This window comes from Gossypium hirsutum, chromosome D11 (genome assembly GCF_007990345.1).
Source record: "Gossypium hirsutum isolate 1008001.06 chromosome D11, Gossypium_hirsutum_v2.1, whole genome shotgun sequence".
NCBI classification, from domain to species: Eukaryota; Viridiplantae; Streptophyta; class Magnoliopsida; order Malvales; family Malvaceae; genus Gossypium; species Gossypium hirsutum.
Genome location: NC_053447.1, coordinates 5,070,944 through 5,143,032, shown reverse-complemented (window position 1 = coordinate 5,143,032; position 72,089 = coordinate 5,070,944). Strand labels below are relative to the sequence as shown.

The following is a 72,089-nucleotide window of genomic DNA, read 5'->3' as shown; positions in this document are numbered from 1 at the left end:
CTGCACAATCGCTTGTAACAAGTTCGAATCATGCCGTATCTCCACTCTCCCTTCTTTGCAAAACGATAACGTTTCCAGCAGTTTTAGTGATTTCTCGATTATCGAAACGCTCATGTTTGGTTCTGATAAGAGGTTCTTTAGTTCTGGAATGGTTCGATACTGGATTAGTTTGGTTTTCACTCTTTTGGGCTTTGTGATTGCGCTCAAACAAGATAAGCTCGCCTCGATCAACCTTTCATCCTTCTCTTTACTTAACGAGTTCACTAATTCGAGTAGTAATCCCTCTTTCTCGGCGATTTTGAGCTTCGATTCTCCATCGATCGCAATTGACTCCAGTAATCGAAGCGACTGGATTTGCGAATCTGAAGTTCCTCGTTGTAGAACGAGAAGAATCGTTGACAAGCAATTTGATTCCAACAACGGCTTCTTGTCCTGAATTTTGCTTTGTATTAAATCCAAAATCGAAACAACTTGTTCGATTAATTTGATATCCGATTCCGCATTCCTCATGAAATCAAACACCGCGTTCAAAAACCCGTCCATTCTTGCGAGGAATTCGCGGTTCTCCTCCGATTCTCCAGCGAAACAAACTATTTTCGCCAAAGACGAAGAACAATTTTTGTCGAGCTGTTTGACCAAGAGTTTGACCTGATCTTGAGAGGGAACAACAACTGAGCTGGGAGCCGCCGATTCGGCGTCGACTTGACGTCGAGCGACTGAATCGGACCACATCTGAATGAGTCGTTGTAAGTTCCGGTTCGGAACGATTTCTTTGCTTTGAAGAACTTGCATCGTGGCCGGGCACGTGTTGTTGCCACTGTCTAGCCACCGTTGGATGCTAGCTCGGTCGTACGTTACGCCCGTGCACAAGCTCACTGGAGATTTCATCACGTCCAACGATATCGGACACCGAAAAAAACTCGGAATCGTAATGTACAAATCGTCTTTTCTCATTGTTTTTTTTTTCTTTTACTCGTTTGGACGGCAAGAAAATGAGAGAAAAGAACGAGGAAATTTCAGAGAGAAAGTGAAAGAAAATAAAAAAAGAATTAGAAGTTGAAGGTGGGAGAGGTAGCGTGGGGTGCGGGTTTAAAGGAAGAGAGAGAAGTAGTCAAAGGATGACTGACGTCATTAATTGCTTTTTAGTAGTAAATATCATAAGTAGTCCCCAAACTTTGGAACGTTCACATTCTAGTCACTCAATTTTAAAATATAACCTTTTTTTCGAAAATTATAACAATTTTCTCATCAGTGAATGGTTAAAAGTATCATGATAAATTAATCATCCTATAGTATATAGTTAATTTATTTAAAAAAATGAAAGAAAAATTGTTTAATGGAGAAATTATTTTATGGCCCTTTCCATCATATCGTCTATAATTTCGTCCAATTAACAAAAGACACATCACTTTTTATTTAGAAGTTTTGTCCAAATGTACATATGATGTGAAAAAAATATGATGTATCTTTTCTCATTAGACGAGATCATAGATGATATGATGAAAAGGATCATAGAATAATCTCTCTACATTAATGTTAAACTTTGAAATTAAAATTTAATGGTTACATTTTTCAAAAATTGAGGTCAACATGATATAATGCCTAAAGTTTGAGGACCAACTGTAGAATTAGCTCTTTATAGAAAATTCTTCTTTTCATTTTTTTTCGCTTTTCTGAGTCGTTGGTCAAAGGTGAGTGAGGTATTGGAATTGGGGGCATCTCTAGGCGCGTGTAGTTCAGATTTTGACATTTGAAATATGAGCAGTAGGATGAAAGTCATAAATGACGTTAATAATAAGGAGATGAAAAATGAGCGGTGGAGATTAGACTGATAGAAATAAATGCGTAGAATGAGAAAGGGTTGGGGGGCCCACTGGGGGTTCGGTCGGTCGGTCTTGATTGCATCATTTCAATGGTTAGGAAATCCGTGGACCTTAGATTTGTGGAAGCCGAATTTTTATGCTTTTTTTTTAAATCTTATTTTTAATTGCTATTTTTGTGGAAATATTGTTTGGTTCACTTTTGATTTTATTGGCAAAAAGGTTTGGTATTCGCTCCACTTTTGACTTCTTGTCCTTTTTTTTTTAATTAATAAAAAAAAGTTAAAGACGAAAATTAATGTATTATTGGAATATGAAAATATTTAATACTAATTCATAAAGAAAATGCGTAGCTAAATTCTAAAATTTATAAAATACCAACTACAAATTAATTGAAAGAATTCATTAACCTAAAAATTACGAAATAACATAAAATATTATATTAATATAATTTTTTTTAAAAATTTGGTATAAAAGAGAAATAAACCATGATCTCAAGCTGCTGGCCACATCATTCTCATCATCCAGCATCCTACGTATATTATCCGGCGGTTGCGTAAGAAGATGTCGTCCACGGGTAGTTATAGGCCAAAAAGTCTAACACATTAGCCATCTAATTTTTGGGTTTGAGTTATTCCAACTTTATTCTTCTCTTATAATTTATTAAAAAATTCAGGTAAGATGATATAATGGGTTTTTAATATGTAATAAAATAGAAGTAAAAAAAATATTAAGCATAATAGTAAGACATGTTGTATTTTTAAATGGATAATGAAGTTCGAATCTTGAAGATGATATTATTAGAATAAACAATCACAAATTCTGAATATAAATTATAAAACAAATATAAAAAATATAAAAAAAATGAAAGTTAAAGCCCTAAAAAGAAAAATTAAAATAGCATCAATAAGTTATGACTTATGAACTGTTAACCCGTTTATAATATAGGAAATACAATTGGGAAACAATATCAATGTGGTTATTTGTTGCATCTGAAACATAGGTAGAGTGTTAAAAAAGGCTTGCATTCAAGCTCTATTTTGTAGTATATTGCATCTGAGATTTGAAGATTGAGTCTCATATCAGTAGATCACGTTAATTATATTTACATTTATTTTGGTTTAGATTTAAATATGTTCTCGTTTTAATGTATTTGTGCATTGTAATGATACGATTTTGTTATAATTCTTTATAGATGTATTATTAGGAAATGGAATTTCTCAAGATCCAATTATAAAAATTAGCAAAAATGATAACACGACTTGTGAAACCATAACAGTGAAGTATAAATAGAAAAAGAAAATGAAGACGAAATCATCGTTTTAACAGTTGCATATGATGACCATCATAAACCTTGATAGATGAGAAATATACACAATAAAAAGCGTTAAACGGATAGTATTAGAAAAGTATCATAGATATGATCAATTGCTCCTGTTAGACTGTGATGACAATAAAAGTCTAATTACCAACTACAATGTCGGAGATTGTGAAAAGGATTCTTTAACGATGAGAATAATAATTTATTTTTGATTATTTAGAGAAATAAAAATGTGTGCATGCGCCTGGATTCTGTAGAACATCATTGAAAGAGCACCGAAAGCTTGACATGATGGGCTTGGGGGGTGTAGGTCGAGGCCGAGGGCCACTGCCCCCCTCTCATTATTTTCTTTTACTTTCACTCTCCTTTAAATTTATTTCCCACTTCCCCTTTTTACTACCAACTTTATTCCGAAGTTGATGGAGCATTAACCAAATATAAAACCAATCCTTCAATGAATCCAAAAGAGGTGTGGATACGGGGAATAATCATTTCTGAGTACGTGTTTCAAGTACAGGAGGTGATCAAATTAGTTATATATATGTTTTAAGTAATGAAACTATAGTTTAATTGGCTTGCTCATCTATCGTGTCTTGATCCACACATTGTATAGATTCGTACATGGGCGAAGCCTAGATAAAGGCATGTAATATGGGTTCGCTTATACATGATGCAAACTTATGTATGCAAATACACTTTAAGTATACTCAATGTACATGTCATTATGTATGAAAACTTACCTAACACATCACATCTATTACCAATGATCATATAATATAAATACACAAAATTAGCCCATCTGATAAGACATGCAAAAAAAACTCAACAAAAATTGCTGTTGGGGCATTTTGATATTCGATTTTTTTTTTGAAATTAAGATATCAATCGTTAGCTGTAGCGATTAATTTTTTTATTATAGAAGCTTTCTAAAAAGGTAATGACTAGTTACAAAATGTACTATATTCTCATGACCAATGATCGAACCTCACCCATGTGATTAAAAAATGATATGAGATATCATCACACCATACTTTGCGACTTGATATTAGAATTTTAAATATACTATATCGAATTATATGTTTTTAAGATTTGATAATATTAGATAAAAAATTATTTTATGAAAAAAATAATAAGAAAAAATAACAAATAAACATGATTATTACAAAGAAAATATATATGAATTCTCTTATAGCATATGATTCAACCAAAATAAATGGGGAACCAACTCCCAAAACAGAAATAATGATATAAACACCACCTGTTTTTATCTATATAAAAAGTTAATAATTGGAAGAAAAAAAAATGAAACCACAGTGGTTGTGGGTTATATAAGTGGGCTTCATTCATTAAAAATATGTGGGCCAGAGATATGGGCTTCAAGAAACAGTGCAGCCTTTGTGGTTTGGTCTGCATCATTACTTGCATCAATTATTTCTTACAAGAGTAAGGAAAACTTGATTCAATTCGAAACAATGGAAAAAAATTTAATGGAGTTGTTTGAGTTATTAGAGTCAACTCAAATTCGAGTCCAACTCTATTTAAATTTTACAATTCAAATAATTCGAATAACGAATTGGTGTAAATACCCATTTGATTCCTGTTAATTTTGAAAATAAGCAAATTGGTTTCTCTCAACAAAAATTACAAAAAAAAATTTAAAAATTTATATTTTTAAAAATCATATAAAAATTTTTAAAAAATTATAAATAATATATAAAGAAATTTCAAAATTTTTTAAAATAACAATTTCAGATTCTAAATAAGTTAATTAATTATTCAAGTTTATAATACTAAACTATATTTTTATCTTATTTCAACTATGTACGATTTCAAGTAGGGGCGAAGCCAGAATAATTTTTTAGGGGGCCGAATGAAATTTTTTATTTTTTTATAGTCTATATCTTTATAATTTTTAAAGAATTAAATCGAATTTTTATAATTTTAGGGGGGCAAAGTACAATTTTACCTTTACTATTTTAAAATATTTTTAAAATTTTAAGGGCTTAAATAGAATTTTTACATTTTAGGGGGGCCGAGGCCCCTGCCTGCCCCCTAGATTCGCTTCTGGTTTCAAATTTATGTGCTCTAACATAAAATTAGTTATATTGTAATAAGATTTTAAACTAACATGTTTAATTTTTTTAATTTAACTCCAACAATTTAACTCGATTCGACTCAACTCAAATTTCATTGCACTCTACTCAATTCGAAAAATTTTCAAATCAAGTTAGGATGATAAAATAGGACTCGTGAACTCGATCAATTTCAAATTTTTCCACTCGATTCGATTGAACGCTCACCCTAATTTCTTACCATTAAGGGGTTTTTTTAAAATTAATTAGGTTATTTGATAAATTTTAAAAATTATCAATGGGAAAAAGTAATAACTTATTTTTAATGTGCTTCATAATCCACAATAAACTTTACTTGAGAAAATAAAATCAATAAAAAAATGTATTGAATGATAGAAATAGATAAAATGCAGATTAGTTATTAACTTAGAACATGTTTTAAATTACTTTTAATTTTTTAAAACATGAAGGTAAAGTGTCTTTTCGTTGGTGGCCAAAGAATTGTCCTTTTTCTTTAAACGATATTTTTAATGAAATTAAAATTGTGAAATGAATACTTTTTCAGAAACCATTAAAGATTTACTTAATTTTTATGATATAAACTCAACATTTAATTGTCGATTGAATCTTAGTTTGATTATTGATCATTGTTATCAATGCAGGAGGATATGGGTTTAAGTGCGCTGAAGCTTATTATCCTCTTATTTATGAATTGAAAAGCTCAAAAAAAACAGATATGGTCATTATCAAAATTTTAGTATCTCAAAAGTTTAAATTTTGATACTAGAAAAAATTATGGTAGTAGAGAGCTTTGTGAATTTTAATTTTCCAACTGAAAATCATTTGTAGGAGAAAGGAAAAAAACAAATGACGGCACTGTAATTGACATGATATTGAGGGAAAAAAGGGTGTCTCACATGAACTATAACGTGCATCTCTACTTTTATGCCTGCAATTATAGCTTTTCTATAATGCAATATTTTACTTTAGAAATTGGGAGCCACAAATTTTATTTTACAAATTTCTGAATTAGATAAAGATAATATATACACTTTTGTGCTTGCAATTATACTCTCTTTTTTTTAATGATCACTTATGCTTTTACATTGTAGTAGATGTGAATTTTTCACTAAAAAGTTATGTACAATTGATGGAAAACATAGACCCATGAGTAACTTTCTTTAATTGCTCATTTTCAAAATAGATAAAAATTAAATTGTTCCAATTTCTTTGAGAATGACTAATTTACTCAATATTGAAATTGAACGAACCGGATATATCTTTTTACCTATTTCCTTTTACATAAAGCTTATTTCTCCCCAAAACCTCTCTCCACCATTAGATTGGAGGAAACTATGCATTTAATCGTACTCAAACTCACATTTTCTTAATTGTTCCGATATCAACTAAGCTAAGACTAAATAAAAAATTTCATTAATTTTAGGCATAATGACAAATTTAGCCATTAACGTTTACATTTTTGTCAATTTGACCCTTATTCTTTTTTCACATAAATTTGTCCCTCAACCTTTTGAAAATAGTCAACTTTGACTATCAACCTTTTAAAAAGGTCGAGCTAATGTTTTATCAATGGAAATACTGACTACAACATTAAATTTTTAAACATGGAAGCCCACGTGACAATTCACGTGTACTTATTTTTAATTGCTTTTTAATTTTTATGGATTTTATATTTAAATATTTTTCTAAATTTTAAATTATTTGTTAACACGATATATAAGACAAACAGTGTTATGATAACATGAAGTACACGTGAACAAGCCTGGCTCTGGGGGTCGTCTGGAGGTGTAGGAGCCCAGGACTCAAGGCTGAAAAGGGTCCAAAATATTGTTTTCTAATTTTTAAGGGGGCCAAAAAAAATTTTAACTTTTAAAAGTCAAAAAAAGAATTTACCAACTTTTCAAGGGTCCCAAAAAAAATTAGCTTTTCAGGGCCTAAAATTTTTGTTTACCAACTTTTCAAGGACCTAAAAAAATTTCTCCAACTTTTAAGGAACATAAAACCCCATTTTATTGTTTTGCCTAAAGCCCTAAAAATGTCAAAAATGGGCTTGCACGTGAAACCATACGGGTTGCCATGCCAATATTTTAAAAAAATTAATGGTTTAGCCAGTATTTTCGTTAAAGAAAATTATTTGACTCTTTTTAAAAGGTTAATTACCAAATTAGTCTTAAAACTAAAAAAGAGTCAAATTAACCAAAATATATATCTATAAACATTGTGAGCTAAATTTATTATTGTGCTTTAATTTTATCATGTCAATATAAGTGCATGTAAGTTACCATACGAGTTGCCATGCCAACATCGTTAAAGAAATTTTAATTAATATTTTTATTAAAAAAATAATTCAACTCATTTAAAAGAATTAATAATCAAATTAAATATAAAATATAAAAAAAATTGAAAATTATAGTTGAACGTATTAAGAATAAGTAATATTAATTAATTATTATTAAACATTATTTAAATTAATTATTATTTAATTAATATTAAATTATACATCAATTAAAATGAAAATGATATGATTGCAATTCTTCTCCCTTGCACACCTCGCAAGTTATCTTATGAGTTCCTTCCTTTCTTCGTCTATGTATTTTTTTTCTTTAATTTATTTATATTTTACAATACCATTAAATTATTTAATAATCTCAATAATTATTTCACTTATAAAAATAAATTAGTATAAATATTAAAATAATTTATCTTCAATTACACTTACTATAAATTTAGTTCATTAAAGAAGAGTATATTTTAACTTCCTAATTTAACTACTACTCTTTATTTAATTATTCTCACCATTTAAATCAAATATTTTTATTTCATTTAGGGAGATTCACAGTAGTATATATTAGCATTTTCCCCAAGTTATATGTTTATGTCACGGGCTGCAGTTCAAAGCCCGTGATCAGCGTACCAAATGCATCCAATGGAGGTCTGTTGCTCAGATAGGGATCATTTTGCCCATAAGAACTGGCCCGATTCAAAGCGATATTGGACAAGCCTGTCAGATTGAGCCTGGTTGGCCCAATAATGAAGAGATGGCAACTTAGGCTAATATGGTAACTGATCTTAGAAGATAGAGGGAATCTTATCTTGTAAAGATTAGATTAGATTTGATAAGGCTTATCTTGTAAATCCCTAAAATTAAGGGATATGGTTAAATCTCATCCGTCGATGTAAATGTATCTTGACCGTCGGTTTTGGGGGAGCTCAACTATAAATAGAGAGCCTCCCCCTCATTTGTACTCACTCCTGAATTGTTCATTATTCTTTGTGAATAAGAATTGAGAGCATTTACTCAAACACATTGCGAGCGCTCTTTCTGTTGTTCTTTTGTAGCTTCTTTTGGCAAAATCGCTTCCGCTATACAAATTGGTGCCTCGGAGGAGTTCTAAGGAATCCTCACTTTTGGGCGTAAAAGCTGACTTAGGCGAGTTTTGGAGCAAATGGATCGCCTAAGGCCGCACGGTTTGCGAGACTAAAGGTCTAGCCTCGTGACATTTACATAAACTTATTTAATAATATATAAATAAAATTAAACGGTCCAACCAATTATAAAGTTACATGTATAATTTTGAAAAGGTGTTGACCGTGCTATATTATATTTTTAACAGATGTATACATTATAATTACATAAGGTGAAATATATGAGATTATTTTTAACTAAATATCTAGATGATGTTTTATGTGGGTTAATTAATGTGACCCTATTCGGTGCAATATCAGACAATTTGGAAACCTTTTATCAAATTATTTATTTTGAAGTTGAAAGTGTAATATAGTGCATGGGATGCTCGTGATATATAAACTGGCAATCTAGGGGAAAATATAAGATCAAAAGCTGCAAATTGATTTGAAGTCTTATTTTTTTTCAGAACTTCACGAAAATGGTAATGTGAGACCGTACGGTGAGAGGGCCTGTAATGGGTAAAATTTAATTGTCCTCTTAAATGCCATTCTTCTTTATTTTTACACTCCTTTCTTCTAATAATGTTTCAATATTGTGTTGTAAAATACACCTTTGACCCTAAATTTGCAAGTGATAGGAAGATGGGACTTGGGGGGGGGGTTGAAGCTTCTCATCAAGACTTGCAGATTTCACAGATCATGGAAAAGGAAATCATGTGATCATGGTTTTAACTTTCCCTCTACACTAAAAATGGGGTCCAAACCCAAAACATGCTTTCAAATCAATGGGACAGTCTAATTACATGACCTAATGTAGTGATGCATCAAAAAGATTTCTACCCATTCCAAGAATCAAGAAGTCTTTGTTTCCTCACTAATTTAGCTTCATCAAATTAATGAACTTGTTGATTTTCCATTATATCTTCTCTTGTAGGACCCTTACATTAATGTTTGTAATTTGTACCATCAACAACACATAAATACAACGCAGTTTAAAACTTTTATTCAATTCAGTATACATAATGATTTACATATTTTATTAATAAATACCGAGTACAATGGGACGATTTGGATTTAAATTTTGATCACGGTATTATGAAAAAAATAATTACCAACTCTGATAAAATTAATCTATATGTACAATAAAATATATATAATTTCACCAGTAGCATTTTATCTTGTGTTGGGGAACTTACCTACATGCTTTAAAATTTACCACTATTAAATACCTAAATCATTGTCAAAAAGTATATATACTCTGATGTCGTATATCTTTATTTCCTTTCTTAAAATATCCATGAAAAAGAAATCCTTTTTATTATTCCACCTTATCCCACTTTTACAAATACATACGTGTGTATATGAATCTAAAGCTAACATAGGAAATCAGTTAAAGTGAAAGAGTGTATTAGGTAGAAGGTATGGGGGTACCTGATGAACCCTGACACTTTCATTTAGTTCTCTCTCGTGGTTTGAGTGTTATGAAGAAACCTACTGCACCTCTAAAGTTGCTGCAGGTTTTTACAATTTATTTAATTCCGTCCCTTCATATAATTATCTTAGATATGAGTCTTTTTTTTATTGAACAATAAAAAAAATAGATAGGGGGCGAATGGAGATGACCAAGTGGACTGCCAAGAAGATGATACTGGTCTATTCTTGTGAGATACAGTCATGTTTAAAAAAGGAATGGTAGCTATCAAATATCAATGGAGAAATTAAAGGGGTTGAGGCTCAGGGGTGCACTGAAATTGTAAAAGACGATGAAAGGACTTGAAATATTTGTTTATTTACTGTTGTTGCACATTGATAGAGCCGTGTTGTCCCTTGAATTGGGGTAATTGACCATATACGTTTTTTTTTTGTATTTGTAAGTAGAAAACTTCAAATCAAATGCCTGCAAACGTGGGGTCTAAAACAACAGTTGCAATTCCCCTTATAGTCGGCCATTAATATGAAGTGGGACCAAACACGACACTCACCTAATCAAGTAATAAAAAAAAAGATGACATAACATAAAAGACCCTCCATTTCACCTTTTTTTTTTATTGCACCTTTTGCTCCCCTCTTCTTCCTTGGCATTTGTCAAAGAGCTAAATCTTATTATTATTAATTTAAACCCTTTTCTTTTTCATGTTTATCACTTCGATTTGTCCATTGAGATTTGACCCATTTTCAAAACTAAAACTCTTTTTTAACCCTGTTATTATTTGTTCAATTCTATTCAATTTTTCGCTTCTTCTACTTGTAGAACCATCTTGTTTCCTTTTAAAAGTTCACCCTCTTCTCTCTTTTTTCTTTTCTTCAACTCAAGAAAACATAAAACCCAATGCTCCAATCTAATCACATATGATCTCATCTCTTGCATCGAGTTTGAGTTTGCCCTTATGTGTCTTACTTTCTCGAACTTATCACCACCTTTCTCTCTTCAAATCCTTCTAAAACTCAACCATACAAGCCCAACCCTTAACTCCCTTCGCTCTTCCCTTTTTCCACTACAAGATGGTTCAATGTAGAAGGCAACTAGTTCTACTTCTTTGGCTCTTATTAATCTTCACTTTCCTTGCTTGTCATTGCCATGGTTCAAGATTAACCACCAATGTCTTCAAAATCAAGCCAAAACCACAGTACGAAGGCCACTTCTTGGGGTTCTTGCCTAGACGTTTCCCTATTCCAGCTTCTGGTCCTTCAAGGAAACACAATGACCTTGGGTTACAAAGTTGGAGATCACCATGAAAAAATCATACCCCAAATTTTTATTATTCTTGATAACAGACAAGGGAAAAAAAAAGGTGATCATATATAACTTTTTTTCTTCTTTTTCTTTTTGGTTCTTTTAATTTCATATTTCAACTTGTTTATTGAAATGAATGAGCAGTTGGTTGGGGGTGCTGTACATGGAGTTGGTAGTGACATTTTTCAAGTTTTATCCTTTGTTAATTTAATTTAATTTTTTGTTTTGTTTTTGGAGTGTGAATCAGATGTAGAAAAAAGAAAAAAGAGAGACTAATAGCATGGCAGAAGTTCTAATTACTGGATTTTTTTTTATCTATATGTTATATAGTATATCCTCTGTTTGAGGAGAGATCTTATGTATAATGAAGATTTACTTATTACAAATACATGCAAAAAAAATTAAGTTCTATTTTAGCTCTTCTCCAAGCCTTTCTTCTTTTGATTATTATGGTCATTTACAAGCCTGTGGGTGGACTTTGGTTTTGTTCTTTCTTTGAATCTTTTCCATTTATTGAAAAAAAAAATAGGAGCTAATTAATGTACCAAATATTGAAACAATCATGGTCTGAAAAATGAGAAATTATTTTAAAAAAACTGGTTGCATCATATTTGTCGCAAGTCATATGTAAGAAAAGGAGACCTAAAGCTCACGCCATGCAGAGTTCAAGTAGACAAATTGCCTTTGAATTTAATCCCTCTGAGCCTACATTGAACTTATGCTGACTTTCTGCCATTAATTATTTAAAAGAAATTTTGTTTATATTTCACAAAATAGTCCAATAAAACTATACATAAATTCATCCCTGATAGAATTTTTAAAAACCAATTAGAGGAAGGAAAACATATTTTATTACATTAAAAACTTATTTTTAAAAATAAAAATGTATGTACCCCTTTAAGCATCAATTTTGGATGGGGTACAATAGTAAAGAGGGGGAGTAATATTATGAGGTTGGCGTAGCTATAATACAAGGAAAAAGCAACAAATTGGCCCATAAAATTATCATCACAAATGGAAACAAGTTCATAGTCTCTATCAATTCCAAGATGCCCATTGATGGCCTTCAAGGTGGGGGCTGTTGATGGATCCATAGCTGCCTCCATGGATTCTTCTGACTTATTTTTCTCGAATTTTTGGATTAATGATGCATCGATGCTTAAGAAGGATTTTTGGACTAATGGATTCCATTCTTTTCTTCTTCTCACCTACCCAAACATGGTAATGTTTGTGTTATTTAATACCCAGGTGGTCCTGTTTGACGTTTAATAATTACTAATTAATTACTTTTTTCATTCTACCATATCATTAAATCTTAATGAACCTGGACTTAATTATCAAATTTGAGGACTAAACTTTATATTAACCCTTTTAAAAATATATATTATTATCTGATTCATGTATATAAAGTTGTTTGAAGGCCCTTTCTCCTGTTGAACATTTTCTAGTTTTCTTTCAAGATATCTGTGATTTGTACTCCTTTGACTGAGAATAAAATAATATAATAATTTATTCCCTGTTTCATGGCAGCACAAAGGGGAATGGACGAATCCAATTTGTAGATACAGAAAAAGGGGGATGTAATCATGGCAAATAAACTACCAAAATTTATTTAATTTATTGAAATTCAAGAAAACAAATTCGGGTAATCATGGTTTCTTTAACCTAAGACGCTTTCCTTACCCACGTTTTGTCGTTGAATGATTATTACTTTTTTTTTTTTAATGTTAAGATAATGCAAAACTTTCATTCACAATTTCTTATTTCATCCCATAATAAAATGTTGTAACTAAGTTTTCTAATTAATCAACAATTTGTTATTCTATCAACCTCAAGACATACAATTAAATACTCTTTATTGTAGCTGTATTGTAATCCGATTAGCGACTTGATTTCTTTCCTTTAGAATATGTTGTATCTTTCGGTGGTGAATAACTTGTAAACTCACATGGGTTCTTCGTACTAAAACTGAGAATGAATCTGCCAAGTCAACATATACTTTATTTATAATCTAATTTATTTTAAACTCTAAAACCATTAAATACCAAAAATTATATGAAGTTGATAATGATAATGGCGAATCCAGTAAGGAGAACAATCCATTGCCAATGATGCCTACTATATTTTAATAATGACCCATTTCCACCATTAATAAACCCTTTGAATCTAGCTTCTTAAAAGTGGAAAAAAAATGCCAACAAATGTTTATGATTTTATCTATATCGAAACAAGTTAAGATGTAATATTAAATAAATTTTAAATATTTTAAACCCCTAAAATTAGCTTTCTAACCAAGTCTTAAAAGGATTGCAATTAAAATTATAAAATTTTTAAGATTAAAATGTAATTTTACCATTAAAGGGTAAAATATGTATTTATTATAATAAAATTAAAAAAAAAAGAAAAGAAAATCTACAAGCAGTATTGCTAATCTTTTGGTATGATATAAGATAAAATACTTGTAAATTTTGGGTATTTATAACTTTTTGTAATTTTTTAATGTGCTAATTTGAATGAAAACGTTGATTATAGAAGCATTAAGAGAAAAGCTCATGATGACTTATTGGAGACTCAAATCATTATTGAGGCACCAAGTTATAATGGCATTTTGGGATATACCATGATTTACTCCCCAATTTATGTTCAATTCCATTAAATGTATTATAAGTAGTTTTTTTCCTTGACATGTTCCAAAATTTACTCTAAATCATTGTTTATTTTACCTTTTTTTCTTGAAAAAAAAAGAGCATCATTTCAATTAATTAACTGGATATTATTACAATCTGAGAAGCCATAATTTCAGTAAATTTATATTATATGATTGTATATAATGTACAAATCCATTATTTGGTATATGGAGCAAGCACCTTATTTCTATCATGGAAGAAAAATCATTATAAAATATATCACCATCATTTACTCATGCCATTCTATATGGAATGGTAAATATATATGTATAATGGGCAAGAGTATTATGGATGCCCTTTTACTATGAGTTATATTGTATTTTGTCTCATTTATTCATAAAATGGGTAAATTAGTATCTATATGTTAGATTAAAGAGTAAATTAGCCATTGTGTTAAAAATTGGTCATTGTGCGTCAACATAATGTTATCTGGTTATTTCATTAGTCATGATAGTTTTTAACTGTAGAAATATATGAAAATTTTAACAAAAATGATTAAATTACTATTTGATCTATCGTACATAGACTAATTTACCCATTTTTGAATAAAAGGGACAAATTCAATCTGACTCCTACTATTAGGTTGCTTTTTTTTTTGGAAAAAAATAAACAAATAATAAAAAAAGTCGCAGCAATAGATTATTATACTATGTGAACTAAATTAATATATTTTATTCTCTAAAAAGTAAAAAAAAAATATTTTTAATTATCATTAGAAGCAATCACAACAGGTAACAACCAAAATGAGTAATTTCTTATAATGATTATTCAATAAAATTATTTTACTCAAAAAATGTTAATCAAAGCTCAAAAGTAAATTTCTCCTACATTTTCTGCAATTTCGAAATATTCACTCATGAATTTGACAATTATTCCACATGATGCTACAAGGGAAAGAAGTTAAACCCAAAATTATTATTTACTTTACACTGATAAAAGTATATGTATAAATAAATAACAGTGGAATTAGCCAATTATTTTCAATTGTTTACACTTTTTTATATGCGAAGAAATTAATTTGACTTCAGAGGAAAAGTGTAAATTATTAATTTAGAAATAAATTAAAAATTAATAAATTTATATAGAATATTTTAAATGTTTAGGTTCTTAGACATTAAACGTTACATATTAATATTTGAGTTTGCCATATATACGTTTATTAATTTATTTATTATGGTTAATTATTAAATAAAAATATTTAAATTCTTATTTCATTAAAATTTATATTCAAGATCACTCTGAGCGGCAAATTTCTAGAAAAAGTATAGTGACAAATTCTGATATTAAGTTAAGAGTATAGTGATAATTCATCTTTAATCCCAATAGTATCATCCAAATTTATTAAAAAATATAAACCCCAACGTGTGTTTATTTATTTAATAAATAAATCATGTAACCAATTGAGTAAGGTTTACAATCTAAAGTCTCATTATTTTATTCTTCATAAATTTCATTAATTTTAATTAAAAATTGGATTATGGATCATTCATGAGTATTCAAAAAATAATAATTTTTTTGGGTGTGAACATATTTCACTCTTAAAAGAAATATAATATTTAAATTTAAAAAAATAATCGCGAACTCTAGTATAAAATAAAATTTAAGAACACAGTGATAGAATCCCAAAAAGTAGATATGTTACGCTTTATTTGTTTAGAATTGTATTGACTTAGACAGCTCGTCATGTCTCCTTTTCAATGGCAGAATTTCGTTTGTTTTCTTTTTTAGATATTCCCCCTTAATTATCATCATTTCGATTGCTATTACACTATTCAATATCATGAGCATTTGGCTCAATAATCTACTATAAGTTTGCCAAAATATGTATTTTCATGGTCAAAATGTCGATTTTAATAAATTTAAATCTCTTATTTTTAATATGGTATAAAATTTTTAAAATAAAATAACAATTTTTTTCAGAAGAAAAAAAAGGTAAAATTCTAAATTTATTTTTTAAGGAAGAAAGTAGTATTTTCTAATAGTAAAATGTTGGCATTCATTAAAAATGGGAAATTTTGTAAGCTATAAAGAAAGTCTTGAATAACATGTAATCATAATAACCACATAATTATTTAGAAACAAAAAGTATAAAAACATAACTTAAGTTGGTTTTTTGAAGATAGCTTCTAGAATTTAAAGAATCAAAAGTTGTCTACAAATTGAGTTTATCTCCTCAATGGTTCGTGATTAGAGACTGGGTATGTACAAAATTCACCTTAGCATTTTAATTAAAATAAAATAGTTAAAAAAATAGAAGGATGAGAATTGAAATTTAATCATGATTGTATATTTTATTGACTTTTTTGACTGATGTTGCCAAATCCTTTTGACCCAATTAACAATAAAAACGGCTTCTAAAAGCTTTCTAATGACTACATGATAATTGAGTTTAAGAGTTACCTGCAGATCATAACCATACAATACAAAAAAAGGCCTATTGAGATGCATGAATATACAGCTATGTTACTTGTCTAACACATTGCACTTGAATCGCACAAATATAGGGGATTGGCAAATAAACAAAGCATGATTCGCTCAAAGGATCTTTAATGGAAGATCAGCATATCCAACCCGAGCTTTGTGTCTCTCAAAGAGATCTTCAAGTGCTTTAACAAATTGGTCATGCACCTCCTGGACCTGGGGAAATAATCATTGGTTTAACACAGGTGTGAATATATATGTAAATACAAAGCGTCACGGCATAACAAGAAGTTGGCCTGTTAATGGACAATGGTTCTGTTTTGCTTGAAAGATATGCATGTTTCATAGGATTTTAGTATTATATAGAAGGTAGCCATCAAAATGGGAATGCAACAGGCATTAGGTACTGGCATGAAGGAGGTTTGAGCCTCATTGTGTGAATGCAGGACTCTACAATAATAATAAATTCTACCTACGGAGCAATATAGCAGAAGCCACAGGCAAGTTACAATACCTCTTCAGCAGTAGGTTTAGGATTTTGCTTCAATTCAATAGGTTTACCCACCACAACATGCATTGGCCTTCGATATGGCAAATGAGTTCTGCAAACAAAGGAGGTTCTTGGTTAAGAATTTCAGACAGCTTCACACAAACACGCACATTTCCAAAGATTTTGGCAAGTATAAGGATTGCTTTTCAATCAATGAAACATAATTTTTTAACCCTCTTTTTCAGTTTTTACGTTGTCCTGAGAATATAATTATGATGCCATCAATTTCCTTCAAGCTTCACTACCATTGATATACAAAACCAAAGTAACTCATTTTTCTTAACTTCTTTTTAATGGAAATACATCGCTTATGTTATCCAACTGGACTGAAACCACCTCTTGTTCTTTTACCCTCTATCTTCCTAAAGAAAGTATTATAAACTAGTACACTTACCCAAAAGAAAATCCAATTAGATCAATACAAAGGATCTCAATTCTATTTCTTCCACTTTCTATTTACATCTTGCTAAGATTTCAATATATTAACAGTGGTAAATAAAATTTGAGTTTGTCATTGAAATCAAAGTTTTTTTTTAACTCCACAAGCAAGATTACAAAAATGCCACATGTCTCATCTCTCTTTTTCTATTATACCCTTATGGAGAATGTGGCAATCGTGTACCCTTAGATCAATACAAAGGATCTCAGTTCCCAAAAGTTTTCTAGATATCTTGAGCTACAAAAGAATCATCATCATGGATTCAAGAGTAATGAAAATATGTTATTAAGTACTTTCTGAACAGTAAAAATCTACTAAATTAATATTCAAGAAGAAGAACAAAAAGTGTTCTAATTGAGCATAAAAGAGAAATAAATTTGATGCATACCCAAAAATTCCCCAAAATATCATTGGAGTGAACTTGAGAGCTCTTGAAACTTGCAGGAATAACTTCCCACCTGGTTTCCACCAGTCGTAGACACGTGACTGGAGCACAAGTAAAAAGCAAGGAAATTTGATTAAGGTGATGTAGGACATGGAAGTTGTTAGAAAGACAACAATGTTAAAAATAAAAATTAAAAACAAAAAAAAAAACCCCAAACCTAAAAGAACAACAAATTAGAAAGTTTGGAATTCAGATGGTTCAATCAAACGTAAGAAGCTATAGGGCAGGCAATAGAGGCAAGCCTATCCTACAGCTGCTTGCTTTTAGACCAGAATGAGTATTTCAGGTAGAATGCATTAAATAAATGCAGAATTATATGTATAAACACTGAGATTTATCAATTTTGAAGCTGCACAAATATGGGCTCAGAGAAGAAAAGAGAAACAAAAGCATTACTTACCTGACCAAAGGCGAAAACTGGGACCAGTGGACACCCCATTTCAATGGCTATGCGAACAAACCCCCTTCGTGCCTTAAGGAAGGCAATCTGTGAGGCAAGAATTGTTAAGCAACCAACATAAACATACAAGAGGAACAAGAAAGAAGAAACAAAAAGAACACTTTATATGTATTGGTTGTGAAGAAAAATGGCCCTTAGAAGTAAGTTAGTTAAGGAACGTTGCTAACAAGAATAAGAATGAAACCTCAGAATCATGGTCCATGTGAAATGTCTCCTGCACTCCACCAGGCACTACAATACAACTATAACCGGCATCCAATAGGGAATAAAATTTTTTCCTTGATGCTGTTGCCACATCCAACCATGTCCATATATGCCTCAAAAATGGGGTATGGAATACCTAAGCATTCGTCCATAACATGTTAAAGCTGCAAGATATTTGGGTGATAATGAATGAAATGAGTATGTATGAGAGTTTGGAGTTAAAGGCCTTACAGCGCTGCTTGCAAGGACTTTAATTTTAGGAAGAGGCATGAAACTTGTATGTCCAGCGAGTGTAACAACTCCAATCGGCAAAACGGAATGTGGCTCATAACCAAAAACTGCAACATTAACAAGCTAAGGTCTATTAGTTTCTCAACATTTGGAACTTAAATAATTGATACTCTCTTCGTATGTTTGCTTCACAAGAAAAAAAGTAGGGAACGGAAAGGAAGCTAACAAGTAAAAGAAATGATAAAAACAAGCACTTTCTGGATTCATATAAAGGCAAATACAAGGAAGATGAGAAATTTTGTTTATACTTCATACAGGGTAACTAGATTCATATAAGCAGAGGATGAGCTACATCAATGAAGTAATGGGGAGGGACCATAATAATAAGTAAAAGAAGGAAACAAACCATAAGCACGATCAGGATTGAAGGCGTTAAAATCCTCAACATAGAGAGTGATGGGAAAGTAACTGCAAAGATGCTTACATATATACCTGCTCATTCAGATTATTATTATTATGTTCATCATCACGACTCATATCATCGACAAGCAATAGCAAGAAGAAGTAAAGGGTACCTAGACAGCTTCCGGCCAAATTTACTGTACGGGTCGATAGGAAGAACCATGAAAATCAATAGAAACCCCAGCACCCTGTGAACATTGAATCAAACAGAACACATGAATTCATGCCATTTAAATTCTTTGTTTTCCAATAAAAAGATTAAAAAAGGAAAGGAAAGGAAAAGAAAAGAAAAGAGGACCAACATGAGGAATTTGGAAAAAGGAAGGAATAGAAAGGAGAAAAGGAGCAAAAAGATGTCGAAATGCACAGATCCAATCCACATCGCAATAGCAAATATGCCGTGCAACATGTTGGACGGAAATTCATCTTTTCCTCGGAATTCCCGATACCCACTTCCAGCTCCAGCCGTCGCCGGTTCTTCAGCCATAGTTCCCAACGCTGCTTGACCCAGGACGCCAATAGCCGCCTATTTTAATGACACCCACTTTTGGAATGGGCAAACTAAAGCTTTCACTCGAATTTATATTCAGGTACTAGTCCATTCAAAGCCGCTAAGTAGACGATTTTTCAATGAACACTTCGTTTGTTTTCCTCTTCTTCTTTTTCCTACAATAGTAACAATAAAAAAATGGTAAATTAAATAACTTATTACAAAGATTCGCGAAATCACGTGTCGATGTCAATGACTACTATGCAATCAATTAAAACATGTGCAGCATTTAGTTTGGACACGCTTTTGGTAATATTTTAGGATGTAAAAAACATTTCCCAAAATTGCAAAAGTTGAAGTTTATATAAAAAAATTTCTTGGTTAAGAAACTCAACAACTAATTAAATTATATATGTTGTATAAAAGATAATTATGTTAATACTTAATTTTAGTTTTAGAGTTGATTTGATGAGAATTTATAATTAACTAATAATATTAAGAACTAACTTTCACCAAATCAATTCTAAAATTTGAATTAAATCACATCAATCACATTATTTTAACAAATTAAATGCAAAACCAAACAAATTCACAATTAATACTAAATTTATTCTATAAAAAATCCAAAATTATTAATATATTTGGCAAACACATTGCACTTGAATAGCAGAAATGCAGGGGATTGGCAAATAAACAAGCATGATTCACTCAAAGGATCTTTAATGGAAGATCAGCATATCCAACCCGAGCTTTGTGTCTCACAAAGAGATCTTCAAGTGCTTTAACAAATTGGTCATGAGCCTCCTGGACCTGTAGAAAAACTCATTCGTTTAACACATGTAATGAATACTGTTAGAGTTGTGTGACCCAAATTCTAAGAGATTGCTTGCAAGTAAAGTTAAACAAAATATATTTTCTTTCTAGAAGATTTTGTATTTATTAATGTAATATATTTAGCATTTATTAGCATAGTTTATTTGACTCACTAATTTAGCCTATAAATAGGTTCTTTTACAATCTTATAATACACACCCATTAGAGATTAGAACTCATAACACATTTAGAGAATTTTGTGTTTACGTTTTGAGAGTTCTTTGTTTTTAGGTTTTTCAGGGTTTAGTTTTTTATCTTCATCTTTTGTACTCTTCGTTCTTTTGTCATTATATTAAAATTATCTTTGCCTGTGGTTTTTTATCCTTTTTGGAGGGGTTTTTCTACGTTAAATTTGTGTGTTCAATTTCTCAAATTATTCTGCTATTTTTTGTTACTTGTTACTTAATCGGGTCGATCCTAACAAGTAGTATCAGAGCTAGGTTCAATTTTCATAGATCAGCCTGTTCAGAGATGGCAGCAACAATGTTTGAAATTGAGAAGTTCGATGGTGAGATAAATTTCAATCTGTGGCAAGTTCGGATTATGGCAATTCTAGTTCAAATCGGATTGAAAAAGGTTATTACTGGGAAAAAGCTTAAGAATCTAAATCAAATAGAATAGGAAGTGTAATGGCTTGAATTTTCAATGGTGTCGGAACGATGATTCGAGATCACTAAATCTGACAAGTGAGTAGAAAATATTATTAATTTAGTGAGTATAAGTTAAATGTGAAGTTAGGAAAATTTTTGAAATAGTGAATAGTGTACTAGGAATAAATATTAAAATAATTAGAATCGAAAATGAGGTATCAAAACCCCAAATTCATAAACTGAGCCATAAATATTTTTAGAAATATTTATATAGTGTCATTGAGTTGATATTAAAGTTTCGTTAGAAAATTCTAACGTTTGGGGTGGTCAATTAATTAAAAAGAACTAAACTGAAAATAATGCAAAATTTGTTAAAAAGTGATTAAATAGCTTAAGTGATAAAGAAGGAGGGACTTAAGGCATAAATATGCCAATATGGGATAGTTAAGACGGCATAAGAGAAGAAAAAAATTTGAAAAAGTGATGTAAGAAGGGCAAAATTGGAAATTTTGTAAAAATTAACAAATAAAAATCTTAATTAAAAGAGTTTCTAGGTAATTCTTCATATTTCTGAGCCAAGAACGCCATTTAAGAATCCCTCCAAGCTGATTTTTCATATATTTGAATCATGTAAGTTTAATTATTGGTTATTTCTTCTAATTTTTTGTGATTTTGATACTTTTATAATTAGGTCCAACTAATTATTTCATTAGTTTTTGATTTCAAGGCTGATTTTGAGAGTTACTATTGATGAGTGCTGAATTTTTATGATGAATGAACATGGAATTAAAGTTTTAATTTTATTATATGATGATTTTATTAAGTGGTTTTGATAGAAATTGATTTTAGGATCTAGTTGTGAAAAAGTTTAGAATTAGGGTTTGGTGTTGCGATTTTGAATATCAAAGGCTATATAGTAGTGTAAAATAGTTGGACAATGTCTTAATTGAGAAAAATTAGATCAATTGAGGGGTTAATTGAGAAAAGACCGAATTGTATAAACTGTGAAATTTGGGGCAAAATGGAAATCAACATTTTGCACTAAAGTAGTTTTGGACAGCAACAGTAGTCTAACTTTGAAAAATCACCAAAAATTATGGGAATTGAATTAGAGGATGAATAAAATATGAAATAAAAGCTTATTGAGTCTAGTTTCTCATATAAATATGGAATTGTAAATCATGAGATATAATAAATTTTGTGAGACAAGGTCAGAATGATTTCGGGTTTCCCTGATATGAATTTGGAAAATCATCAAAAATTGAAGAAAAACAATTATGAAATTAAATTTATATATTTAAAATCCTGAATGAGTCTATTTTCAAGAAAAATAAACAGGAACATCATTCGAATCCCGTACGAGGAGATAATTAATTTTTGGTGAAGAAGGATCGAACATGTCAGACAGCAGAACATAAGTGATTTTAAAGAATAAATTGTACTTATTGGCTAAATCAAAAATTCTAAAAATTTTATGGTAAGAAGACATGTGAGTCTAGTTTCAGGGAAAATTTACGGATCATAATTTGGAGTTTTGTAGCTCAAGATAAAAATAATTTAGTGACTACGACACGGATGGACAGCATTGAATACACATAAGTAAATAGTGAAATTATGGATAATGTTACTTATAAGCGGGTTATAAACATTAAGGATGTGAAATAGAGTGAAGGTGAAATCAATACTGATAAGTGAATGATTTTACAATGATAGATTGGGAACCCGAAGCAAGCCGAGGAAAAGAAAAAGTAGCTGATTAGTCCCTAAACTTTTACGAATTCTGCAAATCGACCCAGGTAAGTTCATATGGCTGAAATTTAATGATTAAATGTTAATTTCATGAATTATATAATGTATGATGAGATATATTTATTGTTGAAATGAGAATAAAATAAAAATGCGAAAACTGAATAAATGATCAAATTGAGCGGAACGCCGGATTTGAGTGCTTCTGATCAGTGACAAGTGATAAGTAGTAGCTTCAGCTACACTTATCTGATCAGTGACAAGTGGCAAGTGATAAGTGGTAGCTTAGCTACACTTATCTGATCAGAGACAAGTGATAAGTGATCATACGTAAGACCATAGTTATACTATGGCAAAGTGGAAGTGAGATACTCAATTTTCCGTAACCGTTCCCTAATTTTGATTAAGGATGGTAAGTGACAAATGGGCCCAAAAGAATTATAGTAAAAGGATAAGTAGTAGTGAGTTTATACCAAGGGACTCATCAGTGATTGTGGTTGACAGGTAAACTTAGTAACGGTGTATAATGTATAAGTGTATAAATGTTTGGTAAGATTTATGTTTTGTGCCTATGAACTTACTAAGTTTCTATAAGCTTACTTGAGTGTATTCAATGTCTCTTGTAGATTGACGTGAAAATATACGGAGGATCGGATCAACACTGAGGATCACACTATCTAGATTTTCTCTGGTAGCTTTTGTAAATTTCCTTTTTGATTTATATGGCATGTATATAGTTTGATGATAATATAAATACTAAAACTTGTTTAATGAATATGAATTAAAGTAAAGTGTGATGAATATGCTAAATAATATAATTATAATTGAAGTATGATTTGGTATCAAATTGATTGAAATAGATTGGTTGGTTTGGATTGGTTTCGGTTTTAACAATTCCAGGGAAGGTTAAATATTTATAAAGGGATTATATTGAGTTTTTATAAAAAAAATTTGAGACTTTGCAAAAAATTAATTAGGTAAACTTCGGTAATGCCTCGTACCCTATTCCGGCAATGAATACGGGTAGGGGGTATTACAGGAAAAACTTGATGAAAAAGCCTTATCTGCAATCCAGTTGTGCCGCACGAATACGGTATTGCAGGAGATATTGATGGAGAAGACTTCATCTGTCTTGTGGAAAAGGTTAGAAACTCTTTATGCGACTAAGTCTCTGGCTAATCGTTTAGTGTTGAAACAACGTCTATTTACGTTACGTATGAATGAAGGTGAGCTTCTTAGAGATCACATCAATCAATTCATTAATCTTTTAAATGATTTAAAGAATGTTGAGGTTCATAATGACGATGAAGATCAAGCTATGCTATTATTGTGCTCTTTACCCCTTCATATAAGTCTTTCAGAGAGACCTTGATTTATGGCAGAGACAAACTCCTGTTCGAAGATGTGAATGGTCATTTGTTGAGTAGAGACAAATTCGACAATTAGATTGGTTTGGATAGCAAGGCAGATAGGTAAGCTTTCATTTTGGTAGCATTAAAGAAACAAGACAAAAGGTGTCGCGATTGTAAAAATTTAGGTCACATCAAAGTAGATTGTTATAAATTGCAAAATAAAAGAACTGCTGAAAGTAACGAGGAAGATGTAACTGGTGCTAATTTGATCGATGAAAGCGGTGATGATTTCTTGTTAGTGTCAACGATTAATAACTCCAAGCTCACATCCGAGTGGATCCTCGATTCAGGATGTTATTTCCACATATGTCCCAATAGAGAATGGTTTTCCACATACAGTTCGGTTGAAGGTGGAGTTGTGCGCATGGAAAACGATTTATCTAGTAAGGTAATTGGTATTGGTACTGTTAAAATTAGGGTACACGATGAGACGATTAGGACACTCTCAGATGTCAGGTATGTACCTGATTTACAAAAGAATCTCATCTCCTTGAGTATTTTAGACTTGAAAGGATGCAGAATCAACATCGAGTCGAGCGACATTAAAATATCTCGTGGAGCTCTCGTTTTGTTAAAAGGTAAAAGAAACGTCAGTTTTTATATTTTGGAAGGTTCTATAGTGACCGGTGAAATCAGACGTCCCTCGTCTGTTACTGAGTTGAAGTCAACTCATTTGGAGCGTAGGCAACTTGGTCATAGGAGGAAAAAAGGTATGACCGTTTCGTTAAAGAGATGATCTCTTTTATATGCAGGTTTTGAAAAGTTAGGGCACTGTGTTCATGAAAATCAGACCCGGGTTAGTTTTGATTTGGCAGTGCACAAGTCAAAGGCTAGAAGTCTTCCAGCTTCTAAGCACAGATTCAACTCAGTGAATTCCCTGCATAGTTCAAGATAAGGCCATGGCGGGCTTTGGAAAATATGGCTTTGTAAGAATTCGTGTCAAGGTGGAGATTGTTAGAGTTGTGTGACCCAAATTCTAAGAGATTGCTCGTGTCAAGGTGGAGATTGTTAGAGTTGTGTGACCCAAATTCTAAGAGATTTTTTGCAAGTCAAGTTAAACAAAATATATTTTCTTTCTAGAAGATTTAGCATTTGTTAGTGTAATATATTTAGCATTTATTAGCATAGTTTATTTGACTTACTAATTTAGCCTATAAATAGGTTCTTTTACAACCTTAGAGTACACACCCATTAGAGATTAGAACTCAAAACGCATTTAGAGAATTTTGTGTTTATGTTTTGAGGGTTATTTGTTTTTGGGTTTTTTGGGGTTTAGTTTTTTATCTTCATCTTTTGTACTCTTCGTTCTTTTGCCATTATGGTAAAATTATGTTTACCCGTGGTTTTTTATCCTCTTTGGAGGGGTTTTTCTACGTTAAATTTGTGTGTTCAATTTCTCAATTTATTCCGCTATTTTTTGTTACTTGTTGCTTAATCGGGTCGATCCTAACAAATACATATACACGAAGTGTTGCGACATAACAACAAGTAGGACTGTTAATGGAAACTGGTTCCGTTTTGCTTGAAAGATATACACAAGTTTCATAGGATGTTAGTATAATATAGAAAGTAGCCATCAAAATGTTTCATTGCATGTTTTTGACATGGTGAATGCAAAAGGCATTAGGTACTTGTGTCTCGGCCAATGATAAAAACTCGTGATGAAAGCGTAAAGAGTGTCTCATGGAGGTCAATTAATTAAATGTGGTTCATTTGATTCACTTGAACTGACCCAATTCATGGAACATTTGGAGAAATCTATCTATTCAAAACCTTAGTGGCCCAGTAAAGCACTTAAGAAAAATTAATAATGTTAGAAGCTTTGTAATCTGATAAGATTTGATTTTGTAATCTTAGAGGATTGAGTCAATCCTTAAGAATCTCAATTATAGATATGCTTTATTGTCGATGTAAAGCAAACTGTATAGTTGGATTTTGGGAGCTCAATTATAAATAAAGGTCTCCTCCCTCATTTGCAATTATTCAATTGTAACCATTTGTAGTAATTAAATACTATTGAGAGCATTTACTCAAACACTTGGCGTGTTGTTTTTTGGTGTCTTTTTTACTATTTCATTTTGAATTGCTTTAATTTTATTTTCGATGCCTTGGAAAATTTCTAAAAAGAATTCTCAGTTCTCCACTTAAACGAATTTGAAATAAAAAAATTGCCTAAAGCCAAATAGATTACAAGACAAATATTCTAACTGCATGTCATTTGCACAAATAAAAAGGTTTCGGTCTTATTGTAACAAAATGTAGAACTCTACGATAATAATGAATTCTACCTACGGGGCAGTATAGCAAAACCAGAGGTGGGTTATGATATCTCTTCACCAATAGATTTAGGATTTTGATTCAACTCAATAGGTTTACCCACAACATGCATTGGCTTTTGATACGACAAATCAGTTCTGCAAACAAAAGAGGTTATTGGTTAAGAATTTCAGACAAACACATGCTACATTCCCAAAGATTTTGTCTTGTATAAGAATTTCTTTATTAATCAATGAAGACAGACAACTTTTATTAGTTTCTTTTTCAACCCTCTTTTTGAGTTTTTACATAATCAATGATGTCATTAGTTTTCTTCAAGCTTTACTACCATCGATATACAAAACCATGTTGAAACATTTTAAAATTTAAAACATCTGTAGTGTTTTAATAGTTGCAAAAGAAAAGTTATAATTAATCAATCCGAATATCATGTCAAACACTAGAATATTACATTCGTTGTCGAAATAACTTCAAAGAAATTCAGTTTAGATACTTTTCCTAATCAAGTTAATAAAACAATTTACAATTAATTTTTAATTTCACCACCATATAATTCTCAAACAAATTATAAGATTACACAACTATTAAAGTTTTACAAATCATTTCAACTACTCTTATTTATTGGCAAATCTATCACTTATATTAATTTGTTAACACCACACTCTTTTACTATTTTTTTTCCTCATCCTCTTCTTCATTTCACATCCTTTATGTACGCTTATTTATATGAAAACTTATGGCTTTTAGTATTGTATGCCTATATGTAACATTAATTTCAATTTTACTAATTACATAATTTTAGCAAAGTTGTCCACTTGAGTAATAGTCACTAAATTATTTTTATCTTGATCTAAAGTATTCCAAATTAAGATCCGTTTGTTCTGTTTGAAACTAGATTCAATGAGTTTTATACTATAATAATTTTAGGATTTTTACATAAGTCAATTAATACAATAAATTCTTTAAATTTTCCTCTATTCTGGTGCTAAACACCTCTAACTCTTCTTCACTAAAAATTAATTATCTTTTAGTACAATACTCATATTATGTTTTCGTTTGTTTTTCTTAAAAATAGACTCACTAAGATTTTATTTATATAAATTTCATAGTCTAAACATTTTTGTACAATTTATAGTGATTTTTCAAAGTTAAAACAGAGGAACACAAAATCATTCTGACATTGTCTCACAAATATGATTATACATCATAATCTATAATTCCATTGCTTGCACCGTTTCTTCCATGCAAAACTAGATTCATTAACATTTAATTTCATATTTGATTCAACCTATAAATAAATTTCTACAATTGTTGGTGAATTTTCAAAATTGAACCATTGTTTTTGTCCAAGAACTGTTTTAGTGATAATATCTATTTTTTTATTCTTTGCATTAGCTTTCATTTAATCATACATAATCATTATAATTTTGATTATTATTCAATTTAGTCATTTATATTTATATATTAATGTCATATTCATTTCTTCACCTTGAAGCTTCTCATGATACAAATCATATTTTTTTTCTCTTTCACTTGAAATTTGATGTTCCTATACGTCATACTTCATCAATTACTTTCTACCTCTACTATTTCAATTAAAATTCACATATCATGCATTTCAATTATAACATTTTTAACACAACTCATAAAAATACAAGTAAAGTTAATATGAAAACTTACCTCTTTTGACAATAATGTCTTCTCTTATGCTTTTCTTCCATTTCTTTCTCAACTTCATCACTATCCTTCTCTTCTCTTATAATTTTCTTCACTTGCATTTACTAATTTCTTGCTTCTAAATTATGGAACATACTCTTTAGGATCTCTATTTCATATTTCTTCTTTGTTGCCTGTGAAAATTTCTAAGAAATTTGAGGGAAATAGTAGAATTTCATGATAAAGGACTAAATTGTAAAGAAATTAAAATTTCTCTCTTCTTCCATTCTTCCTCACGTTGGAAAGCTGAAGAGTTTCTTCATCTTTCCTCCCTTTCATATCAATATTTTTATAATTAAATTATTAATAAACATCTAATTAAATTATATTAATATTTTATTTTATTAATTAAAAAATCACAAAATATCACCAACATAATCATTACATTCTAGAATTATCTCTCTTGTTAATTGGCCATTTCAACCTTGAATCATCACTAAATTTGGTAAAATTACGATTTAGTTCTCATATTTCTTTCAGTTATTCAATTTAGTCCTTATTAATCTATTTTCTTTATTTTCTAAACTCTTCCACCCTTAAAATATTTATATTATTGGTCCTTCAACTTTTTCATGTTTATACTTTTAACCCCTCACATGTTAAATATTTACACTTAGACCACATAACTTTTTGTATTTTTATGATTTAGTCCCTAGCTCAAATTAATATTTCACAACATACTTCCTATTTCATTTTTCTCTAACATCCATTATTATTTACTTTCTTTATATCTTATTTCACAAAAAATCTATCTCATATTATTTTCGACCAAGGAGTTTTGGAGATGTTACACAAAAGTTATCACTTGGTTATTAACAAAAAATTGTCACTATTTATAGTGATGAGCTATGTCTCTTAAATTTAAAAGTTATGTCACTTGATTATTAATAAATTGTCATGATTATTACATTATCTACTTGAATAATTATGTTTATTACTAAATATAAGACTATCCATTTGGGTAGTTATGTCCCTATAAAAAAACACGAGACCTCCTATAAATAGGAGTGTAATTTCATTTGTATGATGCACCTAAAAAAAGAATTACTACAAAAATTCTTTACAGATGATATCCTTATTATACTTCGCTCAGTGCTCGATGGACTGTTTCTGTCAGTGCAAAACATAGACAACCATTGGGATTCATTGTATCCTCGAGGTTCATTTGTCAATAACTCTTTTGCACACCATAATATAGGTGAGATGAATAGAATCTAAAGTGACATTGATACACACATTGGAACTTTTGTTAATTTTTCATAAAATCATTTTATTGCCACACACCAATAATTTTATCGTCTCCCCTTTCTTTTACTGTCTATCTTCCTTAAGAAAGGATAATTTAGTAGGCTTACCCAAAAGAAAATCCTAATAGATTAAAATAAATGATATCACTTCTATTTCTTCCACTTTCTATTTACATCTTGCAAAGATTTCAATATATATTAATAGTGGTAAATAAAATATGTGTTTTCATTTAACTTTTTGTAATTTTTTTTATTTTTATTCTACAAGCAAAATTAAAACATCGTAACATGTATCATCTCTTTGTGAAGATGAAACTCTAATAATGATTTATTAGTTAACTTACGATAAAATTTATCCGATAAAAACATTGCATTTTCATGAGAAATATCATAAGTTGTTCCCAAAAGTTTTCTAGATATATATCTTGAACCACAAAAGAAGCATCATCATGGGTTCAAGAGCAATGAAAACATGTTATTAAGGACCTTTTGAACTGTAAAAATTTACTAAATTAGTATTCAAGAAGAAGAACAAAAAGTGTTCCAATTGCGCATAAAAGAGAGATAATTTTGATGCATACCCCAAAATTCCCCAAAATAACTTTGGAGTGAACTTGAATGCACCCTACAGCTGCTTGCTTTTAGACTAGAATGAGTATTTCGGCTAGAATGCATTAAATACATGCAGAATTATGTATAAATGCTGAGATTTATCAGTTTTTGGGCTCAGAGAACAAAAGAGGAAAAAAAAGCATTACTTACCTGACCAAAGGCGAAAACTGGGACCAGTGGACACCCCATTTCAATGGCCATGCGAACAAATCCCCTTCGTGCGCAGAGTTGTTAACTTATTGTTCATTAAGAAAAAAACAAACAAACAAAAGGATTAATGGTATAGAAGACCCTCGAACTTTAAAAAAAAATTAATTAAGTTATTCCGAACTTTTTGTACCTAATTGAGTTCTTAAACTAATAAAATTAGCTAAATAGATCCTTTAACCAACATTGACCATTAGTATTTAACAACCGTGTTGACATGGCCATTAACAGATGTCATATCAACACCATTTGCTAACATGATAGTGCCACATTATCAACAACCGATAATGTGGTAGTGTCACATCATCACCAAATACTGATGTGATAGTGTATTTTTAAAATAAGTGATTGTCCATGATCATTTGACTCTGGACATTCATTGTCTTAATTCATTCAAGTATGGAAAACATAAACAAATTAATTTTTAATAATTTTTATATTATTTTTTATATAATTTTAGAATTAATCTAAATAAATGGGGGATGATGTAGCACTGCAAGTTGGTAAATGGTGTTGACATGACACCTATTAATGACCACGTCATTGTTGCCATTAAATACTAATGGACAATGCTAGTCAAAGGTCCTATTTGGTCAGTTTTATTAGTTCAGAATTGAATTTGGTGTAAAATATTCAAAGGGATTTAATTGATTTTTTTAAAAAAATTTGAAGATCTTTTATATCATTAAGCCAAAACAAAAATATCATTGTAATAAGATAACTTATTTAAAATATATAAAATTTATTTTATAATTAATTAATTAAATTAACTCAAACGCATACTTAAATAATAATCTAAAATAGATACAAATAGTTTGAGTTTATTTCCGTGCTTGTAATCATTATATCTGCTAAAATATATAATCAAAACAAAACAAATGAAAATTAAATTATTATTCTGAATTAATTTCTTTTAAAACAATTGTAAAATATAATTTATTTTCCCCGTAACTTTTTAATAAGAATATGAATTTAAAAGTAATTAGAGTACATTTGATATTTTCATTTACATGTATTTATTTAATTTAATTTTTTATTTTAATTTTGTATGTTATTATCATTAGTTCTAAATCGTACATTTATTATTTATAGAATGTTACTTTGAAACGCACATGTATATAATTTTCATATTTATACTAGTGTGATAAAATTACCGAGAATTAAATTTATCTTATCTACTTACATTTTACATTTATTTCAACATTAGTTTTTAAAATTGGAATAATTGTATAAATTTTCAATAATTATTCAGAAACAATAACTAATTGTAGAAGTTAACCCACCAAAATTAAGTATTTTCAGAATTTGATAAGTTTTTGAGTCTTAATATTACCTCAAACGAGATCCAATGAAGGTGTTAAAAATTTGTTTGGGATCAGTGTAATTAATGAGAAGCAATAAGAGAAAAAGCATCAATGGCTTACAAACGACCATGCCAAGAAAAAAAAAAAGCCTACTGAGCCCATTAACATTCACTGGTTAATGCAAGTAACCTTAACTATGTTTTATTCAGTATCTCCAAGCCAGTTGTTTGGGTACTTTTTCTAGAACATTGCAGCTGAGTATGATAATATAGGAGATTGACAAATAGAATAAGACCCAAATCCGAACTAAGTTGAAATCAAAGAATCTTTAATGGAAGATCAGCATATCCGACCCGAGCTTTGTGTCTTTCAAAGAGATCTTGAAGTGCTTTAACATATTGGTCATGTGTTTCCAGGACCTGGAAAGAAAAAAGATTGCTTTAACACAAAGTATTGCCGTATATTTTAGTTTTACAGCGGAATCCTTGTTGTTTGGCATCATTACTCACTGAGCAACATCCATACACACAGTAGGAGGATTTCTCGCATTATGCCTGTTGAGGAATTCAGCTTTTTGGGGAGAAGTCTTTGAAATGTTATCTATTAGATAAAAGGTCGAGCCCCCAATAATCAAAGTATTGTCTTTGAGACGTCTCCCTTCTGTGAAATGTACTTAGCTCTTGATGGAGGTGAAAGATAAAACCCCGACATAAGAACAATATTTTCAATTGTTGAGGGCTCAATTAGTTATCTAATGGATGGCACTTTGAAAATTTTTATGAAAAGAGGTGAACCTCAATCATGTCAATTCCGGACAGTAAGTTATAGCGGTGGGACATTATAACAAAAAGTACGAATACCTCTTCCACAGTAGGTTGGGGATTTTTCTTCAAGTAAATAGGTTTACCCACCACCACATGCATTGAATGTTGATAGGGTAAAGGAGATCTGCAACAAAAAGACATTGATGGTTATGCATCTCGAACAGATTTACATACACACTTGATAATGAAAACCCTCTATCTTACATAACAATGAATCGTATTGGATTGCAAAGTTATCTATATATTAAACAAAGTGGTGAATTAAATTAAATTCAAAGCATACCCAAAAATTCCCCAAAACAATAAGGGAATGAACTTGATAGCTCTGGAAAATTGCAGATAGAACTTCCCACTTGGCTTCCACCACTTGTAGACATGTGACTGAAGTTGTTACAAAGATTGCAATAAAAAAGTTAAATGGAGATCGAAGAACATATATACATAGAAAAAAGCAGACACGGACTTACCTGACCAAAGCAGAAAACTGGAACCAGTGGACACCCCTTTTCCATGGCAATCCGAACAAATCCTTTTCGTGCCTTAAGGAATGCAACCTGTAAGCCAATTCATGAACTGTTGATTTGCCAACATAACTAGACAAAGAAGATAAAGAAGAAGAAAGCATAATATGGGAATGAAACCTCAGAACCATGCTCCATGAAGAATGTCTCTTGCAGTCCACCAGGCACTATAATACAACTATAACCAGCTTCCAATAGTGAAGAAAACATTGTTTTTGTTGCAGGTGAGACACCTAACCATGTCCATATATGCCTCAAAAACGGAGTGTTGAATACCTAATCAGTCATCATATACATGTTAAAGCTGAACGAAATTCAAGTCTCGGTGTGTGCAATGGCATTTGATACTTATACGAGTGTTGTAGTCGTCTTACGGCGCTGCTTGCAAGGACTTTCATTTTGGGAAGAGGCATGAAACCTGCAAGGTCAGCCAGCGTGGCAACCCCAATTGGCAAAACCGAATGTGGTTCATAACCAAAAACTGCAACACATCCATTAGTTTCTCAGCATTTGGTGCTTTACTTTTCAGAATTGATATAAAGTAGGAAAGAGATACCGTAAGCACGATCAGGATGGAAGACGTGAATGTCCTCAACGTATAGAGTAATGGGAAAATAGCTGCAAAGATGCTTACATATATACCTGTTTCATTCATATTATTATTATTTACCAACAATATTGCCAATAGCATATAACAAGAGATAGCAGTTCAGTGATGGTATACCTGGCCAACCTACGGCCAATTTTACTGTGAGGATCGATAGGAAGAAACGTGAAAAAGGAAAGCAATCCCAACACCCTGGGAAGATTGAAAGAAATAAATGAATTTTCTCTTCTTCTTTTTTCAATGAATTAAAAGGTTTGAGGAGAGAAGAAAGAGGACAAACATAATGAGTTTGGGAAAAGGGAGGAATAGAAAGGAGAAAAGGAGCAAGAAGAAGTTGAAATGAATAGCTCCAAGCCACATAGCAATAGCTAAGACACCGTGCACCGTGTTAGAACGAAATTCGGTTCTTCCATTGAATTCCCGATAACCAGTTCCAGGTCTTTCCGCCATCGTACAACGCTACCACTCAACCCACTGATTTTAAGCACACCCAACTCTGGGATTCGGTTAAAACTATAGTACATCAGAAATCACACACTTCTAACTTCAATTTGCTTCCATTATCCAATACCCTGTCATTTTTTCAGCTGTTTTCAATTCCAAAAAATTAAAATAATGAGAGATATAATTTTCTACGCTGCTCGTCAAGCAGTTTCTTGCGGTGCCCGCCCTCGCTACTCCCATATTTTTGTAATTATTTGAATCGGCAATTCCGCATAGCCGTTGAAAATTTTGATAGGTTTTAAACAAGATGAAACATATATATATAATTTTCTAGTTTTTTTTTTCTTTTGTAATTTCTTCAATTGTGCTTGCCCTTTTACTAGTACTCAGCGATTCGGTCAAAAATTAGATTATGGTAGACTTATTTTGCGTGTAATATTTTTAATGAAAAAACAATAACTATGCAATGTAAAGTGTTGACTGGTGCCATTTTACTGAAATTATTTGTTTATGGTTTGATATAAATTAAATAATTTAATCATTTTTAGTTATAAAAGTTAATTGTGCGGAAAAAAAATCAATTGAGTCTTAGTTCAAATAGTATGAATATTGTTGTTAATACAGTTAACGTATGTTCGAATGAGTCGAAAAACATTATTATCCTATTTATGGGTTGGGGAGAGACTATGTAATCATATGTAATGAGATAGTTAAAAAAAAACTAATTACATAAAAAAGAGTCAAATTTTTCTTATAAATAAAGTCAATTTTTTTTCTAAGCTTTTAGAAATTTTCTTCTAATAAAGAAACACTTTAAGAAAGTCTGTAATAAAATTTTATGTTATATATGTAGCAAGAAAGAAAAGCAATAAAGATTAATAAATAGTTAGTTGTACATCCGAATTTTAGAGGCTACATTGTTAGAAGGAACAACCATGAACCTTAAATATGAACCGTAAAACGGATATGAAAGTATAAAAAAAAATAACAAAAAAATAAAATGAAGTAAGTTAAACTCGGATAATTGGATTGGAGTTGATATATAAAATGGAACTTAATATTTAGGGGTACTGATATCCTAAGTCAGGCTTATCAATAATAATTTTGTTAAGGGAAAAAACTAAGTAAGCCTCATTTAACGTGTTGTAACAAAGCTGAAAGTGGGTGAAATTATCTTCATTTTGGTGGTGTTGAGATTGGAATCTAATGAAGCAGACAAGCAGCATTACCATCCAAGTTGTGGGGATTCCTCCTTCTGTCTCCTCTCCTACCAATATCTCTTGGGAAAGGAAACACTTTCAGAATAATGCTGAGCATCGTTATAAAATATTTCCTTCATTTAAGTTATGTGCCTGTACCCATAAAACATAAAGAAGGCCGGTCCAATGACATTTTATTCAACATCAAAATTAGTATAGCAAAGAAATATTAAATAATTATCATTACCCCAATACTAAAATAGTAATCAATTTTCAATCAACCCATCCCATTGTGACTTACAATGTCCATCTTTCGGAGTTTTCTTTTAAAGGAAAATGAATAGGGTGTGTTAACAGCAATTACGATGTTCATAAGATAAATTATGGATATTTTTTTACTTTTATCCTTTTAAAACCGGTAAAGCCGGAAAATTCTAGATTAAGGTTTTTTTTTAAGCTTAGAAAATTTTGTAAGAAATTAAATAATTTGTTAAAAGATCAAAATTCTTACATCTGAAATTCAATAATTTAACAATATGACAAATATCTGCATAACATCTTACACTTATAACAATAATTTTTTAGAGGATACTTGATTGCGTGGAAAAATAAAAAGATAGAAAGAGAAAGTTAAAAAAAATTGAGTGTGTTTGGTAAGAAAAGAACGAGAAAGGGAAAAAACTTAGAATGAAAAATTATTTTTCTATCATAATATATTAAAATTAATCTTTTTAAATTGGAATAATGAAAAGAGAGAAAATAAGAGAGAGGTGCATGTTAGTTCAAATTATACATTTTTCAAAAAAAAAAATTCAACTCTATCTAACAATGAAAAGAAAGATCTAAATAGGAAAAAAAAATAGGAGAGAAGTACAATTTTAACTTTACTAATTAATTTTTTTTTTTAATCTAAAAAACCTAAATGAAATAAAAGGAAGTTAGGCCCTACCCTACTACGCCCTTATATGATAAATTAATAAATAAATAAATCTTATTTTTTATATCATGTTTATTTTTACTCAAAATTTTTAAAAAAATTAAATTTAATAAAAGTAATACTTAAACACGTTTAAACTTACTATTTTTCATTATTAAAATAATAATAATAATGCAGCTGAAGATTAATTATATAGTATGTAACTTTTGAAGTACTTTGTGTCATTATTATATGACATACATTGGACTTCCATCTTGTGTAATAAACTAAGTTTTAATAGAACAAACATGATTAACTGAAACAACCTGTCCCTACCCAAACTAACTTCACATCATCAAAGGATCTTTAATGGAAGATCAGAATATCCAACCCGAGCCTTGTGCCTGGCAAACAGATCTTGTAGGGCTTTAACAAATTGGGCTTGTACTTCAAGGACCTGTCCAACACTTTGATTATCGTATTTGTGATTTAATTATGTAAAAACCCATCAAAATGTTAACCACCACAAGTTTTGAGGCTCTTTATGGCCCAAGGAATCTACGGCTACGTTGCTTCAATTTCGATGCATGACGAAGAAAGAAGTTAATATAATTCTATAATGATAAAAAAATAATATTTTGTATACTATGGGCAGATTCAGTAGTTGCCGAGTGTCTTTTAGGAATATAAATATTTAAAAAAATCTAACAATTTTCTAAAATAATTTATGGAATAAAAAAATTATATTGCTAACTAGCAGAAATACCTCTTCGGCGGTAGGATGTGGATTTTTCTTCAACTCAATAGGTTTACCCACCACCACATGCATTGGATGTTGATAGGGTAAGGGAGTTCTGCAACATAAAACAAACAAAAGTTTCAAGGTTACGGCTTTCAAACGAATCCAGATAAACAGACATTGTACATATCCAAAGCTTTTTCCCCCTATTTGTTTTGTAATTACTACAAACATAAAAAATTGCACCGACCGGGATTTTGGATTTCTGTCAAATTCAGACCGGTTCGGTACAACCCAAAGTGCTAATTTACAATAAACTTATTATTTCACAAAATTTTAATTATAACAAATATAACACTGTTAATATAAAAATTATATTTAAAATTTTATTGTTTTCTAAATAGTAAAAAAATTGATCCAATTTGAAATATTTGGAGACCAAATTCGACTCATACTCATCTTTAATATCTTGAACTGCATAAGTATAGTTATCAAGTCCAAGTATATTTATATTTATATTAAATTTATAATGAAATACATACCCAAGAACTCCCCAAAATAAAATAGGGACGAATTTGATAGCCCTCGCAAGCTGCAGGAAGAAATTTCCACTCGGTTTCCACCACTTATAGGAATATGACTGAAACAGGAGATACAACAAAAAGATGAATCAAGTGACGTACACTATTGTGGGAAGTATGTTATAAATAGATAAGAGAATATCACACATGAGGTCAGTAACATCACATGCCCGTCATAGCGGCAAAGCTTATCCTACACTTGTTTGCATCATTTTAGGCTCTAATTAATGAATTGTCTACCAAGCATCCGATGCTTGTTCTAAACGAATATGGTGGAGACACATTAAAGTAAGTAAAAATAGAGTAACATAACATCAAAAGACCCAATATTGCTTGACCGACAATGACAACGAAGTGAATTGATTAAAAATAGCTGATGTTTTGATTATCATACATACGTTGGGATTCCGTGCATGTACTTTTTCCTAAAGCACTAAGGTGGGGTCAGAGAAGAAGCAAGAAAAGGAATTACTTTACCTGACCAAAGGCAAAAACAGGGACTAGTGGACAACCCATTTCCATGGCTATACGAACAAATCCTCTTCGAGACTTTAGGAATGCAGTCTGTAAGCTTGCCAACATTAAGATAATAAATAAATAAATAAAACCTATTTGTGAGGTAATAACAATAATGGGTTAGAAGAATAAAACCTCGCAATCATACTGCATGAGGAATGTCTCTTGTATTCCACCAGGAACAATAACACAACTATAACCAGCTTCCAACAGGGAATAAAAGTTCTTCCTTGTGGCTGGTGAAGCACCCATCCATGTCCATATATGCCTCATAAATGGAGTATAGAATACCTATGATCATTTATCCAAACAAGTTATGGGCGAGAGAAATCTGACTTATGCGTCGTGGAATGTGAATGGATACGAGAGTTTCGTATTGCCCTTACAGGACTGGTTGCAAGGCATTTCAATTTGGGAAGAGTCATTAAACCAGTAAGTTCAGCCATCACAATAACTCCAATCGGCAACACCGAATGTGGCTCATAACCGAACACTGCAACATTTTACAACCTAACATCTATTATTTTCGAATAATTAGGGGACAAAAACCACTTTCTGTAGTAATTTAATTAAAAGAAGAGATTAAAAAGAAGGAAGGAAAGAGACCGTAAGCACGATCAGGATGGAAGTCGTTAATGTCCTCAACGTGGAGAATGGCGGGAAAATAAGTCGTGATATGCCTACATAGGTACCTGTTCATCACTATTTTATTTGTTAACCTTAAAATTGATAAATTAAAAAGAGAAAATGATTAAAGCAGTAAATATGGTACCTGGCAAACCACCGCCCAAGTTTACTGTTATGATCGATCGGAAGAACAACGAAAACCAAAAGCGATCCAATCACCCTGGGAATATTGAATCAAATTAAAGAAAGAAATGAATATAAATTCTTTTTTTCCCGAACAGAGAAGTAATACTAAAAGGAAAAGAGGATGGACATGAGGAATTTGGAGAAAGGAAGGAAGAGAAAGGAGAAAAGGACGATGAAGAAGTTCAAATGCAAAGGTCCAATCCACAACAAAATAGCTAACGAGCCATGTAAAATGTTGGATGGGAATTCCTTTCTTCCATTGAATTCCCGATATCCGGGTCCAGGCGTATACGCCTTTCTGTCCTCCTTTTCTTCCGCCATCCTGACCCAATCGCCGCCGCTTTTGACACCCCCACTCCGCTTTGGATTTAGTTAACAAATCTCTCGTAAATCACACACGAGACGTATACATTAACTTGTAAACAAATCAACTATCACACGGTCTGTCAATGGCCGCTTTTCAAATCAGAACTCAAAAATAAAATTGTTTTTAATATGGAAGACAATTACCGTACCATAAATGATAATAGGAGCTTTAGGATATTTTTTTCTTTTTGAGGGCCCAAAGAGCTTTCGCCTTTTTAAGATTTGAAAACTTCAATTACACTTGAATCCATTTATAGACTAAATTATCCTCCCAAAAAAATAACGTGGGACATGAGAGGAAGTACAAAATAGAAAATGTTTTAATCCAAACATGCTCCAGTCCAGTTTTTAGCTATTACATATTTAGTATTTAAATATGCTTTGCAGAAAAATTAATAAAATTTTAAGTTCAAACTTTTGGAATCTTGATTTTCTAAATTTGAATTTCTACCTTCTAAATTTAATTAGACTTTAAAATATTTTCTTACAAATTATATATAAAAATAAAAAATACTTTTATAATAATATTTGTTATTTGTTAAAATAATTATTTTTAAACAACTTGAAGGATAATCATAATATTCATATTGAGATGATGTAAATAACTAAATTTAATCACTGAGTAGTTCCTTGAGGCATCGCTAGTGAACAAGAGGATACAAGAAATTGGGAAATAAAGAAACACTGTTCACTTAAAATAAGCTGAAACTAAAGAATCCTTAAATGAAGATCATCGTATCCAACCCGAGCTTTGTGTCTCTCGAAGAGATCTTCAAGTGCTTTAACAAATTGGTCATGCACTTCCAGAACCTGTAATCCAGATTAGTTAATAATAATGCATACATATATGTGCCTATAGTTAATTAACTACATATGTTTTCCAAACCCTTTTAGTTTAACGTAGTATATACCTCTTCGGCAGTAGGTTGTGGATTTTTCTTCAAGTAAATAGGTTTCCCCACCACCACATGCATCGGATGTTGATACGGTATAGGTGTTCTGCCACAAATGAAAAAATGAAAGCTCAAAGTTATGGATGTCAAACATCTCCTAACATCATTTTTTAATTTAATTATTCTATCCAAAAACCCTTCCGATTCACACATTTTTTAGTTTTCATTTTACAATATAACTCCAACACGGGCGAAACTAAATAACATTTTTTTGAAGATTAAAATTAAATTGTATATTTTTATAATAGTAAAAATATAATTTTATAATTTTATTAGTCTATATTTTTATAGTTTTTATAAAAATTAAATCAAAATTTTATTTTTTTAATTTAAAAATATAATTTTATTATTATTAATTTAAATTTTTATAATTTATTAAAAAATTTTAATTTTTTTTTAAATGCCGGGGCCTATTTTCCAAGCTGCTGGACTCTGCCAGCCCGTGGATTCGCCACTTATTAAAAGGCAATCTTTCCAAGGGCCCAGGGATATTTTTTCATCATACAATAACAAAAGATGTTGCTAATGAGCATAAAAGGTAAGTTAAATAATTTAGTGCATACCCAAAAGCTCCCCAAAATAGCATAGGAACGAATTTGATAGCTCTTGAAAGTTGAAGGATGAGCTTGCCACCTGGTTTCCACCACTTGTACGCATGTGACTGCAGCACAAGTAAGAAAAGAGCAAGGAAATTAACTTCACTTTTCAGAATCTGAAGCTGCAAAAAGACTAAAGAGTGGGAAAAGGGGATTCCGAGAATTAAAATGATAAAGAAAACAAGCGCTACTTACCTGACCAAAGGCGAAAACTGGGACCAGTGGACACCCCATTTCCATGGCTATACGAACAAATCCTCTTCGTGACTTAAGGAATGCAACCTGGAAGTCCAGAAATAAACCCAGAATTTTTGAGTTGCCAACATAAAGAGATAAAGAAGATGATCAAGATCCAATAATAAAACCCATTGTAAGTTTTGGGCGTTGGAGAAAACAGGGTGTGATAAACAGGTTATGTCAGAAGGGCTTAACACAACCTTAGCAAAGAAGAAAAATAAGAATACAGGAGTGTAGAAGAATGAAACCTCAGAATCATGCTGCATGAGAAATGTCTCTTGCACTCCACCAGGCACTACGATACAACTATAACCAGCTTCCAACAGGGAACAAAAGTTCTTCCTTGTGGCTGGTGAGGCACCCAACCATGTCCATATATGCCTCAAGAATGGAGTGTAGAATACCTATTCATTCACCAAAACCAAGTAAAGCGGCTGAAACAAATTTGAGTTATGGGTTATGGAATGTGAAGGACATGAGAGTTTGAGGAGTTCAATTGGGCTTACAGGGCTGGTGGTAAGGCATTTCAGTTTGGGAAGAGGCATGAAACCTGTACGTTCAGCCAACGTAACAACTCCTATTGGCAACACTGAATGTGGCTCATAACCAAAAACTGCAACATTTACAAAGCTAACATCTATTATTTGCTTAACCGAGAAAAAAAAAAGGGAAGCAGGTGAACTAAAAGGTAGAATAATTGAAAAACACAACCACTTGCAGGAGCAATTTTAATTTAAGTAAAGATTAAAAGAAGGAAATTAGAGACCATAAGCACGATCAGACTGGAAGTAGTTAATGTCTTCAACGTGGAGAGTGGTGGGAAAATAATTGGACATATTCCTACATATATACCTGCTCATTCCAATCATAGTTACTATCTGTTAACCTTCAAATCATTAATAAAAGAGAAAGAGAAGAGATCATAGCAATACAATGTGGTATACCTGGCCAACCTCAGCCCAAATTTACTGTTATGATCGATAGGAACAACAGCGAAAACCAACAACAATCCAACCACCCTGGGAATTTCGAATCAAAGAAAGACATGAATTTCCATATTTAAATGCTTCTTTTTTGTTCATCACAACATAAAGTAATACTTCAAAAGAATAAAGAAAGAGGACGAACAAAAGGAATTTGGAGAATGGAAGGAAGAGAAGGGAGAAAACTAAGAGGTAGAAGTCGAAATGCAAAGCTCCAATCCACATCGCACAAGCTAATATCCCGTGCAAAACGTTGGACGAGAATTCATTTCTTCCATTGAATTCCCGATATCCAGATCCAGCCGCATACGTCTTTTTCTCCACCCTTTCTTCCACCATCGTCCGCCAGCTCCTGACACAATCGCCGCCGCTTTCAACACCGCACCCCCCCTTCCGATTTGGTTTTACAAATATCACAAATCACACACGGAAGGACGTAATTTCTAGGCCACCATGCCCATCGACTGCAGTCATTTCATCACATTCACTGTCAGTGGCCGCTTTCAAATCTGAACGGGAATAGCAAAACAATATTTTATTACATTCCATAAATGATCCTGTTTATTTATTTACAACTTTCAGATTTCTTTTATTTATTTATTTTTTCTTTTTTTGCGCCAAAAGAGTCCGTGACTTCAATATAGTAAAACGGAATCATTTAGCCCTAAAGAAAAAAAGTAATAAAATCAAATCTGTACTCAGAAAAGAAAAATCTGTAGAAAATGTAAAGCTGTTTTTTTTTAAGAAGAATTATTGGGAAATTTATATATATAATAATATATTTATATTTATTATAAGATATGGGGCAAAATCCATTGCCCCGTCCTTCGGGATCAAAACTCAAAACCAATCTATCACTTTTTTTAATGGCATCTCTTTAAATTATTATGAGATTTATAAAATAATAATCAATTAATAGTTTATATTACCATTACATTTATGGATTTGTCGGTCCAATCACGAGGCTTCCAACTGTCGAAATCTGGTTATGGCCTAGCCATTTCGTGCCCATAATTTTATTATTAAAATTATATCTATTATACATATACTGCACATGGATATATTAAAAACAATTTCAAAAAACTAGATAGATTTTTTTTAATTTTTTTCAAAAATTTGAAATTAATTTTTAGTATATTAGCAAAAACACTTATATATTAAGAGACTTGTATGACTTTTATACTGAAGGCTGAGAGTGTTTATTTCTTTATTTGTGGAACGTATTTTGTTGAGAGAATAAAAATAATTTTGTTTATTGCTTAAGTTCTTAAGTGGGGATTTATATATGAGTGATTTAGGTTTTTAAATACAAAAATGAGGTAGTTATATTAAGGGTGTGATAAATCTTAAATAACTTGTTGTATTGGGATTAAAGATACTAGATTTATTCACTGAGTTAAGCTTTACAAGCGTAGAGAAATCGAACTACATAAACAATCAAAGTGGCCATTGTTGCCAATCACTTCCATTCAACATTTTATTTTCAGTTAGCAATTGTTTGATTCAACAAATTTTAACAATAATAATTTTTGAATAGTACTCTTAATATATTATTGAAAAATGTTTATATTAATATTTTAAAAATAAATATATAATAATTTATAAATATCTAATAATAAATGTTTGATGTTTTAAAATATAAATATTTTAATTGTATATTTATGAGTATTGGTTTAAATCAGGTTTTGCTTCACTTATTTGTTCCACCTCTAACCTATCACTATTCACTCTCATATATGTAATATAAATTCAGCTTTAACTAGACATTATTTATTATGAATTTATATATGGTATTAGTTACTATAAAATGCTATCTTATTACAAAATAAATTTGGGTAAAGTATCAAAATAATCACTTTTTTTCTCCCAGGTTACATTTTAGCCACTTATATTAACACATTGTAACATTTGAGTCATTGAGCCATTAATTATCGTTAACCGTGTAATAGTAAGCTGACGTGGCACGTTAAATTATCATTTCAAACAAAAATTATAGGTTAAATTATACAATTGGTTTCCATAGTTTTTTCGTTTTGAGCAATTGTTTTCTTCTTTTATGTTCTTTAAACTCCCCCCCTTTTTATTCTCTTCTGTTTTTTCCTCTATTTTCCTCCCTTCACCATCTCTGTTAACGTAAAAAAATAAATTAAGTTGCTCAAAATGGAAAAAAAAATACAAGGACCAATTGTATAATTTAACTTAAAATTTTAATTTGAAATGATGATTTAATATGTCACGTCAATTTACCATTATACCGTTAATGACAATTAACACTCAACGACTAAAATGTTACAACACGATAATGTAAGTGACTAAAACATAACATTTCGAATATAAATGACTAAAATATAACCTGAGAGAAACAAAAGTGACTATTTTGGTACTTTACCCAATAAATTTTGATTGTAAAAAGGAAATGATATTGTAATATTTTGTAACAAATACATTTATGTTGTATTTATTTCACTAAAAACAATTCAAGAAAATTATCGAAAGACATTTCCGCAGAATCATTCAAATACTAAAAACTTCCTGACTTTTTTCAAACATTATTTTAAATGAAACAAATATAACTTTAATCTTTTTATTTTTATCAAAAAAAAATTAAATAAGGGCAAAACATAAGCTTGAGAAGAAGCATCTTCTGCTAATACAATGCCAAGGAGCTGGGTTAGATTTTCCATCCCAAACTACAGCTCAAAATAACTTTTTTAAGAACTTAAATAAAATATTTTAAAAAACAACTTTGATTAACATCTTGGTTCTTTAAACCATGTTGACTTTGCAAGCTGAGATGTGGAACGGTGTGTGTGGATATGTACCATAATCTGGTTAGCCATGGCTCGACACATGGTTTCTGGTGGTGCATTTGGAGTTTGCATAATGAAGTTTTTTGATGATGGTGAGGTTCCTGGTTTCTCATTGATCAATAGATAGTCTGATAGTCATTACGTGTATCAACTAGGCTGCTGCTTTTCACATTGAAACTTGGAACTTGAAAGCGAGTGAGCTTAGGTGCACGTCATGAAAGAAACAAAATAATAAAACCAACATCCATAGCTTAAACTGCATGCTGATGAAAAGCACGTTCACCACGTGGTTACAGAAAATATTTTTAGAATGGACCCTTTGAAATTAATAAAATAATAAACACAAAGCCAAATCTTGTTTACCAATGCTATGTAAATATAAAATTAAGGCCTATTTTATTTTCATGGCAGCCGTTCAAACTAAGCTCAAATTCTACCATGTAAAAATAAGCTTAAGTGAGAACAAAAAAAAATATCAGTTCAAATTTTTTTCATGTAAATATAATCTCATGACTGAATTGAAGATGATATATATTGGTAACTTTCTCGCGTTTTGTTTACTAGTTAGGAAGTGTAGAAGTAAAAAAAAAAAAATTGTAAGTAGACTTCAAGTGGTATTAGATATTTTATTAGTGGTTTATGAGGTTTAATTGATGTCAGCAGCTTCCCCAAGGGAGAATCTGACCACGGAGACAAGAGAATTACGAGGCAGACTCAGGCTGCTGATGGGATTGGGCCTTGTGATCATATTGGAGGGGCATGGCCTGATTTCATTGATGCAACCGCTGGCTTCATGAAAGCTCGGGAAAAACGTCATAATGAATTCCGAATACATCATAACCATTGAAATTTTAGAAAAAAAAACAAGGACCATCTTCAGATGTATGTATAATACAACTGAATTTAATCAAATTATCTCTAATGGCAGTTTTTTATTGGGGTAGTTCAGGCAATGCTATCGAATAAGAATCAAATCAAAGAATCTTTAATGATTGATCAGCATATCCCACCCGACCTTTATGTCTCTCAAAGAGATCTTGAAGGGCTTTCACAAATTGGCCATGTACTTCAAGGACCTGCCAAACATATTGATTAACGCACATGTCATATTAATATATAATGAAGTTTGACAAGTTCACGGTAAACAAGTTGGCAGGCAATGACAAATTCACTTCGGGACCTCCTCTACTATAACAAGCATTATCATGGATGGTAACCGGTTATTTGGATTCGAACTTAGAGGGTTAGATGCAGTTAAATTTTTAAGTTTTTCTTTATATCTGAAAGATCTTTAGAGGTCATATCCTCGTACTTATGCATTAGGCACAAATATCAAATATGAATACTTCAAGAAAATGAAGAGTTTAAACAACAAGTCTATTCTTTACTTTTTCGGGTTAGAATAATGGTTTGCTTATGCAAGAAATAAGACATAGAAAGGGTAAAAACATGGCACACGACTATATATGAACTCCATCTTTGAGTTGGTAAATACATGGCACATGTCAATGTGTTATTTAAAGGGACCAAAACAGAAAGAAGGATGGCTCTCAAGGGATTTCAGAATAATCGGATTGGTGATACCTGGAGCTTTAACCTCCAGCTCATCCAATGACTATGTACTTCCGACATTTCATTTGTCTTATAGTACTATTTATGTTCAACACTCAAGTTAAAGATATATACGCATATCTTTGTTCTCTTTAGCATCATTACTCACTAAGCAACATGCATTAGGCATTTACACAAAGTAGTAGATTTTAGTCTCATTATGGCACTGCAGTACACTATGATAATAATAAACTCTACCAATGAGACATTAAAGCAAAATACCTCTTCAGTAGTAGGTTGGGGATTTCTCTTTACGTAAATAGGTTTCCCCACCACCACATTCATCGGATGTTGATACGGTATAGGAGTTCTGCACAAAAACCAAAAAAAGGTTCAAATTTATGGATCTGGAACAGAAAATCTTACATTACTAGTTTCTTTTATGACAGCCTTTTCAAGCTTTTCTATTGTCCTGAGAATAATCAAGATGCCATCAGTTTCCCTCAAGCTTTATTTCCATATTGACATACAAAACCATGGAAACTCTTCTTTCTTTTAATCTACTTTTTTTAAGGAATTACAGTCCTTAAATTTAAAATAGTAATTTTCTTTTCTATTATAAAAATAGACATCAAACAACATAAAAATTAAAGCAAGAGAGCAGAACTTTAGTCCTATGCCATTTAGTTCTGTCACTTCCCGTGATTAATGTGCAGTGCAGCTTGATATCAGAAATAGTACCAGAACATGAAAAAGACAACTCAAAAGTACTAGATCAATTATGACACTAAATTTACACAAGAAAAATGTACAAGAATTTTCAGGAAATAAAGCTCAATATGTAAGGTGATATATAAACTTTAGTTATTTATCAGATTCTGAATTTGATTCTGTTTTGCATATAAAACTATGATTTTGGTTTAAGTGTATACATTTAGAAAAACAAATTTCTAGGTTGAGAAAATATAATTGTTTATTTTTGCAATAACAAAACTTAAAATAGTGTCACCTAAACAACGATATTAGTGGTTTTTAAAACTAAACTAATATCAAACTTTTCTGCTCACTAAACGAAATAAATATATAAATTTATATATTACGTTAAGCATTATATGAAAATTCGTGTATGATTTCTGAGAATTTCTTTTTCCAATAAAAATTTAACGAGTGAAGTAGAAGCAGAGAAAATCAGTAGCAGAGTAACAAAATTGAATTCCGAAGATCAGAATTCCAATCTATAAAAGATTATTATATGCTTTGCTTTGCAACATCAGGGGCTTTAATTATTTATTTAGAAACCCTTCGAATTGACTCACTTTTGGCAACAAACTCTTTCTGTTCCCAACACATAATTTTTTTTTTAAATATCATTCTTTTTCGCCATACAACATCCAACATTATGTAATCTCCTATAAGTCATTTTGGATCCATAAAAAATGTTAAAAAATATTATTATATTCAAGAGTAATTTAAAATATGTTATTACTTCAAAAAAAGATGTTATTAAGTGCATTTTGAACTGTAGAATTTACTAAATTTATTTCATGAGCATAAAAGATAATTTATAATTTAGTGCATACCCAAAAGCTCCCCAAAATAACATAGGGACGAATTTGATAGCTCTTGAAAGTTGCAGGAGAAACTTGCTACGTGGTTTCCACCACTTGAACGCATGTGACTGTAGCAGAAGTAAGAAAGAACCAAAGGAAATTAAACTCAAGTGGTTAAGAAGATAGTGCAAGTTGTTAGAAAGATAATAGAAATAAAATACACAAAATTAAGAAAATAACGGATAGTTGCATAAGGAAAAGAGCATTAATAAATGACGAATTATGTGGTAGAAAATGCTCCAAGTAATGAACATTGAAGCTGCACAAAAAGTGGGGTCAGAGAAAGAAACGACAAATAACATTACTTACCTGACCAAAGGCGAAAACTGGGACCAGTGGACACCCCTTTTCTATGGCTATACGAACAAATCCTCTTCGTGATTTAAGGAATGCTACCTGTAAGTCCAGAAATAAACCAAGAATTATTGAGTTGCCAACATAAATAGATAAAGAAGATGATCCAGATCCAAAAATAAAACCCATTTTAAGTTTTGGGTGTTGGATAAAACTGGGTGTGATGAACAGGTTATGTCAGAAGGACTTACATTAAACAACCTTAGCAAAGCATTAAGAAATAAGAATAGAGGAGTTCTAGAAGAATGAAACCTCAGAATCATGCCGCATGAGGAATGTCTCCTGCACTCATCCAGGCACTACTATACAAGTATAACCAGCTTCCAACAGGGAACAAAAGTTCTTCCTTGTGGCTGGTGAAGCACCCAACCACGTCCATATATGCCTCAAAAATGGTGTGTAGAATACCTATTCATTCACCAAAACCAAGTTATGAATGAAAGAAATTGAGCAATGGGGGGCTTGGAATGTGAAAGGGTATGAAAGTTCTGGGGAGTGAAATTGGGCTTACAGGGCTGGAGGTAAGGCATTTCAGTTTGGGAAGAGGCATGAAACCTGTACGTTCAGCCAACGTAACAACTCCGATCGGCAACACCGAATGTGGGGCATAACCGAGAACTGCAACATTTACATGCTAACATCTATTATTTGCTCAACATTTACAAGAATTTACTCACTCGAGCATGTTAAATTAAAGATTAAAAGAATAAAAAGAGGAAAGAAGAAAAGAGACCGTAAGCACGATCAGGATGGAAGTCGTTGATGTCCTCAACGTGAAGAGTGGCTGGAAAATAACTGGACATGTGCTGACATATATACCTGTTCGTTCCAATCATAATTATTTGTTAACATAAAATTGATTTTTAAAAAAAGAGAAAGAAGAGATTAGAGCAGTAGAAAATGGTACCTGGCCAATCTCAGCCCAAATTTACTGTTATGATCAATAGGAAGAACGGCGAAAATCAAAAGCACTCCAACCACCCTGTGTATTGAATCAAAGAAATAAATTATTTGTGCCGTTTTAACTTCTCTTTTTCTTTTACCAACAAAAACATAAAAGCCATACTTAAAAAAGAATAAAGGAAGAGGACGAACAAAAGGAATTTTGAGAAAGGAAGGAAGAGGAAGGAGAAAAGGAGGAGGGAGACGTTAAAATGCATAGATCCAATCCAGATGGCACAAGCTAATGTGCCGTGCAAAATGTTGGAGGGGAATTCATCTCTTCCCTTGAATTGCCGATATCCGGGACCAGGAGTGAACGCTTGTGTCTCTGCCTTATCTTCCGCCATCGCCCGACGCCACTGACCTAATCAGCACTGCTTTCAACTCTGCACGTTCCCTTTGTGCTTTTTCTGTTAACCAACTCCACGAATCACACACGACATTTCACTCCGCTACGGCTTCCCCCTCTTAATTTATGTTGTGTAGCAAACGGGATGACGTGGTATGTAATATTTGAGAACACTCTCCAAGGTCCAGACCGGTCTCCTTTTTCCAACAAAAACGAGTTTGTAGGGTACAAATAAAAATCTCTTTGTCCTTACAATCGATTTAAATAATAATCAAAACTCGAATAAATTTAAGAACAAATTCAAAATAAAATTTTGAATCTTAAAAAAAAATATTTATTTATTTTATTTATTTTATTTCAATATTATCACAATATATTAGTTGATATTATAATGGGATAAAAAATCTTTCAATAATTTATTTAGTTAACTTTGAGTTTTTGAAACTTAAATTTTAATATTAAAAAAAAAAGAAATTTAAAACATTCGACAAAAGAGTAAACAAGTATAATATGGTAATTTTTAAAGTATTATTTTAGTTTTTACTATTTTTCACTTACCCAATCAATACTTAAAAAAATATTTTTTTAAATGATGAAAATGAAAATGATTTAGAAGTTAGATGATCAAAATAAAAGTATAAACATGATATAGCGTGTATACAGTTAATTTAGAGACGTGCCATAATAAGGGATTAGGAGCCTCCAAAAGTTTGAGAAATTTTGATTTTTCTCTTAAAATTAAAAAAATAATAATTATGCCCTCTTAAATTTTTGAAAACTTATATATATATATATTGAAAATTTTAATTAAGCTCTTAATATTTTTGAAAATTCTCATCAATCTCGCAAAAATTTTAATTACACTCAATTTTTTTAAAAAAAAATCTCATTAAACTACCAATTTTTTTTGAAAATTTTACTATCACCCCAAAACTTAGTCTTAGGATTCACCATTGAATCAACTGTCATTAGAAAATTAACGCTTGGGTGACCCAAATGAAAGCATCTTAAAAATTGAGTGACGAAATTTCAAAAATTTTATTTTAAATAACCAAAAATTAAAACACCCTAAAAATTGAGTGACTAACTAACATAACCAATATTAGAATATGACAGTCCATTCCTAAATTTTAAGATTTAGTTAAAAATTAAAAATTATATATCCTTACTCTTTATTTAAAAATTTTAATCCAATACTTAACACTATTGATTTTTCACACCAAAATTTGCTTATTATAAGATGTTTATTGAGTGAAAAAAATTAAATATAATGTTTTATTCAAAAACAGATAATGACGTATTTTAATAACAAAAAAAAAAGAATTCAAAGTTCATATAAATCATTAAAAATATTATAAAAATAACCTTCATCCAAACTTCATACCTTACATAATAATCATGAGGTACGATATAAAAAATCAAGAGTAGAAAGCTCTTACGATTAGATTGTAATAAATTGACAATGAAATTATTGAAATATTAATGGTATAGAAAATATTAAAATGTATAAAATTATTTCAATTTTATATCGATTTAAGTTAATCATTTTTCTAATAATTATATTAACTTTTAGGACTTTTTTAATTTTTATATTACGATAAAAGAAGTATAATTTTACATAAAAACACGTTAATTTAATAAGAATAATATAAATTATTAACTTATTTTATTTTCATTAGTTATTATCACCATTTTGAAGTTTAATAAAATGTGGAATAATCATTTTTGTGTATATAAATTATTCTTAGAGTTGTCTATGGACTAAGCTTTAACAAAATTTCAAGTCTGATTGTTGAGCTAGAGCTCGAACAAGAAAATGAGTGCCTAAATTTTTCTCTAAATTCGGTCCGGCCCATATCTATTTTTTTAATTTTATTTTTTATATAAAAAATTAAAAAATATAATACATCAAATACATTAAGAATATTAAAATAAATGTTTCCCAACGAATTAAATATAAAATAAAATAAGTCTTTATACTTAAATAACACAAAGATAAATGCAATTTAATAAGCAAATGTCTCTAAAATAGTTAAAACAAGTGTTATACAATATTTAAACATTAATAACAAAATAGTAGCAACATAATAGTGAAATGATAGCAAAATAATGACAAAAAATGAAAAAACAACAACAAAAACAATAAGTTTTTTTAATTGAAAATTCGGGTTGGGTCGGGGCCAAGCCTAAAAACTTACCCGAAACTCTACTCGTTTTTTAAATGGGCTTTATTTTTTGCCCAAACTTATTTTTAAACTTATATTTATATCCAAATCATCTTTTTTTTAAACGGGTATTCGAGTTGGGTGACTTGTACAACTCTAATTACTCATGTATCTACCTTTGATGTATATGTAAAATAATGCAGTGACTATACATACGTGTATTATACAATAATTTGCATATTATTTAGAATCTTAATTTTTCCGAGAGTTTTATTTATTTATTTTTGGATTTGATTTTAAATAAATTTAAATTGAAATAAAAATCTTGATTATCAAATTAAGAAGATTTTAATTGAACAAAATATTTAAATTATTAGTTGGCATTTCTGTACCAAATAAATTTATTTTGATATAAACGAGGAAAAGACTAGAACATTTAAGACAGACTCTAATCGAAATAAGTAGAATCTCATCTAACCCTATCCATCTACCCGACAAGTTTGCTATTCGATTCTTATTTCTCAACCAAACTGTGCTGTGCCGTTTGCCGCCTTCAATTTGCAATTATGAATCATTGGTTATATCTATGTACAGTAAATAATTTAAAAAAGAAACACTAGTTTTATCTTCTGCATTTCACACCTACACGCCCTCGCTATTAAAGTTGGAGATAACTTTATATTAGTACTTATTTTAAGAGGATCCTCTTTTTCTTTGTTCTCTAACATTCTACAAATCACTACCTTAAATGTTGACTAACATAAATATATATATAAAAAACTAATTTTTTTATGTGATTACATATTATGCTTAAGCTCAATTTAAGAATACTTCTTAAAAATACTGTTGGGACAAAATCAATTTTTTTAATAAAAGTGTTCTTAAATAAATTATTATTTGACAAAAAATACATTTCCCAAATAAAAAATACGTTCAAAAATACATTTTTTTAGAAATAAAAAAATTCTTCCTAAAAATATTTTTTTCCAAAATCACTTTTAAAAAGTATTTATAAATTAGGACTTAATTCACTTAGTAGAAACTCATCCTATTAAAAAAAATGTAAACAAATCTACAATACTATTAACATGAAAACACACAAAAACGGAAGGATCATTTTATTTATTTATTTTTCATTCCATTTATTTGCCTCAATTAGCCCCCTTTTTTTTCATTTTTTCTTCTTTCCATGTTTTTATTTTTTTTAATAATAAAAATTTAAAATAAGGACTTCACGTGATAGATATACAGTAACCACATCTATCTCGCTTTGTCTACTATTTTTAGTGAACATTAATGAGAATAACAACCTACACACCAACACCATCACCTGGGAATGAGCAAGCTTGAATCCCGACACTATATCTTTTACATTTTAATTCTATTTACATCTTTTTGGATCCACAAATTCACGTTTACAATTTTCAACTTCATCCATCCATTTTCTATTTTTAGAATCAAATTAGTTAGTGTGTTATATTATTGATTTTCAATTTAATTAATTTGATGAAATTAATATAAATTAAATAAATTATTAAAAATAATAAAATTTTAATCGACAATTCAATTAGTTTTTAGTTCAATACAAGTTGAATGGTCCAATCCTATTTTAAAAACAGTAACGGACACCCTAATTGAAAAATCAAATTCAAAACAAAATTTTTATTTTAATTAAAACATAACAATAAAAAAGGGTCTGTTATCATTTCAAGAGTAAGTCGCCACAAAATTGAAGTAAATTGCATAGATTAAGTTTAAACAATTTTTAGATTGGAACTTTTCCAAAAGAAAGAATCACAACCATTTTTTAAAATAAAGAAATCCATAAAATTGCTACCCTAGCACGTTTGTGTCTGCCGTCTCTGGCACGATTTTAGGTTTTCTTGTTTTCTTTGATCTTCTTGTTTTGTCTTCTTTCCTTGATCCATGCGCCTCTGTTTCTAGAAAAATATGGAGAATGATTTAGCCCAATTAACAATTAATGAAGAGGAAGATGATGTTATCCAAATCCAAGAAAATCCTGGAACGGAAAGAACAGAAGAGTTTCTTCAACTGGTGGGGTGTTTTCTTACAGCAAGTATAATTCATTTTCCTGCTATGAAAAGTACTATGGCGAATCTGTGGCATCCTGTTCGTGGAGTTCGTATTCGAGATCTGGGGGGAAAAAGGTTTTTGTTCTAATTTTTTCATTATATGCTTGAAAGGGTATTGAAAAGCTCCCCATAGACATTCAACAATCATCTGTTAATTCTTTATAATTTAAAATGGGAGGATGATCCCATGAAGGTCCCTTTAGTATTGACCCCTTTTTGGGTTCAGATTCATGATGTTCCAATTGGTTTGTTTTCTGAAAATCTAGCAGCTAATCTGGGGAATTTTCTGGGAAATTTCATGGAATATGATGGGACTAATTTAGGGAAGGAAAACAGGAATTTCATGAGGATCAGGGTCCAAGTTGATATCAGACGTCCTCTGAAAAGAAAGAAGCTACTCGAATACAGGGGGAGAAAGTCACATGTCCGGTTTAAATATGAAAGATTGACACTTTTTTCTTTCTTTTGTGGAAAATTGGGTCACAATGATTCTTTTTGTGAGGCAAAAATGTTGATGGGAGTAGAAATCGTAGATATGGGGTGGGATTTATCAATAAGAGCACAGTCCCGAATAGCTCTATCCATAAATAGTGTCTGGCTACGAGAAGAGGGAGAGGGGGCTGTAGGTGGAATTTCGGAAGGAAATAGGGGTTGTGCAAGGGGACAATGGAGAATGGAATGCAATAAGAGTTATGGGAAGACAGTTGATCCAATTCTGGGTTTAATGTGGAAGGTGACTCTTTGTGCAAAGATGATAAGCAGGTTAACTCATTGATTGACTATGGCCAGTATGCGATGGAACATGATTTGGAGGATGAGGCTTTAGTGGGAGAAGAAGGTAAAAAAAGAACCAGAATGGAGAATGATGATTCACTACAGAATGAGGGGATTACCTCCCAGGTAAGAGGTAGGAGATCGAAGGACCTTAACCAATTGATATCGGCGGCTGCCAAGAGGCAAGCCGACCGGGAATTATGAAAATCCTAAGTTGGAATATCCGTGGATTGGGGAGTTCACGGATTTTTAGAAGACTTAGGCACTCGCTGAAGACTTACGACCCCTAGATTGTCTTCTTTATGGAAACAAAAATTGGCAGAATTCAAATGGAGAAAGTAGGGAAAGATGTGGTTTTGTGAATGGTATAGAGGTGGATCCAGAGGGAACTAGAGGAGGGCTTTGTTTGGCTTGGAGGTATGAGGACAATATCACTTTGAAAAGCTTCTCCAAAAGACATATTGATGTGATAGTCCATGATAATGAAAGGGAGGTTATGTGGCGATTTACAGGATTTTATGAAACTCCGTATGCACGAGATAAAGAAGATTCATGGGTTATTTTGAAAAACCTTTATAATGGAGAGAATAATCCATGGTTAGTATGTAGAGATTTTAATGAAATCATGTATGATTTTGAGAAGAATAGAGGTACACCCCAGACGAGAGAAGGATGGAACAGTTCCGGAAATCATTGGAATTATGCCAACTAAATGATATGTGGGTAGATGCTTTACATGGGAACGAGGTAATCTACCAGAGACAAATATACGAGAACGCTTGGACAGAGGGGTAGCAAATAAAGAGTGGATTTCGTTGTTCTCTGATATAAAAGTTAAACATTTGGTGCACTCTTTTTCTGATCATTGTCCTCTCCTTATTGATACAAAGAAGGAAATCAGACAGATGAATGAAAAAAGTTTCAGAGTCAAAAACTGGTGGTTTTTGGAGGATTCATTTGTCGACACTGCTGAACATTTATGGAAGATGTCAACAGGTAACTTCCTACAGAAACTGGATTTCATGAAGATGGGGCTGGAAGATTGGGCAGGAAAAATTTTAAAGAACAAAAAAGGGAAAAAGAATTATTTAACAGCAAAATTATCTGAATTACTTGAAGCTGAAAGGGATGATAGCAATATGGCAGAGATGATTGATACGAAGATCCAGCTTAACTTGGAGATTGAGAAAGATGAAAGATATTGGGAGTAAAGGGCCAGACTGAATTGGCTCAAATTAGGGGATAAAAACACTGCCTTTTTCCATAGCCAAGTAACTCAGAGGCGAAAGAAAAACAATATCAACAGTTTGCAGTCCGGACATGGTAGGGCCACGGAAAATCTACAAGAAATGGAAGGAATTGCTAGGTCTTACTTTCAGAATCTATTTTCATCAGAGAATCAGGGAAATTGTGATTACCTACTCTTGGGTATTAATCGTTGCATTAGTGACGAGGATACTAAAAGGCTCACCGCACATTATACAAGGGAGGAAATTCGTGAGGCTTTTTTTTAAATGGGACCTACTAAGGCGCCAGGTGAAGATGGACTCCCAGCCATCTTTTATCAGAAGTGCGGGCATTTTATTGGCGAGGATACAGTTTCATTTTGTCTTCTACTCTTAAACGGTGATATGGAGGTCAATGTTATTAATTCAACTCATATTGTGCTCATTCCATAAATTAATAATCCCACATATGTCACAGTTTAGGCCTATCAGTTTATGCAATGTTGTTTACAAAGTTATTGCGAAAACTATAGCGAACAGATTTAGAGGGGTGATTGATAAATGCATTGATAAGGCTCAAAACGCTTTTGTCCCAGGAAGATTAATCTCTGATAATGTTTTGCTTGCTTATGAGATACTGCATTCTTTAAAGCAAAGAAGAGTGGGGAAAAAGGGTTACATGGCAGTAAAACTGGATATGACCAAGGCCTACGATAGGGTGGAATGAATTTTTATTAAAAAGTTAATGTCTCGAATGGGATTCGCTCAAAGTTGGATTGAAAATATTATGAATGCTTGACTACTGTCTCATATAAGGTTGTGATCAGTGGCAACGTTGGAATGAAATTCTATCCAGAAAGAGGACTGCGACAAGGAGACCCTTTGAGCCCAATTATTTTCCTTACATGTGGAGGACTTTCCAGTCTCATGAGAACAGCAGTAGAGGAAGGATTTTTAAAGAGTGTCAAAGAAAGTAGACGAGGTCCACAGATATCGCACTTATTATTTGCAGACGATTGTATCCTTTTTGGGGAGGCAACATGTAGAGGGGCTACTTCATTCAAGGCAATATTAAGCGAATATAGAAGGTGCTCGGGGCAGTGTGTGAACTTTGAGAAATCAACCATCTTTTTCAACAAAAATACTATTGAGGAGGAAAGAAGACGGATTGTTAATTTGCTTAGAGTCCGAAGCTCAAATGAGCCTGAACGTTACCTTGGTCTGCCAACCATGGTGGGATGACAGAAGAAGGTTTCCTTTCAAGTATTGAAGGACAGAATAAAACAGCAAATTGACAATTGGAGTATGAGATTTTTATCGCAGGGTGGAAAAGATGTGTTTATCAAAGCTGTTTTGCAAGCTATTCCAACTTACTCAATGGCCTGTTTCTTACTTCCAAAATCCTTATGTGACGAAATGGAAGCAATCATTGCGAGATTTTGGTGGAAAAAAGGTCAGGGAAAAGGGGAAATTCATTGAAGCTCGTGGAAAAATTTATGCAGTTTACAAGAGAATGGAGGTTTAGGCTTTCGTAATCTCAGTCAATTCAATATTGCATTGCTTGCTAAACAGGGGTGGCGTCTTTTCAATTATCCGAATTCGCTTTTAGCCAAGGTTCTTAATGCAAAGTATTATCCAAATTCGAATTTTCTAAGTGCATAGTTGGGGAATTTACCTTCCCTTACCTGGAAGAGTATCTGGGCTGCAAAGGGACTTCTCACTCAAGGCCTGTGTTGGAGAGTTGGGAAAGGAAACAACATTTCTATTTGGAATGACCGGTGGATCCCGGGGATCGAACCTAGTATATGGCAGAATAGTGTCATCAAAATGGAGAGCTGGAAAATGTATTAGATCTTATTGATGGAATACATAAGATGTGGAAAGTGGAGGTTGTTACTCATACCTTTCAACTGGACATTGCGCAAAAAATATTACAGATCCCACTTGCAACTACAGATAGTGAAGATTTGCTCGTTTGGAAAGGTGAACCGTCTAGAGAATTCTCAGTAAGGAGTGCTTACAAACTATTACAAGAGGCTAATCTGAATCCTAATAATTTAGTACAGACCGATTTCAAAGATTTCTACAGAAAATTATGGCAATTACAAATTCCATCAAAAATTCTACTCTTGATCTGGCAATTACACTAGTCAATCTACGTTGCAAATGTTTAACCACAAACGTGAGATGTTCTTGATGTGGTTCCGGGGAAGAAAACAATCTCCACGTATTTTTGCAGTGTCCTAAAAGCAATGAAATTTGGCAAAACATTAGTATGACTTGGGTAACACAATACAGAGATCAGAATACTAGAACATGGCTTACTTGGGTCTTCGAAAAAGGAACCAATGAGCAGTGTAAGGTATTTTGTTGCGCCTTATGGGTAATATGGAACTCACGAAATCAAATGGTGCATGAGAGGAAGATTGTATCAGGAAGGGACCTTGCTCACATAATAAAGGCTTATTTAGCTGAGATTGAAACAGTGGGAATAGAAAAACGTACCTTGAAGACTGTTGAAGTTCAAAGACATTGGGAAGCGAGAACACAGGACACGATTCATTTTGATGCAGCCTTTGATTCTAACAGGTATAAATCGGCGTCAGGAGTTATTGTTCGAGATGTTGTTCCAATAGGGTCGGAAGCGTGTAAATTATTGTACTAAAAAATCACACAAAGTTTAATTCCCAGGGAAGAGAGGTGGATCACATGGATCTCTTAAATACCAAGTCTTTCCTTAGACAGAATATCCCTTCTATAGTAATTTAATAGCACAATTAAATATTACTATTATACCCTCAAATATTGAAAGAAAATAGGACAAGAAAGAACACAAGAGATTTAACGAGGTTCGGTAAATTAGACCTACGTCCTCGGGCACTAACACCAGATGATAACTTTACTATCTCCAAAGTATTACAAACAAATAGAATTCCTTAAGAATTCTCAAATGGGAGAAGAGAGAAAACTAAGAGAGAAAGATTGGTTGAGATGAATTGAAATGAGAAATGAGAAGGCCTATTTATAGTTGAGGTTTAAGGACCAAACAATAAATAGCCCATTATCTCAAGGACCAAAAAAAATTATCCCATGCCACTTTTTCAAAGTCAACTTTAGGGTGCTAAACTTGCACCACTTTGTATTGTTTGCCATTAATGTTGTCTCCCATTAATGTTAACAATCTCCACCTTGAAGATTTGATTAGGATAATCACATCTTCACACACTTCCTTCAACTCCCCAAATTCGATAAAGTTATCATTTGTAGTGCCTACAAATGCACTCTCGAGCGCCATACACCTGAAGGTGCTCAAATTCTCAGGATGTTAATCAAGTTCAAACAATGATTAAACTTGATTGTTGTTACCACCTTGGTCATCATATCTGCGGGATTATCTGCTGTTGGAATCTTCTGAAGTAGAATTTTTCCTTTTTCAAAGACTTCCCGCACAAAGTGATATCTTACGTCGATATGCTTGGTTCTTAAATGATAGACTTGATTTTTCGCTAAATGAATAGCGCTCTGACTGTCACAATATAAACTTATGTGACTTTGAACAACTCCTAAGTCTTTCAACAATCCATTAAGCCAAATAGCCTCTTTAACAGCTTCTATAACTGCCATATATTCTGCCTCTGTAGTAGACACAGCTACTGTAGACTGTAAGGTAGACTTCCAACTCACTGGGGCTTTCGCAAGAGTAAACAGATACCCCGTAGTTGAACGACGTTTATCTAAATCACCAGCAAAGTCGGAATCAACATATCCAACTACAAACTGACCAAGTGCTTCATCCTGTTCAAAAATTAAACCAACATCTACGGTTTTTCGAAGATACCGTAGAATCTATTTCACAGCTTGCCAATGTCCTTTTCCAGGATCATGCATATACCTGCTCACAACTCCAACAGCTTGTGAAATGTCAGGCCTCGTACACACCATCGCATACATCAAACTCCCAACTGCATTAGCATATGGGACTTTCGCCATATATTCTCTTTCTTCTTCAGTTTTCGGAGATAATTGAGCACTAAGTTTCAAATGAGAAGCAAGTGGGGTACTTACATGTTTTGTGTTTTCATTTACACCAAAACATTTTAATACCTTTTTCAGATATTGCTTCTGATTTAAACAGAGCTTGCCTCTCGGTCTATCTCTACTTATCTCCATGCCGAGAATCTTCTTGGCCTCACCTAGATCTTTCATCTCGAACTCTTGATTCAACTGAGCCTTCAGCTTATCTATCTCATTTTGGCTCTTCGAAACGATTAACATATCATCAACATACAAGAGTAGATAAATAAAAGATCCGTCATGCAGCTTCTGCAAATATACACAATTGTCATATTTGCTTCTTGTGTACTTCTGCCTTCTCATAAAGCTATCAAATCGCTTGTACCACTGTCTCGGGGATTGCTTCAATCCATATAGCGATTTGTTCAGCTTACAAACCCAATTTCTACCACCAGAATCTGTGTATCCTTCTGGCTGAGTCATATAGATCTCCTCTTCTAACTCACCATGCAAGAAAGCCGTCTTAACATCAAGTTGAGTTAGCTCCAAATTCAACTGTGCTACCAAGGCCAACAAAATTCTAATGGATGAATGCTTCACAACAGGGGAAAATACATCATTATAGTCAATTCCCTCCTTCTGAGCGTAGCCTTTAGCTACCAATCTTGCCTTGTAGCGAATATCCTTCTTGCTAGGAGATCCATCTTTCTTTGCGAATACCCACTTGCATCCGATTGCCCTTTTACCTTTCGGTAATTGCGCCAACTCCCAAGTATTGTTCTTCCGGAGAGACTGCATTTCTTCATCCATGGCGCTTTTCCATTATCACTTTCTAAGCTTTGCATTGCTTCTTGATAAGTGATAGGAATATCATCAACAACGGGAAGGGCGTAGGCCACCATATCAGTAAATCGAGCAGGTTTACGAATTTCTCTCCGTGGCCTTGCAACTGCAACTGGTTCTGGTGTACTTAGTGGTTCTTGGGTCAGAACCTCTTCAACCTCTAATTCCTCCATTGTGGCTGGAGAATTAGACTTATTAACTGGGTAAATCCCCATCTGCTCAAACTCCACCTGTTTTGGAGTACACTCCACCTGTTGTGGAGTATTGCTCGTCTGAATATCTTTACCTGCTACCTTTTTCAATGTGGCAGATTCATCAAAGGTAACATCTCTGCTACAGATCATTTTCTTTGTGCTTAAGCACCAAAGACGAAATCCCTTCACTCCAGAAGTGATTCCCATAAAGAGAGCTTTCTTTGCCCTCGGATCTAACTTTGACTCATTCACATGGTAATATGCAGTGGTTCCAAACACATGTAAGGAATCATAATCTATAGCTGGTTTTCCAGACCATACCTCCATAGGAGTTTTTCTTTCTAATGCAGATGATGGCAAACGATTAACAAGATGGCCAGCGTATGTCACAGCCTCAGCCCAAAATTGCTTGCCCAACCCAGCATTGGACAACATACATCGAACTTTCTCCAGCAATGTTCGATTTATACGCTCTGCCACTCCATTCTGTTGTGGTGTATCCCTAACTGTGAAGTGTCGAACAATACCATACTCTTGGCACACATCGAAGAACGGATCACTTTTATATTCCCCTCCATTGTCCGTCCTAAGCCGCTTGATTTTCTTGCCAGTCTGGTTTTCGATCATAGTTTTCCATTTAAGAAAAACTCTAAGCACTTCATCCTTAGTTCTCATGGTATACACCCAAACTCTTCTAGAAAAGTCATAAACAAAAGTAACAAAGTAGTGTTTTCCTCCAAATGAAGGTGTCTTGGAAGGCCCCCACACATCTGAGTGAACATATTCCAAAATACCTTTTGTATTATGGATAGCAGTACCGAATTTCACTCTCTTTTGCTTTCCCAGAACACAATGCTCGCAAAATTTTAATTTGCAAGCCTTTGCACCTTTTAACAATCCTTGCTTTGCCAGAATTTGCAAGGATTTTTCGCTGGCATGTCCCAACTTCATATGCCACAACTGTATTGAGTCCAATTCTTTGTTACCGGAAGCTGCAGCGACTGCTCCAATCACTGTACTACCTTGGTAGTAATACAAGTTATTTTTCCTGATGCCCTTCAATATCACAAGTGCGCCAGATGTCACTTTCAAAACCCCATCTCTCATAGTAACAACTGAACCATTGGATTCCAAGGCTCCCAATGAGATGAGATTTTTCTTCAAACTGGGCACGTACCGAACATCAGTCAGAACTCTGGTTGATCCATCTTTATTCTTTAATTGGATTGAACCTATCCCAACAGTTTTACAGGCATTGTCATTGCCCATATAAACAACTCCTCCATTTAGTTCTACTAAATCAGAGAACCACTCCCGGTTAGGGGACATATGATAGGTACAACCCGAATCCAATATCCACTCATCTGAATGGAACGACGATGATGATGCAACCAGTGATAGTTCAGAGTCACTAGTATCATGCTTAGAAACACAAGCATCTACAGCAGCTTTTCCCTTATTCTTCAGCTTTGGACAATTTTTCTTCCAGTGGCCTTTCTCATGACAAAAAGCACATTCATCTTTCCCGAGTCTGGACTTTGACTTTGATCTCCCCTTTTCAGTTTTCTTCCGAGTGTATGAACGACCTCGGACTACTAAAGCTTCTGTATCTCTGATTGAGTTTTTCTGTTTGTCCTTCTTTCTCTGTTCATAACTGTATAAGGCCGCACAGACTTCGCTTAGAGATATATCACTCCTGCCATGAAGTAGAGTAGTTTCTAGGAACTCAAACTCCTCAGGAAGTGACCCCAACAGCATCAAAGCCAAATCTTCATCTTTGAATGTCTCATCCATATTCAGCAAATCAGTGACTAACTGATTAAATTTGGTGATGTGATCATTCATTGTGGTACTTGGGACGTATGTGAAGCGAAACAGTGTTTTCTTCAAGTGGAGCTTATTTTAACTGTTTTTCTTCAAAAAATTTTCTTCAAGTGCCACCCACAACTTATTTGCAGAAGTCTCCTTTGAAAAAGCATACCTCTGCTCTCGAGAAAGGCATGATCGAATTGTGCCACATGCCAACCAATTGATCGCCTTCCAATCTTTCTCCTGTACATCATCTGGTTTCTCTTCATCAATGGAAATGTTTAGACCCTGCTGAAAAAGGGCATCTAGAACCTCACTTTGCCACATACCAAAATGGCTCGTGCCATCAAAGATCTCCACGGCCAATCTTGCATTTGCAGTTGTCGGTCTTGTCCACATGGACGATGTTGAAGCTCCTACACCGACCGTTTTCTCCATAATCTTTCAATATACCTAAGGAAATCTTTTTTGATGTGGAAGATTAGTTTAAACTGCAACCACAGAGCATACTACGATTAACCTTCGGCTCTTGATACCACTTGTTGTTCCAATAGGGTCGGAAGATTGTAAATTATTGTACTAAAAAATCACACAAAGTTCAATTCCCAGGGAAGAGAGGTGGATCACATGGATCTCTTAAATACCAAGTCTTTTATTAGACAGAATATCCCTTCTATAGTATAGCACAATTAAATACTACTATTATACCCTCAAATATTGAAAGAAAATAGGACAAGAAAGAACACAAGAGATTTAACGAGGTTCGGTAAATTATACCTACGTCCTCGGGCACTAACACCAGATGATAACTTTACTATTTCCAAAATATTACAAACAAATAGAATTCTTTAAGAATTCTCAAATGGGAGAAGATAGAAAACTAAGAGAGAAAGATTGGTTGGGATGAATTGAAATAAGAAATGAGAAGGCCTTTTTATAGTTGAGATTTAAGGACCAAACAATAAATAGCCCATTATCTCAAGGACCAAAAAAAATTATCCCATGCCACTTTTTCAAAATCAACTTTAAGGTGCTAAACTTGCACCACTTTGTATTGTTTGCCATTAATGTTGTCTCCCATTAATGTTAACACGAGACTGGAGGGGAGAGTTAAAAGCCTTGAAAACAACCCTCCACTCCAATATTTCATCTCCGTTTCTCGGAGAAGCATATGCATGCCTACAAGCAGTAAAGTTAGGCTTAGTAATGGGTCTCCGATCAGTTACAATCAAGGAAGATTCGAAAACGGTCATAAAGAAATGTCAAGCAACAGGTATGGATAAGTCTATTATTGGAGCAGTCATCAGAGATATTCAGAAGCAAAGTTCTCGATTTCAAGAAATAATTTTTCAGTTTATTCAAAAACCAGAAAACTATTAAGCCCAAGAAACATTAGCAAAGGGGGAAGAGAGGAACCTGGTCGGAATCTAGAGGATCTGCAATGAAGAACTTTTGCAGGAGGAATGGGAAATGAACCCTGACTGAAGGGTTTTCAAAAGAAAAGGGATTTGGAAATGATAACAGATGGTAGAAAATCTTTTGGGAAACTGTTATCTTCAGAACAGATGTGACGATTCAGTATGGAGAAGTGGGAATTAATTGCGTCCAGCTGTTAGAATTGACTGGGTTTTAATGTTTATTCTTTTATTTATTACTTTTGCTTTTTCATTTTCCGTTTTGCTTTTAGGATCTGTCTTTTTGGGGCATAATTTGCAGCCCAATTCTGCTTTTGTTTTAGTTGTAATCCGTAGGAACTTAACCCAAACATTTTGGGTATTTGTTTGGTTTGATTTATAATAGCCCAGTTTGATTATTCAAAAAAAAAAAGAAATCCATAAAATTTAACTATTTTTAAAGTTGATAAATAAAACTTATCTCTAATTAAAATTAATAATTATTTTATTTAAAGATGATATAAAAATATAAAAAGAAAAAGTATTATTTTTATAATATTAGTTATAATTTAAAACAAAAAATATTTTTATAATTTTATAATTGAATTGATGTCACCAATTCAATAAAACAATATTAATTTAGTATAAAAGATAAAAAGTTAAAATTATTTTTTTATCGAAATTAAAGTATCTCATCATTAATAACAATGATTAATCGTTACGAATATTTTTCAAAAACATAAATAATTAATTATAAAATATATTCTATTCTCGTAATGGAAATTAAATTCGGAAGAAGTGAGCAACCTCACCTCAAACTAGTAAAGTGTACATTGTACGTCCGAAAACTTTTCAATCGCATCAAAGACAAACAACTTTACGTGACCTAAAATGTCATAAAGTCGGTCAATAATCGTTGTACCTATGTTTCCCTGCTCCAAAGAAATAGTTTAAATGTCATAAGTTATGGACATCACTTTTATTTAATATTTATATTATATTTTACATGAAATATAAATTAGATGAATGAAATATAAGTTAGATGATGTATAAACATAAAAGCAATATATTACATAATAAAAAAACAGGTGTTTTTTTTTTACCTTAAACATCAATTATAGCTAAAAGCTTGACTATTTATAATAAAAAAATCTTTTATTACCAAATTTATTTTCTGAATTTAATAATTATTTCAAGCTCTTTTAAATATTAGAAGAATAGAACTTTAAGAGATATGTCGAAAATGACACATGATTTCAATTAAAAATGTTTATGAGTTGGATAATTCCTACCAACCATTCAACTTTTTATTTATTTAATTTTTTTGTTACTGAGCCTAGGCTAATTTGGATAAATTTTCAAACATCCTTTATTTTTCTGAATCATATTACAATTATAATTATTTATAACTTTTATAATTAAATTTAAAATTCAACATTTACTATTATTTTAATATTTCCATACTGTAATTTTTTATTGTAAAATAAATGATAAATCTTAAAATTATATATAAAATTTTGTTTTAATGTAGAATTTAATATATGAATTTTGATTTGGTGTAATTATGCACATAAAATTTTAGTTGTAGTTCAAATGACTATATAAAACTTTGATTGTAATTCAATTATACACATTTAAAAAAATAAAATTATTAAATTATTTTTAATAAATATAATTATATATGTATAAAATATATAAACATAAAATGATATTTTTGTGAGGATCGGATCAAATGCAAATTTTAAATATAAAATTACACAAAATAAAAATAATTTATATATAATTTTATTTATCCTTAAAATAAATAAATAAATGGATGACGTGTCCGTATGTGGCGAGTAAATAATATCCTACTTCCAGATTTCTCTCTTCTTCTTTTTTCCCATATTATTTAATTTAATTTTGGCACATGTTTTATTAAATTTTTATAGAGAAAATCATTAATGCTCCAATATCCAATGAGCAAAAGAAAATTGTGTGGCTGAACTGATTTTCGGCAAGAAAATTGTGTGGATCCGGTTCCAGCTTGCCTTTTTTTTTTTTCTCTTTACTGCCTTTTTGACCATTGATTAATGGTTGATATTCGCCTGGTTTTCATTACTCTGTATATTTGTGTACTTCAAAGGTACAACTTTTTTATTTACTTTTTTTATATAAGTGTAATATAATTCTTAATTTTTATTTTATACAATATTTAAATTTAAGGGTTGATACGGGTTTCTCGGCCCCCTTAAAATATAATTTTTTATTTAAATTTTTTAAAAATTTTAAAATTTTAAATTAATAAAGATAAAATTATATTTTAACCCTCTAAAAATGATAAAATTTTAATTTAATTTTTTTAAAATTAAAAAGATATAGACTATTAAAATAGTAAAATTATAATTTAATTTTGGCCTCTCTTAAAAGTTTTTTTTGGTTTTGTTCATGAAATTACTCATAGTACTTTTTCAAATCCTAAATAAAAAATATAATATTTGAACCTATATTCTCTTATACTAATAATAATATCGATACCAATCTTAATTTTAAAATTTTAATTTTATTTGTTATAATAGGGAAAGCTAAGTTTTGCAGGCGCATTGCATGGTAGATAGGCAGTCGGTGGACGAATTGACCTCATTTGTCTTATTAGTGTGTTTTTTTGTCATATGTCATATTATTATGATTTAATTCATTTTTTATATTATATTTACAATCGCTACTGTATTGATGAGCCATGCACCAAAAAAGGAAAGAAAATAAAAGAGCCGGCTAATTTTTATGAATGGCCATAGTTTTTAAGAGGATGGGGTTGGTTTTAGAATTGTGGGTGACTTTTTAAAAATCTATGTATTACATAAAATATATATAAATATTTTATTTATTATATTTAACCTGTATTTCATAAAATTTATCTATTTTGCTAATTTCTAGTTAAATTGATATCGTTTGATTTAAATTATATCAATTTTAATTAAAAAACTTTATTATATATAAAATATAAATAATAATGATTAATTTAGATCACTCTTTATTAAAATTTGAGGATAATTTTATACTGAAGTTCGTTTTTTTAAGTCAATTGAATCTTAGTTTGATTAGTATTAGTATTGTTATTAGTGCAGGGGACGTAGTTTCGAGTACACTAAAACGCATTATTCTCTTATTTAAGGGTTGAAGCACTTATAGATAATTGTAGGCTTTTCTGTATCAAAAAGAATAAATATGATAAGAATTATTAATGTAAAAAAAATCATTTTTTAACTTTATCAACAATGGAAAATTTTAGTTTCGTGAATGAAATTTGAAAACTGTAATATATATAATATAGCTTAAAATATGTATCGTCTGTGCTAATTTTTTTAAAGGAATTTATATTAATTAAAAAAAAAACAGCTTGTTAGCTCTCAACTCAAGGAATTGCATTGCTTTGTACCGAGAAAGAAAAAAAGGAATTGCATTGCTGTTAATTTGTTTATAGCCTAATCAACCTCAAGCCCAGCCTTGATTGATTTATGAGTATATTTTTAGCCTATTTTACTTGCTTATTTAATTTGTAACTCAATGCATACTCAGCGATTAAATTTTGAGTGAGTATTTGGTATATTGGTAGCGTGTTTTTTATTTTACAAGTAATTTTAAAAATGATATATTTTTAGTATTTTATTATATTATTATCAAATAATTATCAAATAAATTCTACTGAAATCTAAAAATTCTATTGGGAGTATACTAAATAATTCCCTTTTTAAGTTAATTAAATTTTAAATAAATTATTTACTAAAATAATAAAACTAATAATTGTTTAAAATAACAATAATTTTTAGAAAATAATTATCAATGAGATTTACAAAATTTTGGTTATACCATGAGGTTCCAACTGAACTTATTATTTTTATTTATTCATATTAAAAATAAGATCATTTAAGTTATTATTATTAGACGAATGGATTAATTAACAGTAACATCATAAAATAATTGACAAAATCTTTCATTAACGATTTCTATAAATATATTCGAGTGAATATGACATTTTTTATCATTTATTATTTTAAAAAACTTAAATTATACTATTAAAAAATAATAAATAATACTTTATAAAAAAATCGATTTATAGTATTTATTTATTTATTTTTGAAAAATAAGACTGGGATTTTATTGAGATAGATTAAAGAAACAAAACTAACAGACGGCCCAATCAATGGCCCAAATGTCTGTCAAAGAAAAATTAAGGGTCCGTTTGATTGTGGGATTTGATTTTTCGGAAATTATTTTCCAAATTTTCCGGCGTTTGTTTGGTGGAAAATGAATTCCTAAAGGAAAACCTTTTACAAACACGGGTAAAATCACTTCCTTAGAACATGTTTGGTTTGGTGTATTGGCAAAGCCAATACACCCCTAATCGGTGGGCCCCACCTAATCCGGGTGTATTACGTCGTTTGGTTTGGTGTATTAGTAAAACGCACCTAATCCGTTACCTTCCTAATCGGTGAAAACCATCGATTTCTATTCCCCCCTTTTGCCCAGATTAGCTACCGATTCAGCATCACCTCCCTGATTTACCCTCCCCCGATCCCCTTTGTTTCTCTTCTGTTCCTTCATCCGATTTCCTTCCTTGTTTCTTTGCTTTTCTTTTCTTCCGATTTGCTCCCACTCCATTACGCCTCTTTTCTGCCAAATTGCTCCCTCATTTTCTTTTCTTTTCTTTTTTTCTCTGCCACTCTTTCGATTCCCTTCTCAACCAGTCGACCTTTTTTTTTTCTTGTTCTCTCTGTCACTCCGATTGCTCTCAGTTGGTGGGTCATCAGGTTTCTGCAACTGAAAGGTAAAGGAATGGAATCACTGTAATACGCTTCAACTCTCTTTTTTCTTTTCTTTTCTTTTCTTTTCTAACTCTCTTTTTCTCTCTGTAATTAGTGTAACAAAGGAATCTATGCCTTAGTTTTATGAATGTTTTCTTGCATGGAAGTTAGGGTCCCAACTATTTAATTTAATTTTATAAGTTAATATTGGTGCAAATATGTATAATCGAATGAGAGTGGTAGTGAAAAGCTGTATAAAATTGGTGTGATCTTTTGAACTCTGATGAAGTATGAGTTGAAATATAACAGTGGGTTATCTTCTTCAATAAAAAAATTGGAAGAATATATAAAATATACTTTTTACTGATTCAATTTGATTTTTAATAGGTTAATTTAAAATTCGGTTCTTACATGATCACCAAACTAAATGAGCAACTGATTGGACCAACCCAGTGAATCAGTCCAGTCCCATTTTTTTAATTTCATGGTTTGATGCAAAACAACAGAGGTAAAGTATAAAACAGTAGCAATAAGTAAATGTGAAAAAAGAAGTCAAAATCGTGGGAAACATTCCCATAACTCAGCGCTCATTCTCTGGTGAAATACTATCAAGCAAACTGTTGATCCAATGAAATAAAGAAGATCTGAAAGGGTAATAAAGAAGATCAAGCAAACATGTTCTTAGTATCAATGGCTGCCTTGTAGTGTCTTTAGCTTTTTTCTGCATGTTAGCAGATTCGAATCACTGCCTTGTTAGTGCAGTGACTTCTTCATCGATTATTGCACTGTTAACCTAATTGGTTTCCCCTTTTCTGATTACAGGTTGTTCTTCATATATCTCTGCCCCGATCAAGTCAGTACAAGTTAGTTTCCCGGATTGCATGTTTCTATTGCTGTTTATTTCAAATTTCTGTTTATTTCCCTTTGAGTCATCGTATGACATTGAAGTAATAGAGATGTTTATCTTCATCTGTTGTGCATGTATATGATTGAAACTTTATTTGTTATCTCGGTCTCTGTTGTCATTGATTCCGTTTATTATGTTCTTCATCATTTAGCACAGGAAGATACAGTGGTGGGAATAATTTCATCGATTTTTGCTATTGTCTGATTAAATCTTGATTAAGGATGATCTTGACAGTGATATACGAAAGAAATATTATAAAGCATTATTATTCTATATTACCTTTAATCTATAAGAAACGATAAGAAAGCATACAATTTATTGAATCATGATTTTTATGCTGGATGAATAGACTATGTGATGATAAAATTTGCATGTAGAGAGAGATAGAGAGCCAGTGATGATGACAACACTCCCCTTCAATCCCTTTGCTCTTGTACTACAATTGTATTTTGAGGTCATTTTAAGTTGCTTACGAAATTCTTCAAGTTTGTATCCATTGATTTGAGTGATAAATAAAATGGCGACTTGATTTTTATATCAAATGTGTTTTATCTTAATTTCATCATTAAGTATTTTCTCATGAGTATAGTGATAGTGCATGTTTACATTCTACATTCGTGTATCAATGCATCAAAAGCTAGATTAGGGTCTAGTTGTATTACCAATTGGTTGTTGCAATACAACTTAACTGCATAGTAACATGCTGCTTTAGACATTTCAATTATACTATACTTACCATATGTACATCTCGTGCTTCCGTTGCTATTGCCCTGTATTCGGCCTTTGTGCTTGATCGTGGCACAATAGGTTGTCTCTTGCCATAAAAAGAGATGATAGTGGACCCCAAATAATGTGTGTGACCATGGTTTTCTATTCAAATTCAGCCTGTTTGACTGGAAATATGAAATTGCTTGCTTCATATTTGAAGAATTTATAGGCGATTGCAATTTTGGTTGGTTTGTTCTGGAAATTGTTTTGATAGTCTGCTGGACAATGTTATTGATTTGTATTGATTTGTTAGTGACTAGAAGATGAAACTGGAAATTGTTGCATTTGTTTTGATATTGGTCTTGATTTGTTCTGAAATTGTTTTGATTGTCTGCTGGAAATTGGTATGATTGGCTGCTGGAAATTGTTTTGATTGTCTGCTGGAAATTGTGTTGATTTGTTTATGTTAGTCAGTAGAATATGAAAACAATTTGCACAATATGTTCTTGATTTCTTTCTCAGTTGAAAATGAAAATGGATATGCTAGTGACGATAACGAGTTACTTGCAGGACATGTTCATTGTTTGTTTTCTAAGATACATGAGATACACGTGATAAAACCGTTTGGTTGATAATTCACTATTAATAATAATTGATAGTAAATTGAGTTGAGTGAATTAAGATAATAATAATTATTATCATCTTAAAAAAAATTGGATTTTTCTGATTTGCAAAAATGGAGATTAAATCAAAACATGTGATTGATGATATGTTTTCATTTACACCAATTAAAAACGGTCGAATTTCGGTGCTAAAAAATTATAAACTGATTATAAACTGCTTGTGTCGAACATCGAGAAGTTTATTTCGATTTAAACTTATAACTTTTTGAATTCAACTCAAGTATATTTTTATTTATCTTCGAGAATGTTGAAGTTTTACTAAAAGTATTATAAAGGTCCTTTCTAATATGAGGTATGAGTAAATTGGTTGTTTTTTTTAAATTTCTTTGAACAGTTTTTAAAAAGTGCAAAAGAAGACCTATATTTCCATATGAAAATAAAATATTTGAAGTCCATTAACATATATTAGTAAAGTTGTAATTTATTAGAACGTTAATGTCGGATATTTTGGTTAAGATTTTCAAATAATCGAAAGAATATTATAAATTTGAAATTAAATGGGATCATGATGTACATGCATTTAATTCTATATAAATAAGATGTGATTGATATAATTCAACTATGAATATTGAATGCCAGTGAATGAAAATCAACAAAATAGATAGGGCCTTTTATGTTTATAATGGATTCCATATTATACAAATTTGTCTCTTTGGTTTTCCTAATGTCACATTATCTTTAATATATAAGTTTATATTTTATTAATCATAAATAATACTAATCAAAGTTATTCTGAGAGTGGAAGTTAAAATTCTAATATAATCGATAAAATGATACATTATTTATAGCTAATGGGATCTTGTAACTCGGAAAATCAAATTCGAAAAAAAAAATT

The 72,089-nt window shown here is 31.4% G+C and overlaps 5 protein-coding genes and 1 pseudogene across 7 annotated transcripts in view; all 6 read right to left on the bottom strand.

The window, feature by feature from the left end:
- The window catches only part of LOC107911674 (U-box domain-containing protein 27), a 1,462-nt gene extending 400 nt beyond the window's left edge, over positions 1–1,062 (bottom strand). Inside the window, exon 1 of the mRNA XM_016839546.2 lies at positions 1–1,062. This exon is cut by the window's left edge and continues 400 nt beyond it. Within this exon, the coding sequence (XP_016695035.2) occupies positions 1–954 (954 nt within the window). The 5' untranslated portion in view covers positions 955–1,062.
- A 15,266-nt stretch (positions 1,063–16,328) lies between these two features.
- LOC107911673 (diacylglycerol O-acyltransferase 2) lies at positions 16,329–19,952 on the bottom strand. The gene is made up of 9 exons (XM_016839545.2): positions 19,578–19,952; positions 19,389–19,463; positions 19,220–19,305; positions 18,814–18,920; positions 18,563–18,718; positions 18,319–18,405; positions 17,862–17,959; positions 16,999–17,086; positions 16,329–16,700 (listed from the first exon to the last, which is right to left on the bottom strand). Exons 1-9 carry the CDS (start codon positions 19,760–19,762, stop codon positions 16,599–16,601), a joined length of 984 nt encoding a protein of 327 aa, XP_016695034.1. The 5' UTR covers positions 19,763–19,952; the 3' UTR covers positions 16,329–16,598.
- An 11,972-nt stretch (positions 19,953–31,924) lies between these two features.
- On the bottom strand, positions 31,925–34,426 carry LOC107911266 (diacylglycerol O-acyltransferase 2). Its single transcript, XM_016839139.2, has 9 exons — positions 33,982–34,426; positions 33,819–33,893; positions 33,651–33,736; positions 33,469–33,575; positions 33,215–33,370; positions 33,041–33,127; positions 32,857–32,954; positions 32,610–32,697; positions 31,925–32,168 (listed from the first exon to the last, which is right to left on the bottom strand). The coding sequence occupies exons 1-9, from the start codon at positions 34,149–34,151 to the stop codon at positions 32,067–32,069; spliced, it is 969 nt and encodes a 322-aa protein (XP_016694628.2). The 5' UTR covers positions 34,152–34,426; the 3' UTR covers positions 31,925–32,066.
- A 2,027-nt stretch (positions 34,427–36,453) lies between these two features.
- On the bottom strand, positions 36,454–39,477 carry LOC107910844 (diacylglycerol O-acyltransferase 2). 3 transcript variants are annotated; one of them, XM_041105647.1, is made up of 9 exons: positions 39,420–39,477; positions 38,869–38,943; positions 38,703–38,788; positions 38,483–38,589; positions 38,232–38,387; positions 38,058–38,144; positions 37,542–37,639; positions 37,027–37,114; positions 36,454–36,717 (listed from the first exon to the last, which is right to left on the bottom strand). In XM_041105647.1, exons 1-9 carry the CDS (start codon positions 39,425–39,427, stop codon positions 36,616–36,618), a joined length of 807 nt encoding a protein of 268 aa, XP_040961581.1. In that variant the 5' UTR covers positions 39,428–39,477; the 3' UTR covers positions 36,454–36,615. The 3 variants fall into 3 exon arrangements, with proteins under 3 accessions (XP_040961581.1, XP_040961579.1, XP_040961580.1); XM_041105645.1 differs by having other exon boundaries at positions 39,037–39,425; XM_041105646.1 differs by lacking the exon at positions 39,420–39,477 and adding an exon at positions 39,037–39,413 and having other exon boundaries at positions 36,691–36,832.
- Positions 39,478–39,868: 391 nt separating this feature from the next.
- Positions 39,869–42,908, bottom strand: LOC107911671 (diacylglycerol O-acyltransferase 2D). The gene is made up of 9 exons (XM_016839544.2): positions 42,190–42,908; positions 42,006–42,080; positions 41,828–41,913; positions 41,568–41,674; positions 41,310–41,465; positions 41,020–41,106; positions 40,792–40,889; positions 40,187–40,274; positions 39,869–40,085 (listed from the first exon to the last, which is right to left on the bottom strand). The coding sequence occupies exons 1-9, from the start codon at positions 42,381–42,383 to the stop codon at positions 39,984–39,986; spliced, it is 993 nt and encodes a 330-aa protein (XP_016695033.1). The 5' UTR covers positions 42,384–42,908; the 3' UTR covers positions 39,869–39,983.
- A 2,765-nt stretch (positions 42,909–45,673) lies between these two features.
- LOC107911672 (diacylglycerol O-acyltransferase 2D-like) lies at positions 45,674–49,884 on the bottom strand (annotated as a pseudogene).
- Positions 49,885–72,089: the final 22,205 nt, after the last annotated feature.

Excerpts from the sequence above, each read along its gene's own strand:
- LOC107911673 (XM_016839545.2), bottom strand. The coding sequence starts at position 19,762 with ATGGCTGAAGAACCGGCGACGGCTGGAGCTGGAAGTGGGTATCGGGAA. Across the intron at positions 19,306-19,388 it reads TTTGGCCGGAAGCTGTCTAG|GTATATATGTAAGCATCTTT; the intron begins GTACCCTTTACT and ends CTGAATGAGCAG. Across the intron at positions 18,921-19,219 it reads CAATCCTGATCGTGCTTATG|TTTTTGGTTATGAGCCACAT; the intron begins GTTTGTTTCCTT and ends TTAATGTTGCAG.
- LOC107911266 (XM_016839139.2), bottom strand. The coding sequence starts at position 34,151 with ATGGCGGAAAGACCTGGAACTGGTTATCGGGAATTCAATGGAAGAACC. Across the intron at positions 32,698-32,856 it reads TTGTTTTGGGGAATTTTTGG|ATCTCCTTTACCCTATCAAC; the intron begins GTATGCTTTGAA and ends TTTTTGTTGCAG. Across the intron at positions 32,169-32,609 it reads CCCAACCTACTGTGGAAGAG|GTCCTGGAAACACATGACCA; the intron begins GTATTCGTACTT and ends TTTTCTTTCCAG.
- LOC107910844 (XM_041105645.1), bottom strand. The coding sequence starts at position 39,230 with ATGGCGGAAGAAAAGGAGGACAGAAAGGCGTATACGCCTGGACCCGGA. Across the intron at positions 38,388-38,482 it reads AATGCCTTGCAACCAGTCCT|GTATTCTATACTCCATTTAT; the intron begins GTAAGGGCAATA and ends AAATGATCATAG. Across the intron at positions 37,115-37,541 it reads TTATTTTGGGGAGTTCTTGG|AACTCCCTTACCCTATCAAC; the intron begins GTATGTATTTCA and ends TTTATGTTGCAG.
- LOC107911671 (XM_016839544.2), bottom strand. The coding sequence starts at position 42,383 with ATGGTGGAAGAAAGGGTGGAGAAAAAGACGTATGCGGCTGGATCTGGA. Across the intron at positions 42,081-42,189 it reads CCATTCTCCAAATTCCTTTT|GGTGGTTGGATTGTTGTTGG; the intron begins GTTCGTCCTCTT and ends CGAAATTCCCAG. Across the intron at positions 40,890-41,019 it reads CAGTTTTCGCCTTTGGTCAG|TCACATGCGTACAAGTGGTG; the intron begins GTAAGTAGCGCT and ends CTTGTGCTGCAG.